Here is a 65,683-nt window from a genome sequence, read left to right on the forward strand (position 1 = left end):
AATGTGAGTTCCAAGACAGATTTAGGTATGTCAGCCATCACTGAACTTAGTGCTCAGTGAGCTGTAGAGTGAAAAGAAGAATGCTCCTCTGGCATCCTTTAAAGAAAAGGGTCTGGTTTTGAAAGGCATGGAGCACCCATGTTCATGAAGAGAGTTGTGTCTATGAAGGAATTAGTCATGAACTTTAGAAGAGAATTAAAATTTTTTTTTTAGATTTTCCTCTTGCCTGGTCCAGGCAGGAGCCCTTGCTGTATACTGCATAAGGACTTTAATGGTTCTGTGTGTCTGGCTGTGTGTTTAATTCAGCAATTTAGAAAAAAAGGGACGAGAGTTCTGTGGAGACACATACATTAAAACTCTGAGATAGTCTGATACTCCGGGTAACAGTTCTGCTGAACATTAATTACCTGAAATTTGAAATTATCATCAGATTTTTTTCCCCCAATGTTTTTTATCCAGCCTTCCCAAAATTTTAGTGTAGGTAGACCTAATGCATGTAATACGTGACTGAATGGCATGGACTGTCCATCTCACAATTGGCATTTTACAGTGCAGATGATTGGCTTCTGAGAACTGACATTTTAAAAAGCAGCAACTGAAAAGGAGAAGCATGGGGGAATGCTCAGAAGTGTTTTTTATTTTTGCTTTTTTCCTTGCCTTTCAAAAAGCACCTTAATGAGCGAGCATATTCAAATTTGGAAAATGCATGAAAAATAAACACAAATACTGCAAAATATAATGGAATTGTGTGAAAGAAGGTATTTCTCAGGTTGTCTAATTTTTCCTTCCCTCTCTTTTGCTGTGGGAGGTAGCAGCTCTCAAAGTGTTCTTCAGTGTGCACTGTTATATTCACGATGTTGCTGTGATACAATGCTCTGTACTGACAATATTGTCTTTTCGATGATTCAAACATTTGTTATAAAGTAACGTTTGTGGGAAATGTGCATGGCAGCTGGAAGACTTGGACACGAGTCAGATTTATTCTTGCATGTGACGTAGTTTTTCCCTCTCCCACAACGCAGAAGGCATTATTAACTACGTCACTGCTGACTTACTTAACAGAAAAAAGTTAATGTTTACCATAAAAATGGCAAGTTTGCTATACTTTTGCAAGTCTAGCAAATTGTACCAGTAGGATGGTAATATTTGGTGGTAAGAAGGGGAAGACTAAAGATCCTTAGCAATTCTTACTTTCATGCAAATGAACTCATGTTTCCATAAGTGTCCTGTGGAACCATCGCCATAGTTATAGCATGGCTCAGAATATTGTTTATCTCAGCTAATTGATATAAGTCTTAAAATTATGAAATCCTGTCAGTTCAGTAGAGCTGTGTGACTACATGCCTTAAACTAAGCCATTCCATTAAGAGATGACAAAATTACAATAAGTTTAATCTATCAGTCTAGTGACTAAACTGACCATGTTGAAAAATAAGGGAATATACTGTATTGAGCAGCCATTCAATATAACTTTTGGACTGTTTTTCAAAAATTCTTGTTTTGAAAGCTAAAAAATAACTCATAGAAAATGTTGACTTGGAGGCAATATCAATATACTGCTGCCAAAGGGGAAGGAAGAGTAAAAGGTTTGCTTTCTAATTTGTTTGTGACAGTGAGTCTGATCTCCCATATGAAAATATTAAGTAAATGCAAATTTACTTCAATTCCACATTCAGTGTCAATAGGAATTTTGAGACAAGGAGATGGTAGAAAATATTAGTAGAGGAAATTTACAATTAAAACAAGTACGCTCACTTTGTTTCTTATACAAACTCTAAAATCTCCTTGATATGTGAACTTCATTGAGAGAGCACAGGTTTAAGTACTCAAACTTTGTCTAGAATATTTCCTAGCATCTTAGTGAGCTGTATTTTCAGAAAAAAATCTTCTTCAGAGGGCAGAGGAAAAAAATGCACATTTTGCCAGTACTTTTCTTTCTAGTATTTCCTACAGAAAAAATAAAAGATTTGGAAAATCCTACTTTCCTTGGGTAAAATTACCAGAGTGAAAGGTATATGGAGTGTGAGTCCCTTGATGCTTTTTTTATGTCATCTCTTCTTGGCTGAGTCCACTTCCCTGTAGTAAATCCCACAGATGCTTGAGAAAGGGGAACTGTTCTACTTTTATTTTAAATCATCAAATATTTTTCCTTTTGTATTGATGTAGAAGTGCTGAGGCTTTTTGCACACATAACTTTTATAGAATCTGTGTTAGTTGGAAAACTTACTAATTGAACTTATTACTTACTACATCCCTTCCTAATCTTCAGTAATTGTATGTCACATGTTTATCCCCACTTGTACTTAACTGGAAGAGAAGGAAATGTTTTCCAACTTTAGTCCCAGAGTATGAGCTACCAAATTCCAAAGGAGGAAGTACTAAGAGTGGAAAATGGATGCTAATCTTAAAATTTCTATACCAAACCACTTAAAGAAGGGCGTGTGAGAATGTTATACTCCAGATAGCATCAGCAGATACCTTACACTATTGTATTTGTTTGAATGAAAAATAATGCCAATAACCCAAAGACTGCTCAAGGTCACAGTGATGAAATCAGTGGTAGAGCTGAGATTAGTCCAATTAAAACATCAACACCTTAAGGTAAAATGAGAGGATAATTCTATTAACCTGATTTCAGAAGGGACACAGAAGCAATCAAAAGTTATGTGGGGTTTTGTAACATTACCTTAAATAAAAGCTTAACTGTTGAATACAGTTAAATGGACATTCTGTGTAATAAAGTTCTTTCCATAAAACTAGTTAGTAGTGACGCCCCATTAGAAGGTTTGGGAGAGCAATGCAATGAATTCTTTATAGGGATGCTTTTTACCACTTGTTTCTAATTCTTTATTAACATAAAGATAAATTTACTATTTCAGTAATTTTATACCAGGAAGTGCTGTGATTGTGTATCATCATACATCTCTTAACTCATAATCTGGCTAGATTTTGCCAGATCTCTTTTAGAATGGCTGCCAAGGGAGTGCAGACAACCCATCCCTGTGCTTGAGGCAAAGGGAATGATGTGTATATCATGCAGCTGTGTGGTCATGTGTAAGACTTTGTGTGCTCTGGTGAAATGCTGGTGGGTGGAAGAGTAGCAGAACAAAATCCCATGGCTCTTTCTGCAGAGCAACATCACCGATAGAACATCACTTATTGGCTTGACAGCCTGTGATCAGCAAGTCAGGACTACAGAAGGATAAGGAAAAGAACTCAGTCACCAGGTGTGATTGCACTTTCTGAGGTATTTGTAGGGTGGTCATCTTGGGATTGCTGTGACAAGACTGCAATGAGCTTTCCTCTTGATATTAATAGATAGAAATAGACCCCCTATTCTTGAAAAATTATTTATTCCTCCTAAATAAGCCCGGCCAGGTCTCTGCTAAATTTTATCATAAAGTTATATAATTTTTTCATATAGGCCATTTTCTTCTGCAGTGTGATTCAGAGTGAAGATAATCTTCCACGCAGATTGTCTTTTTAACAAAAAGGATACTGCAAAGTAAATTTACACTGTAACTACATGGACGGTAAAAGTTAGCTATGCTGATGGAATGATTAGAAATAGTCTCATAAAAGTTTGAGTGTAGGGAGACAACACATTGACATAGCTATGACTCAAAACACATTTTTCTTTCTCCTTCTGCATCTGCTGCCATAACAAACACTCCTGCCTTGCAACCAACTTTTATTTTTTAAGCTTTGAATTTTAGTAATGACTGTTGTAGCACTGGTTTTGGGGTTCCTAGGTCAGGCATATAGTGAAAGATCATGGGAAGTTGTATTTCTATTCATGGACTTGGAGAACTTCAAAATAACCACATCTCTGTTAATACCCAACTGTGGAACCTAAATATGAAAACACTCCTTCTCGTCAATTGTTCTGGTGATTCTGCTTGCACAGTGATAGCATGGAGAATTATAAGTGGTATCATTGGCAATAAAGGCACATGAGCAACTGATACTGGAAAGAGGGATGACTAGAAGCAAGGAGTGGCATGAAGTTCCACAGACAGGTCGACTCAGAAATAGATAACTGATGTAAGCTTAAGGCAAAGATGCTAATGCTAAAGCAGAATTGGCTTTGTTGCAAAATGGTTGGTTATTTCAGACTGTCAAACAATTTATAGTAAATAAATTAATGCATACATGTGGATGTTATCTGTGCATTAAAAGCAGGATTCTTCTGGATTAAAATGCATAACCCAAAAAGCTGTAAAGTAGCTGAGCAAGAAATAAAACAGGCTATGATGTCTTCCTCAAAGACTGATTATTTCTGACAGGCATATAAAGCAGCTGGTAGACAGGATCATTATCCTTCTGGCAATAAGGAAACGGAGACAGAGCACTTCAGGACACTTTCTAGCAAAAGCACGTGTACCTAAGAATTTTGAAGATAAGGATTTGTATTTGCTTCTGTTCATAACATCACAGCCATGTAAGCTTGAGTGAGGATTCTGTAAGAGTGGTCTCAGTGCTTAAAGGCATGTTGATTTCCCCATTCTCCAGTTTGGGATGTCACAGCAAGCCACATACATGTCAGAGGAAGGGACAATAAGAAGTTGTTGGTCACTCTGAGAAACAAAGACTGGAGAAGGAAAATAGTCCTGTTTTAATTTCATAGCTCAAGAAGCAATCATGCTCCCTGTGGAGCCGGGACAAAGGTGGGGCGGAGAAAATCAGTCACTAAATTTTTGAGGTGCTTGGTCAAGAGTAGCTCTTCACCTGCATAAAAATGCCAACATATTGAACTGAGGGATGGTGCAACATTAGGTGAAGGATGATTAAATTTTCCAATCCCAACAAATGAATGAGACTGGTTCCAGATCTAGAAGTTTTGTGGCAAAGAAAGCTGAATAGAAAATATGCAAGTTTCCAACTTCTTCCTGTGAACATACACATTCAATTTAATCTAAAAAGGGGGTAGGTTTGCTGTGTACATGGAGTTGCTGTTACAGTTTGCAAAGACTGTATATGAATTAAATCATGGAGACTTCTTTTTTTTCTGAGGCAATGGTAGTTCCAGCCAGGAGACTAGCTAGAAAAACACAGGGAGGAAAAGAAAATCTTAAAACTATTGGGAATCTTCCAAGTGTTTTTAGAAAATATTCCTGAACTAAGAGTTTTGGTGGCAGAAAAGACAGAAAATTCCACTGGGAGATGTCTCTAAGGTGTTGTAAGAAGTTAGATCTACTAAAGTAATCATCAGGAAAATGTGTCTGAAGACAGTATTTCTTTTTTTTTTTTTTCCCCTAAATGATTTTTTCTAACTGGTTATTACTGGGTTTGTTTTTATTTTTGAAGAAGGAAAAGAAAATTATATTCTTGTAGTGGTAGGCTTATAAAGGAGAAAAGGGTTAGTACTTAACTTCTGTCAAGATTGTTGAGTGAATGATACCCTACGTAAGGGTGAGAGAAGTGCAAATCTGTATTCTCAAGGAGGACAAGCAGAAAGTCTAAAACCTTTTGACATGTATTGAAGGAAAACAGGAAGATGTTCCTATAGAGGCTAGGCTATAGTTGAGATAAAATTATTAAATAAAAGAAAACAGCAGCTACAGAACATACTTTTAAGATAAAAAGGTGTTTCTTATTGACTAGAGTAGTCAAAAGGGCTAAGTAAAATGTTTTCTTTGTGTTTTTGAAAAATATAAAAGCTCTACTTGTAATATGAGCAGTGAAATTAAGGAACACTCGATGATTAAGAGGACTAGAGATTTCTAGACACTGTATTGAAAATCTTTTGATAAGGAAATATAGAGCCTGGCCTGGGAGCTTTAAGAAGTAAAGCTTGTTAGTGCTATGAAGCAGATGTGTTGAAAGGTCTATGGAAGTGAGTTTGCTTCACCTCGAGGAGCCTGTATTTTGTCTGCTGAAGAGAGTTGCAGGAACACCTCCTAAAAGGAACTTTTCAGCGCAAAGTAAGGTGCAGGTGAAAATCTTGTATTTCTGAAACAGCATTCTGAACTGGTTCCTGGTTCTGTTTTCTGCTTTCTTCTTCTCCCAAGGACCCTCTTCATCTTTTTCTGCACAAAGCAAAGCTGACCCTATAGCTTTTGTCGGATCTGATGTGGGACAGCAGACTGTACATTTATTTATTTATTTATTTATTTTCATGGAGAAAGTAAGCAAGAATGAGCAAGCATATTTAAGGGGATTATGGACAGTAATGTTTTCCCATTTTTACATCTTTTTTTTCTTTTTTTCCCCAAGCTTAATATGACGTGAGAATGCCTACAATCTTTTTGATGAACTTTCTGTTGCACCTTGACAATGTTCCAAAGAGGGCCTCTTTGCTGTGAATTCCTTGAACTTACATTGTTACCCCATCTCAGTTATGTCTTGGGCACAATATGCAGTGTGGGCTGTATTTTGGTTTAGATGTTCCCCAGAGCTTTACAAATTAAAGAAATCAAACAATTGCCAGAAAAATAATTTTACAATGCACGATGTACCATTTTTATTTGTAAGAGTTACTGTTAACTACAAGGAGCTGCACAAGTATGATGTAATTTTTACAGAAATCATTCTATGTGATGGTGAAAAATGAAAAATTCTTTGATTTTGAAGCCACTGTTTGAGGGTCTCACCCTAAAATTTCATCAAGGGATTTCTTTGTTCAGCCACTCCAAAATTCATTATTTGCTATAGGAGTTACTGAAGGTTAAACTTGGCGTGAGCATTTGAAGGATTTAAAAGCACAGCATCCTGTAGATGAAATAGAGCAATAAAACCCTGCATGATTACTGAATCAATATTATACCGTTTCCTGTATGCTGAATTCCTTCATTTATGGTGAAAAATGCATCTGTTTGCTTCTTATCTTCAGTAAATATCACACCTGTTTTTTTACCCCTCCTCTTTCGTCCTCCCTCTGCATCTCCTCCCCTGTGACAAAATCAATTGCATCAGTGGATAATATAAAAAGAAGAGTTTTCAGTGGAGTCGTCCATTCCCACCTTAGCCACCATGGGGCTAAGAGCGGCCAGCCTTCTCGTACTCTGGCTGGCTCTTTCCCATGCCTATGAAATAAAAAAAGGTAAGCTCTAGAAATGAAATGGTAGCAGACTGCCTCCTGGAAAAGAGGGAGAGAATTAAAATAGCACTGCAGAGGTAGAAGGAGGCAGAGCATTTAAATAATGCACTTATATAATGCGGTTTTAGGATGCTTTAAATTTCTTAAGCTTTCAAATACTGAGGCAGCATGGCTCAGACAACAGAGGTAGATATTGCTTTCTTTGGAGAGATTAGTGCCTCCATCTACTGCATTGATGCCTAGTTTGATGTGCTTGGAAAATATTTTCCCTGTTACTTTTCTTTCAGTCTGTTGAGTCTTTCCGAGGTTTGGCAACTACTTTGCAGAAAGCAATTGTAGGAGTTTGAGAGGATCATTGTTACAGCAATGAGGGAGGTGGATGACTGTGCCTTCTGTTACTTGGAACAAAATAAATTCTTTCTTCAAAAGGGAATGGAGTAAAATTGGACAAAGCTAATTTTGCCATTTAGGACATCAATAATCCTCCTGTAAAAGCTCTAACTTACTCTACTTGTTATCAACTTTGAAGTGTTAAAGTGGAACACTTATACTGAAAACCAAAAATTGTTTTTTAGGGGAATAGGTGATGAATTTTGTCCAGTGGTCAGGTTTGGGGTATTGAGCTTGGTCTGCTGTGTCTCGAAATCAGCAATGAGAGGAAAGCATTACCTTGCATTGGTATCCCAGCTGTGAGCTCTGTGAGAATCTCTGTGCAGCCTTCCATCTGGGGAGAGAAGGATACCAGCTTGTCTGGATGTATCTGGAATGATTGATACTATCAAAGTACAGTAACCTAGAGGTTGCCTTAGCAGTTTTGCTTTCTCATATTAAACAGTGGAAGAAAATCTCGTGAAGATGAGAGACATATCAAGTTTCCCATGGATGCTCAGCTTTTATGATTCACAGTACCTGGAGGATTTATTAGATTTTGTGCTAATTTGTATTATTAGTCAGTATAGATGGTGGGGAAGGGAATAAATAGTCTGCAGTTTTGGCTATTGCAAAAACTTGATTCTTCTTCCTATCATGGTTATCTTCTGACATATCTTCTGAAGAATTTCTATTCTGTAGTGATAGAAATCACTACTGCTTTTAGGAAAAGAAATAATTCCCTAAATCTCCTATTGTGCACAAGTCTTTTCATAATATTTAAACTATTTGCCTTCCAGAGTAGGTGACGCTTTCTTGACTGTTTTTTTTCTAGTACATGTTGATCAGATACTTGATCAGGCTTGAAATCTGTGGAATCACAGCTGAAAGTGATTTCTACTGTAAATGGAACCCTTACATTTTTTACATTAGCTCGTTTATTGCACCTTTTTCATGTCTATTTCTTGTCATCACTAAACAGGACGGACAAGAAACCATGGCCACTATGTCTGCAGCACTTGGGGAAACAACCATTTCAAAACCTTTGATGGTGACATCTACCAATTCCCTGGCGTTTGCGAGTATAATTTTGTTTCTGACTGCCGAGATTCTTACAAGGAATTCTCTGTCCACATCCAGCGTGCCCTGAACAGCAATAACCACCCTGAAATCCAGTATATTCTGATAAAAATCAAGGATATCACGGTGTACCTCAAACCAAAACTGGTCGTGGTGGATGGGCGAATGTAAGTTCCTTTAATATGAGTATTTCAGAAAAAATGTGCTGGGAAGATAAAAGCAAGTTTGATTCTTTACACAGCTGTCTGTATACCATTATGGTAACTTCTACAAAGCACTTCTACAATCAAAAAAAAAAAAAGCCTTTTGAAATCCAGCATAAAAATTATTTTGTGGAGGGCTTTAGTATTGTTACTCCTACACTTATACAAGGGATTATTTAAATGAAAGTCAGGAAGAGGTGTTTGAGTGAATTGTTTTTCCAGTTGTGCAGGAAACAATGCAGGTCATGAGCCAGATCTTTCACTGGCATAAAATGACATAGCTTCATTTGTTTTATGGCATCACCCTGAGTTTACCTTAGCAGATGCTCTAGCAAATCCCAAAAAAGGAAATGCATTTCTCTCGGGTCTTTTCCCCTTCTTTTGTGACAGTAGAGTGGTGGGTTTTTTTCTGATCTTCATAAATAGTTCTTTAAGATCCAATGGCCATTCCTCAAGGGATTTTAACAGATATAACACAGGTCAAAATTTACAGTAATTTATATGTGGCAATATGTACTTTTTCACAGTAAGCAGTAGTATTGTTCTCCTTCTGTAACATGGCCACACAAGAAACCAGTCCAACATCATTACTGATGCCAAGTACTGTCTTAACCCAGCCTTTCCTATCATTAGCCCAACCTTTCAGTGTGTGTACATATACTCACTGAAACAACTGAAGCAACTCATAAATTAGGAAATAGGGCTGAAGATTCTGAACAAACTGGCTATTACTAAGTTTTAGTAAAAACTGGCTATTACTAAGTTTAAAAAAAAAAAAACACCTAAATCTTTATAATTGTCATTGTGGGACTTGGTTTAGCCCAGATTTCAGCTTTTGCTCAGTTTGGAAGCCACTACAATGAAAATATGGTTGAAAATAACATCCAGTATTCCAAAGATCATACCAGAATGCATAAAAAATGGACAGAAATATTTAAAAAATGCATTGTTTCCCCCATTTGGAAAAGCTTTTTATTGGGTTCTCAGGTCTTGAACTCAATAAAAAGCAAGTTTAGAAATCCTTTAAAAATTGTTTCTTTTAAACCTCTTTTTGTTCTTAGATAGTGTTTATAAACCAGTAGATCACTTCTGAATAGGTTTTTGCTGCATGGGGAATTTAGTTTTTTGTAAAACTAAAGTTTCCATATTGATCTTTAAATGATATATGATCCATTTTCAAGTAAAATAGCATTTCACAGTACTAAAATGAAAAGTGTAAAGTAGAAAATATATGAATTTGCCTTATGGTACCTAATTGACTGATGGAGTGAATGTTCTAATATTAGGAAAAAAAAGATAAAATATTCCATGTGGTGGTAGCTGAAAGTTGAAAAGATGCCCACTGTTTTATAATCCATCTTGAATAACATAATTTCTCAAGAATTCATTGCCCAGAGGATGAACAATGCATTCAAAAGTAGAAATAATTGTTTCTGTGTTTGCACCTGGTATTTAGATGTGTAAGTCATTTGGCCATGTTAAAAATGCTTGAGGTAAATAGTTGGAAAAATACCAGTGAAGGGAATTCAGGAGACAAAGTCAAGAGACTAGTTAAGAGGAGATGTGCATACACATGCATGAATACTGATGGATAGCAATTATATTGACAAATCTGTAGAAAATGAACCAGTTATTTTGACTGGATTTCACTTTACAGTACTTTTGTTTGAACATTTTATAGGATGAGGCTGCTTACCGTAATCCCTTTATTGCTGAATGAAATTCAGCAGTTCCGTTTGATTTGTAACACGGACACACAAAAACAGGAGAGAGATGGGGTGAATTGATTCTTTATCACACAAAAATATCTATGCTCAACCCTCTGCAAAGTATATTCTGTCACCATTAACAAGCTCGGTCCTGTCAATGAAAAACTAAGTAACTAACTACTGAAATAACTACTGAATTCCTCTTAAAATGCTCCTTTGTTTTTAAAATTTGTTGGCAATCCCTGTATCTGCCTGTGCTTTTTGAACTCTCTTGAGGAGGAAGTTCCTTCCAAAGGAACGATCATTCTGTCTGAAATGGTTATCAGATCTTTTGGTAAGGAAAAGCTTTCATTTATCTTGTAGCTTTTTTTCATTGAAGTAAATTTTTAGTGAATGTTTGAATATCCTCTGTTAATACCACAACGATGATGGATTTTCCTCTGATTAAGTTGAAGACATCTGACATTTTGCTTTTTTTTTTAATCAAAGAACCTGTACCCTTGGGTAAGCTTTGCCTATGAAATAGCTTTGCCTTTTAAAGGCAATGAGTTATTGTCCCAAGTGTCAGAGAGAGATATTTTGTGCCTCATTAAAACAAGGCATCCTGTGCAGCCAGGATGAGGTAGTCAGAGACTAGTTTCTCTGTTCCTTAGGGTATTTGGCTTATTACAGACATTCATGTCAGGCCTTATGTTTCTGAACTAATGTAAAACCTCTAATTTTCCTCCTAGTGTGAAGACACCTTACTACAGCTCTGGTGTGCTCATTGAGAGCAACGATGTTTACACCAAGATTTATGCCAAATTAGGCATGGTTCTGATGTGGAATCAGGAGGATGCACTGATGGTATGTTTAATCAAAGTATTTTTTATTGGTATTTCCAGGGGTATTTCTCTATCCCAGTAGAGAAACAAAAAAGGAGGAAAAAAAAAGATAATTCTTTTATGTTTTTCCTCTTTCTTTACATTACTTAGGTGGAGCTGGACGACACATTCAATAACCTTACCTGTGGCCTCTGTGGGGATTACAATGGAATTCCAATCTACAATGAGTTTATCAACGAAGGTGAGTCATTCTACCATACTGACAGTTGTCACAGAAGATAGGCTGACAAGCCTTGTACATAGAAGCATCACAGGAGAGCAGATTTCACTTGAGAGATTTCTGTGATTGCCTCAGACTAAGCATCATGTTCCAGTGCTGCATTGCTGGTCTAAGGTTATTTTATTCCAGGTGAATCTTATTGCTCTTTTCTCAATTAGCCTTCTTTTCTTTCTTCCCTTTTAAATTTTTAAGCACTGTTAAACATAATTCAGAGGAGATACCTGTGTCTGACAGGTGTATTTGACACCATAGTAACTGTTTTCCTTGATCAGAAGAATCCTATGAATTAGATGCTCCTTGTGGTCAATTTTTGGGGCTCAGCAAGTTCTCCAAATTTTTTTCTCACAGATGCAAGCTACAATTCAATTACCTATGGAAATTTGCAGAAGATCAACAAACCCAATGCCAAATGTGAAGATCCAGATGAAACTCAGGCTCTTCCAAGCTGTAACAAGCATGTGAGTATTCCCTACTGGTGAACTTCACTTGCATGGACACATCCTTGTGCTATGGGAAGTTAGTGGCAAGGAGCTTGGAAGGCAGTTGAACCCAGGGCCAATGGTTACTTTTCCTTTCTTGAATAACCGTTCAGAAGACATCAGTTTTTATGCAAGATAGGAAGTGACCAGGAGCTCAGATATTTGCAAATCTCTCAAACGTGATTACTCTTTCTCCTTAGCGTGATGAGTGTGAGAGGCTCCTGACTTCCTCTGCATTTGCTGATTGCCGGTTCCGCCTTAATTTGGAAACGTACATCCAAGCCTGCATGCAGGACAAGTGTGCCTGTAACGGAAACGAGGACTCCTTCTGCGTCTGCAGCACCGTCTCTGAGTATTCTCGCCAGTGTTCGCACGCAGGGGGCCGGCCGGGTGAATGGAGGACGCAGCAGTTTTGCCGTAAGCAACGACACAAATTTTACAGAGACCCAAATATTTCATGGATGTAGCACCACGAACATTTAAATTCATCACTGCTTTACAAAGCATACATTATAAATTTCATTCCAGTAGTACAATAAATTACATAATGTGTTCTCCCTGTTTTTTTTCTTCTATTATCCTTGTCATTAAGAAATCTTTTTCAGGAAGCAGAAATTCAGTTCCCGTTATAAGACTGAGAGGGCTGATGCTGCAGATGAGTGAGACAATTTGATCTGTTTGAAACCAAAAGAAATAAATTTATGAAACAGAGAAAGCAGTTCAGAAATAGATGAACATGCTTTGCCAGGTGGAGTCTGGCTTGAGACATCACTGACTTGAGGGGAGTAGAGTACGTGATCTGAGGAATTATGGATTTTCCACTCAAATAACCCCTGGTGTCTTTCTTATTCTTTCAGCCAAGACCTGTCCTGACACCATGGTCTACAGAGAAAGCAGCTCACCCTGCATGGATACTTGTTCACACTTGGACATCAGCAGCCTTTGTGAGGAACACTACATGGATGGTTGTTTCTGCCCTGAAGGCAAGTGTTATTCTACCTATTGCATGTGGAACAAAACCAAGAGCTCTGGCAAAGAAGATCATAGCTAAAATATTAAATATAGTCAAATTATATCTTAAAAATGAGTACTGCTTTCCTTATTTTCCCTCTAGGGGAACATAACTGTAAGATTTTTTTTTTTAGACAGTCATAATTGATTAATTAGTCAATTATTTTATAATTTGAACATATTAACACAATACCTTGTAATAAATCTGCTTTTTAAGTCTCAACAAGTCAACTTCTGATAATATATAGAAAATCAGCCTTTTTAGGTTGAATAGTTCTGAGGCAATGGACATCATTTACCAGAGTGTCAATAAGGCACTGAGATTGAAATTCTCAGATTTACTGTCAACCTTGGGAAAGATTACAGTGATACTCTTCAGAATATGACAGAAGGACTGAAAATCTAAACATATAACATTCTGAGATTGTTCTTATATACTTACAGTAAGCTTTTTTGTCTGTGTATAGTTCTATAAATGAATAGATTTGGATTTTCAAAGTTGGATAAAAGTGTTTTCCATGTGTCTTATGCTACAAAAAGTAGAAGCAGTATTCTTCACAGTTTTGATAAACTCAATGGCAAGTTGAGAGTTTCTCCTCTGTGGAAATTGCTTGTTTCAAAAGGAGCTGAAATAGTTAATGTTGTGCTTTATAGGAACTGTGTATGATGACATTACTGGAAAAGGCTGCATAGCTGTTAGCCAATGCCATTGCAAACTCAGTGGAAAGCAGTATGCACCTGGAGAAAGCATTTCCAATGAATGTGAAGAATGGTAAGGATCCTGGTTGTTTATCAGCTTTTCTTTGAATGATTGTAAGTGGGTCTGGGTTCTTCAAATTTCCACATGATCATAAGAGACATCCTGAAAACATTCTGAATTAATGTTTGTGTTGCATGTCTATAGAACCAGATTTCTGTAAAGTTTTCTTGAATCTATGGCATATGCCAGGGCAAATCTTAAGGAAATGGTCAAAGATACAGTTTTAAATCACCTGGGGATATCTTACTGTTTGCTAGGTATGCTGATGCTTTCAGTGCTCTCAGCTCCTGTAATACCTAAAAGCATTTTTTTTAATTATTATTTGTCTGTTTATAGCACCTGTAATTCAGGCAGATGGACGTGCAAGGATTTACCCTGCCCAGGCACATGTTCAGTGGAAGGAGGTTCCCATATTACCACCTTTGATGGGAAGAAATACACCTTCCATGGAGACTGTTACTATGTATTGGCCAAGGTACTGTGTCCTGTAGGGCTGTTCTCTTGTAGAGTATATACAAGTGTCTGTGGGCTGATATGTAACAGCTGTGGGTTATTGTTTTATTTCATGGGGGTAAGGGAAGCAGAAATGCTCGAAGTTGTACTAGAAAGTTCAGGGTCGGCTGTAATAGCCCTAGGGGGAAGCTGGGGACTTATTGTGATGGGTGATTAACTCAGTCAGATAGAAGATGGTGTCATTATCCAGTAGAGTCCTCTGTGTATAAGACATCAAAAAGTCACTCTGGCTGCAGGCACAGGTAAACTGCAAAAATTGGCAGATCTCAGGATCAGAAATTCTCAGTCAGTTCTGTAAGAGCTGTTCCTCTATCCAAGCGTCAAAGTCAACTAGGGAAATGAGGTAGGCAGCTATTTCATTCATCTGTCCCTAAAATATCTAGTGACTGTTCTTCTAGAGAATGGCAAAAATCTTGTTGAGCTAGAAACCATACCTCTGAAATTATTTGAAAGAATAGCTGCAAGAACTTATGCTGACATGGTGGTCTAAATAGCTAAGGTTACTGTAGCAAGGTTACTGTGACAGATAAATTTTGTTTCTTTTTGTAAGTCATCTCTTGAGATTTTTGACTGGACTAATGGACGTTTATTTCCCTGTGATTGTAGGGTACTGCAAATGACAGCTATGCTCTCCTGGCAGAGCTGGGTCCCTGTGGCTCCACAGAGAGGCAGACCTGCTTGAAGACTGTTGTGCTGTTAGTGGATCACAAAAAGAATGTAAGTTTTGTTTTGTGGGTTCTGCTAGATATGTTGAAAATCGGCATATTTCCCTTATTGCGGAGGAATAGTTAATTCTTCTGGAGTTGTTATTGTGGATAGATAAGGCACCTCAGATAGGTTAAACAACAACTCAGGTTTCTGCCTCAAGAATCCAAAATAGACCTAAACTTAACAAAAGATGGGATTCAAAACAGCTGATGTTTCCCCCTCTTCACTCCTCTGCTCTATGCTATATGATTATTCTCACAGTATTCCGGGTGTCTGGAAGCAAGAATCCCATTCTTCTTCCACTCATGGTATTTTACTTTATTCAGATATAATTTTATAGATATTTTTCAGAAGAAATCCTATCTTTGAATGTTGATACCAATCCAACCTTTTCAAATATTCAATTTAGTATTCTGTTTGGTTGTGGGAATATACAGGTTGTATTTATACATAGTCTTACACACATGTACACATAATTTTCCTCATGTATTTCTGGACTTCCATGTCTTTGCCAGCATAACTAGAACAAAAGAAAACTGAATCAGAAACCAATAATTTTATGTTTCTGTGTGTATAGTCTAGCATTTTATGAGGAAGTTTAATAAACTGCTTTCTGACCATGCCAGAATCATTCTAAACCATTTTACTGAGCTGTGGCACATGCTTTTATAAGGAATAGGAACTTGCTACAGATCCTGAAGACCTAATCTTTTCTTTTACTTGTTGAAACCAGAGTGCCCAATATAAATGAGTTTTGTATTTCATTACTGCTGTAGGCAGATGTAAGTGAAACAAAACCATACTTGTATCCTACAGGTCTGCTGCCATTTAAATTTTCAGATGGTTTCTTCCTTTCAAAAATTTAAGGTTCTAGTCACAACCTAAATGTGCAAAAGGCCTTTCTTGTTAATTTCCTTTTCATTAGTTTGTTTTCCTCCCAGTACTTGGAACCTCATTGAATCTATTTGCCATTGTACAGGTGGTGGTTTTCAGATCCGATGGCAGTGTGCTACTGAATGAGATGCCAGTGAATGTGCCTCATGTGTCAGGTAAGTGACACAGCCTTGTACGTCCAGTGTCACACACCTGACTTCTCATGTAGGGATGTATTTTTCCCCAGGCAAAAGTGGAAGAGAGGCATAGGAAATTTATTCAGATTTAGGAACAAGTTGGAGATGAATGTGATTCAATAGCCATCTGAGGATTTCATGGAATCGCTGACTCTGTATAGAGTGGATGATTGAAAAAAATGTCCTTTCACTTTTTTCATACCTCTTGAATATACCTTGGCATGTAGCTTGGGAAAGAGGAATTGCCATGACCGAAATTTAAAGCAGATAATGTACCTTGCCTGTAAAGAGGGGTATTTAGCACTTTCCAACTCTGGTTACATGCTGTGGGCATGCCCGTTTGGTTCTGATCCCAGAGATGAGTCACTACAGGTAATCAGCTTTTTAAATTAGTAAGGACCAGCATCATACCTAGTTGGCCAGTGATTTTTAAAGGAAAAAAAATTAATTTCATCCTAGTCTCAGAGTTTTCATGACAGGTGATATCTTAGAATCTAAGAAAAAGTTTCTTCTGGCAACTTGTGTGTGTGTTTACTGCACAGTTCATGTTTTGTTTTTCAGCCAGCTTCTCAGTATTCCAGCCATCTTCCAACTACCTTGTTGTACAAACGTCTTTTGGGCTTCAGGTGCAGATCCAGGTGCTTCGAGTCATGCAACTGTTTGTGACTGTGGATCAATCGGCTCAAGGACAAATTCAAGGCAAGTGTCTATTCAAATAGGAAGCAAAGTCATGCTGTTCCACAGCTGAAGACTCATGTACTCTTTACATGACAGATAACTCATGCTACTTGTTGATTCAAGAAGAGCAAACTAAAAACAGAAACCAAATCATTGAAAGAAAATTGACTCAAGCAAACTAGAAATGTGGTTTTATTTTTTCACATTGAAATGATCTATCACTCTGGTGCAAGTATATAGGTATTTCTTAGAATATTCCTTACTTCTGTATTCAGTTTAATTTTTTAACTATCCACAAAAACAGGCTTTTTGTGTATTTTGTGTTTTCAATACCATCAGAAAGCATAAAATTACAGGTTGGGGTGGTAGTCTCCTGAGGCAGAGATAGCTTCATGAAGACTATTCTTCTCAAGAGATTGAAGATTTAAAATAGGGCTCCTTAAACTTCAGTATTAATTGTTTGCATCAATATTGAGGTGGAATAATCAGCTGTATGAACTTCTGTTTCTAGTGTTACCAGTTGTCCCTTTCCTTTGACCTTTTAATATGAGAATGAGTAATGATTATGTAAAATTTTTACCATCTTTTCCAATAGGTCTTTGTGGTAACTTTAATGGAATGGAAGGTGATGATTTTAGAACAACCAGTGGGCTGGTAGAAGCCACAGGATCTGCCTTTGCTAACACATGGAAAGCTCAGTCCACCTGTACAGACAGGGTAGAAAAGCTGGAAGACCCCTGCAGTCTCAGCATTGAAAGTGGTAAGTATAAGTCAGATGGTTGGCTTCTGCCAGAATGAGCAGTGTTTACTGGATATTACTGCAACAGGTGTGTTAAGAGTCGTAGTGTGGCCTTGAAGATTTCTTAGATTAATATCTGCAAGTATGTTCACATACATGCACTTCATTTCCCATCAAACTAAAGTGAAGGTTTAAGGGGTGATTGTAGAAGGGTCCTGAGCTGGAAGATTGGGAAGCAAGATCATTAATTTATATTATCTGTAAAGGCATTTTGTATTTCCTAGTATTGTTTATGCTTATGTTTAACTTGGCTTTATGGTACTCCAATGGAAAGGGTTGTCACAATCCTATGTAAACAAGTTGCAGCAGTAGGATACAGTATTTGGATTTTATTATTACGTGTTTCTGAATCAAAGGACAGAAATATATGTGCAAAGATTGCATGTCATTTCTCCACTCCCCAAAATGCACACAGTTTTCTAATTTGTATTGTTGCACTGTATTTATGTGCCAGCATAACTAGACATGGCACAAGGAAGATAAGGAAATGTGATGAATTTCTCCTTTTTTTTTGCAGCAAATTATGCTGAGCATTGGTGTTCTTTGCTGAAAAACCCAGAAGGTCCTTTTGCAAGATGTCACTCCGTCATTGATCCTTCAGAATACTATAAGGTATTGTAATCTTGCATTATTTTTAGTACTGCATTATTTCAGATGGTTAACTGTAGACATTTATCATTGTTCAAGTGTTTGAGACATTACCCAGTAGCTTGTCTGTAAGTGCTGGTGAACTCTTTGCATTGATTGACTCAAGCAGCGTAGCATGCAACCAATCTCCTCTGGTGAGATTTTTATGGGGTGCTGCTGAAGTTTGTTTTCTTATGTTTTGTATTTAATGAACATTTTAATTGGATTGGATATTTGGACTGAAAAGAATATTTAAGAGATACAAGTGTGCCCTGACTATCCTTAAACAGTAGATGCTACAAAGTCATGGAAAAAAAAGTTTCGTATATTGGTTGGAATGTAACACCAAATCATTTTCATGCCAGAATCTCCATGATTTTTTTCCCCCTGTGCTCATCAGTGTTGAGCATAAGTGAGGCTTACCTGAGGAGAAAGAAGAAATACCTAAGTTATTTCTTATATTTGGAACTCAGTCTGAGCTCAAATGTGAAAATCTTCAAAGATCTCGTTAATATTTTGCCATTATGATTTCTAGTTTTTGTGGATCTCTGCATTTCTAATTTGTAACTGAGAAAGAACGATATCAATATCTTTTGAAAAAGGTGTTGTCAGGAGGCTGGATATTTTTTAAAATTTCAAGATGTTTGGCTTAGGTTAGAGTCAGCATCCAAATATTTTCATTGTGTATGAAATGAAACAGCACTTTCAGTCTCTAGTCTTTGTCCATTCTTTGTCCGTTGTTCTCTGGTCATGAGAATTAATAAACAACATCAGGAGAAGCACACAAGATATTTTGTAGCAACCCAGTTGCAATTGCCCATTGGTTTCCTGTGAGCTTACTGACCCTTTCATGCCTTTTCTCAGAAATGTAAATATGACACATGCCTCTGTGAAGATAATGAAGAATGCTTGTGCGCTGCCCTGTCCTCTTATTCAAGAGCCTGTGCTTTCAAAGGGATCCTACTGGGAGGCTGGAGAGACAGTGTCTGCAGTAAGTAGTGAAACTGTAATCCCTGTGGAATTAATTAGCCATGAGAAATGAGCACTCTCTCTCTGAATTTGTTTAGTGATCTCAATGCTAAGGGATTTGGAGTATCTTAGAGATGTCTAATAGACCTACAAGAGACAATGCTTATAATGTTTACTATATTCTTTAGCTGTAATTTGTTCCTGACATATTTAAAAGTAGAAAGCATTATTTTTCACTTTCACCTTCTTTCCCCAGTTTAAATAATAATGTCATTTCTTTGATTAATGGAATCCCGGCCATCAGGGCTTTTCCACTGCCTTTCTTTATCAGTGTCTTTGTTTACCATCGTGCTAGCTTTTCATCAGCAGTGTGGTACTGTTGAGACTAGGAGTTCATTATATTGTGCTCTCTCTCTCTGATTATCAGTATGTGAAATAAATAGAGGTATGAAAGTAGAAACTATTAGTAACAGTTAAAAATAAGTCTTCAGTTGGTAAAGTTTGGTTAGTGTTGTCATTTCTGATGTTTTTGTACTTTAATAAAATCTAAGGGAATGTTTTTATCATTACATACTGCACAACCAAGGAAACCAACATGGAAATGTCGAAGTTAAATTGTCCATTCCGCATTTCTTATTTATCAGTTTGTTTATTTTCCCTCCAGGCAGTGAAGTGTCTGCCTGTCCAGGAAATCAAGTCTTCCTTTACAACATTACAAAGTGCCAGCAAACCTGTCGTTCTCTTGCTGATGGTGAAAAGTACTGCTTGCAAGACTTTGCTCCTCTGGATGGCTGTGGCTGCCCAGCTAATACATACTTGGATAAACAGGATAACTGCGTGCCCATCTCCGAGTGCCCATGTTATTACAAGGGATCATACCTGGAACCTGGGGAATATTTTACAAAAGATGGAGAACGCTGGTATGTTTTATTGTGGCTTCTTGTTTGTGGGGATAAAAGATTTTAAAAAAATTGCTTACTAGCTGTAAGGTGCTTAGCTTTTTTGGTACTTTAATGAACATTTATAATACATTTCACAACATCTTTATGCTGAGCAAAGTATTACCCTTTTGCAATATAATTTATCAATAACTGAGAAGTGCAGCTTGCTTTGGAGCTGTGGGTACTGGCCTTCACACATAAATGTTATTTTGAAGCTGCACTATTAATAGGGCTTTGTTAAGCAGAGGTATAAAAAGAAGATAGAAGGCCAACTATATGTTATGTTACTGTTTCCTTTTCTGGCAGAAACAGATTACTTGTATTTGCCATAGGAGGAAGGTCCCCTTCATATGTATTTAATCTAGCATTGGCTTTTGAAAACAACTTTCACGATTCTGTTGTGTTTTGCCATGAACCTTGGCAATTTTTTGCTGCCTGCGTCATTGGTGCAAACTGTTATTACATTCTCTTGCCCAGCAGAAGCAGCACACAGGCCAACAAATTTGCAGCATGAGTTGAATAGGCATGAAAATACATTGTGTACCCAAATGAAGTCTTTGATTTAAATTCTCATTTTTATCTGTTTCATTATTATCCGTTTCCTGAGTCATCAAACCTGGAATATTAAGGATTAACAAAAGGGCTGTCACTCCTTAAAACATAACCTTTCTGTGCATTAGACCTAAAATCTTGCTACACTTTTTCTCCAAGTGAAAATTCTTGACTGTGTTTGAAAAGAATTGACCTTGAAATATCAGTAGAAATTATGCAGAATATCTTTGATAAATACTCTCAAATTTATATAAACCAATTCGTAGACTTGAAGAAATTGAGCTTGGTTGCTTTTTTTTAAATGTTTGCTTACTTCACTTTTCTAGCATTTGCCGAAATGCAAAGATCCAGTGTGCCTCAGTGAAAATAAGAATGAAAAGTAAGTGACATTCTATAAAGTAACATAAAATAAAAACCATAACCAACCTTCAAACCCAAACTACTTTCCTTTTGAATTCTCCACTTACTTGTTTTGCATGGGTTTTTCCATGTAAAACGTTACACATTTTCCCTTTGTTCTCTCTTCACTGAGCTTCTTTTTTTCAAAAGGATAGAGCATGTGCTGAGATTTCTGTCTCAGTAACTACCACCTTTCACGCACATTTCTTTTACTTTTTTTTTTTTTTGACTGATCTAAGCCAAAAATATACCTTTCAGGTGTAGAAGAATGTTCTTCTAACAAGACGTTCTTTGACTGCAATGCATCCTCAAAGTGGACTTCACAAACACCTTTACAACTTAGCTGTCATACCCCTCAAACTGATCACGTATGTATTCAACTTTTCTTCACATCATGTTTTCTTTATTCTGTATTCTTTAAATGACAGAGTGCTACACAGAAAATACAGCTGTAACTAACAGTTTATTTCTCTTTGGTTTAATCTTCCATTTTTTTTCTCCCCATTGATGTTAATCTGTTGCCATTTCATGATGAGTCCCCTTATAGTTTCCCTCTCTTTGTTTTTGCTGTGTCTTCAGTAGAGTTGCAACTCCCAAGTGAAATAGGATTTGTGTTCTTAGACAACCAAAATAAAAAAGAAAAACATTACTAACCTAGAAAGAAGAACCTTCTAAACCTAATAAATATCAGGCTATTTGGTTATAAATGCAGTTTTTAAAGTGTGCTTGTGAAGAAGTGGACTTAAAATGCAGTACATCATCATAAGGTAACCATTTCTCCTTATATTCTTTAGTTCCAGACAGAGTGTGTCTCAGGCTGTGTGTGTCCTGAAGGTCTATTTGATGATGGCAAAGGAGGCTGTGTTGAGGAGAAGGACTGCCCATGCATTCATAACAACCAGTGGTATTCTTCTGGACAGAAGATAACAGTGGACTGCAACACCTGGTGAATTATAATTTTTAACTCTCCTCTAGAATATATTCTATGCAGTATATTAATAGTCATGTCTAGGCTTATGTATTACAGTGGCTGTGAAAACTGCAACTATCATCCTTTATTTTCAGGAATACTTATTGCTATCTGAGGAAATACAGATTCTGCTGAAAGTACTGGGGCAGTAGCTACGTTTGTTTTCAGTAGGCATCTCTTGTTGGGAAAATGCACTCATTTTTTAAATATAAATGCTATCTAAAGATTGTATCTGACCAGAATTAAAAATCATGTTACAGGCTTAAACGCAGGCAAAACTATTGAAATTGAGACTTGGATATTGTGCACGTTTTCATATTGTGTTAGGCAACTGCTTGGTTTGTCCTGCAGTTTTCCAAATGGCACACTCTTGGTGATATCTAACAATTCAACTTCTCTGCTCTTTTCTAGCACCTGCCAAAAAGGGGTTTGGAGCTGCACAGAAAATGTGTGCTATGGGACCTGTATGATATATGGAAGTGGCCATTATATCACTTTTGATGGGAAATTCTATGACTTTGACGGAAATTGTGAATATGTGGCTATTCAGGTAATGCTCACCAGGAGGGCTGAAATGGCATTTGATTGCCTTGAAGATCTACTTTCCTCTTTAGTTTTGTCATTCTTTATTGCCTGCCATCTCTGTTCCTGAGGTGTTCACACATTCTGCCAGGATAAATTGTGTATTTCCAGTGCAGGCAAGCTGTGTGAATGCCACTTTTTCTTCTGATGGAGTGGTCATAAATTATATGTAACAGAACTATTTTATAGTGAGAGCTAACATCTCATTATCAATTGTGAAATAAATTCAAATTCTAAGTTTAGAAACCAAAGGTACTTATAATTAAATACATATTTGTCAGTTTGTTTTATTGTCCTACTCTTTTTCCCAGGCCAACACACTGTTTATATGTATGCAGGGAAATCTGTGTATATGATTGTGAGTCTGTAAAAATATATGTATGTAGGATCTCACATTTGAAGGAGCAGTAATGATTGCAAGACTTAAATGATTGTAATTATTATACCATTAAACTAAAACGAAATATTCTACCTAATGTTCTCATGCTTATTTTTTTCTTTTTCAATAGGATTTTTGTGGTGACAAAAATTCCAGCGGCTCATTCAGCATCATCACAGAGAATGTCCCTTGTGGAACGACAGGAGTCACCTGCTCAAAAGCTATCAAAATGTTTCTAGGGGTGAGTGATAATACTCAGTGAGTATATATCAGTATTCAAGTATTACCAAAAAGGTAATACTCCAAAGCCTCATCCCTAAAAGCAGCTGTAAGCAGTGTTAGAGGCCATATCAAATTAATCTCTGAAGATGTAGATTCTTTACAAACCTCTCATAAACACAAGTGCTGCACCACTCGTCATCTTGGAAAGTCATCCCAGACATTAAGCTATTAGTGTCAGAAAGAATTGTATTGTTATGAGTGCCTAATGTTTCCTCTCATCATAAAAGTTACTGTTACAATATTTCTCTTGTTATCTTTCAGAAAACTGAACTGAAATTGGAGAACAAAGAGTACAAAGAAATTCAGCGAGATGTTGGTGATGATGTGGTTTACTGGAACAGGACAGTAGGCCTCTACCTCGTTATTGAGGCTAGCAATGGTGTGATGCTTATCTGGGATAAGAAGACTACTGTTTTCATCAAGCTGAGCCCCGACTACAAAGTTAGGACCTGTCTGTCTTTTTCTGAAGTAGAATTATGAATAGATAAGGAAACATTAATGTTCTTTTATTCTGATTCCGTGTTTAGTTCCTATATCCTCTTCCCATTGATTAGCTTGCATTATTACTACCACAACTTGCAGAGGTGCCACTGGGGTTTCTTACAGTCTATCACAGTGGATTGCAGAGAATGCATAGCATAGTACTGCAGTAGAGCTAAACATCTAATGAACTCTGAGTTTGTGAACACTGACAGCCAACTATCTAAAGTAATTTAGGGATGCAAACTGACAGGAAAAGCACTTGGAAATCTAAATGCAATCTCAGCCTTTTGTTTAAACCAAACTCCCTATGCATTGTATGGAGATGGTTGTGGTTTCTGAAAATCACCATGCTGAACTGGAGAGTATTGAGGCATCGTATACACAAGGATGTACTATATCTTGAGGAGCTGATGGACCTTAAATAGCACTACCAAGAATTCACTACTGAGGGTAGATTGCAAAGTGCTTTCTTTCAATTAAAATGTGTCCCTGTAATTTCTTTTCCATGGATGAGGAAATAGTGCTCGTTATGTTAGAGGCTTTTTAAAAAAACATTTTTGAGGTGAATTGAATTACCTCAGGCTTATATTAATAGCTGAGCTATGATAAATGGAGAAGAATGGAAAATAAATTAATTCTTCTCAGCTGAAAAAGGCTTGGACACTCTTTAGTGTTTGAAGTGGATATGGAGACAGAGATAAGGAATATATACACTAGATATAATTGGTTTCAAGGAAGGAAGACATGGCAACTGAATAATTTACTGAGTCCACAGAAAAATAAAAATTTATTTTCTGTGCAAGTGATTTGGGAATAAAGAAGAAAGTGATAATTTACACAGACAGTCAGCTGTCATTTTTAATGTCAGTGTTTTGCTCTTACTTTACCAGACCCTGTTTCTCACTTCCATGGTATATCTAAAAACTGTGGATATGTCAATTTTCTTTTCAAGGGCAAAGTGTGTGGTCTGTGTGGCAACTTCGATGACAAGTCAAACAATGACTTTACAACAAGGAGTGGACTGCAGGAGCCCAATGCTCTGAAGTTCGGGAATTCGTGGAAACAGTCTCCCATGTGCCCAGATGTCACACAAGAGATTAGGCCTTGTGATATGAAACCACATCGGAAGTCCTGGGCAGAGAAAGAATGCAGCATCATCCAGAGCGAAGTCTTCAAAATTTGTCACTCCAAGGTTTGTAGAAGGAAGTAGATGATGGGACAGCACAGTGCATTTCTGTTACTGCAGCAGCAGGAGACCATGAGAAATTAATGAAGAGATGGTTAAAGAGAGTGATCTTGAATTAAGTCTTCAGTACAGCTACAGGTGTTAGCACATTTCAGCAAGCCTTAGTCAAAGTAGGCTGAGCCTCTGTGGCAATGGGACTGTGTCAGTAGTGGTGGCAGCCCCAGCTGTACAAACCCATACTCATCACCACAGCTTCACTGCTACTGCTTTGCAAGTCAGCTTCATAAATCTAACGTCTACGTCTGTGTTTGGCTGCAGTTGCACCACCTCTTGTTGAGAGACAGACAGTATTATAAGTTCTGAAAGACCTTGCAGTCATCAGACCCATCTCCTGACAGAAATGCATACTATACTTGAAAGGGTGCTGGTGAAGAGACTACTGCTTTTTGTAGTATTCAATCCACAGAAGGGAACTCCTTGGAGACCACTGACATCACGCAGTTTAGACAGGCAGCTGCTGGTACTGTGCCTCCAAATGGCCATAGCATACAGAGTTTGTTCTTAACTCACAGTAGAAAAGTCACAAATAATTGTCAATTTGTTTAACTTATTATATGTTTCCATGTGGATCACTTCAGCACCTAAAATCCAGTCTAAGTTTCTCCTCTTGCAATCCCAGGCAAAAAAATGCTTTGCTAATTTGTCATTGGATACACTTCAAATACTGACAAGCACAAAATTATCTACTTCATATTTGCTGTGTAGAGCAGCCTTTTTTACACTGCTCACCACTTGGTTGGCAAAGCTTGACAGAAGAAAAGAATTCACTGGCATCATTTCAACTTGGATTTGATGGCACTAAAATGGAACTCTGTTAGAAAATGTGGGCACTGCCAAGGACTTTTAATTTTTTCAGTCATAGCAAATTATGAAGGTGCTGTATTTTTAAGTCTATTATTACCCAAAATATATCGAGCAGCTTCAAGCCTGTAAATGTTTGTTTGTGATTTGGTAATTCTTAGAAACAGTCTCATTTCTGCTCAACTGAATTCCCATGTCTCAAGAGCTCTCAAACTTATTTGTAAACTAATCTGGAGATGAACTGGGACATCATTTCTTTCCCCCATAGGTGGACCCAGCTCCTTTCTATGAAGCTTGTGTTCATGATGCCTGCTCTTGTGACAGCGGTGGAGATTGTGAGTGCTTCTGTTCTGCAGTTGCTGCTTATGCCCAAGAATGTGCCAAGGCTGAGGCCTGTGTTTTCTGGAGAACTCCTGATATATGCCGTGAGTAACAGTTAAACACAACTGTATCTTTTTAGCTGCTGTCAGAAAGTCAGTCAAATAAATCATTAATATTATCACTGCAAGGTCATGCTGCCAGTGAAATTTATGTTCACAGCCTATCAGGGAACAAACAAGACTAGTAAATTTGTATATTTCAATTGTCTTTTATGCAGCCTGGCTTCTTTCCTTTTCTCCTTTTCCCTTTTTCACTTTTCCCTCTTTCCCCTTTGTCTCTCTTCTCCTTTTCTTTTTTGTTTTCCTTTCTGTTTCAAGTCATCCTTCCAATTGATAATTGGTGAACTGCAACTCCTGCTATCTTTTTCTTCTCACATTTCTTCAAATTATTCAGAATTTGATTTTAGCAAAAAGTATGTAGCACTCCTGTGTAAATGAACCTAATCAATGTTGTGTATGTTAATCAGTGTCCATTAGTGGTGCTAATACTCACAACAGTACATCATAAAATAGTGTAAAATAGTGTTTCAATATTACCCAAAAAGTACTCAAATCAAAATTTTGAGAATGGCAGAAATATAAAATTTCTTAATTTTAAAAATCCATTTTCTTTCAGAATTAGGACTATTTGTTGGTTTTAAGTGTAAGGAGTCAGTGAAAAAAAATTATAAGTTTCAGTCAGCTCTGATATATAAGTTAGTAAAAGCTCCTCTGTCCATAGTCATCTCAGGTGAATTTAAGCTGTATCCATAATGGCTCATATGCTTGCTCTTGACCCGCTGCAGGTGACTCACAGGCTATGTGATACAGCAAGATGGAACTATTTTGTATATACTGCAAAAAGTTTTAGGAGTTTGCTAGTAGAAATCTTAGTCACCAGAGGTTTGATGTATCCTAAGTTTAAGCACAGTAGCAGAAAGTCCAGGTCCTATACCTCAAGAGAAATTTTGGTGGCTCAACACGTAAATTTATTTAGCTTGCGCCTTTAAAGACCTGATCAGAACTGCATTCAGACAACCCTGTTTTTAATCAGCTTCTCTTTTTTCCCATCAGCAATATTCTGTGACTACTACAACCCTCGCAATGAGTGTGAGTGGCACTATGAGCCTTGTGGCGGTAATATCATGACCTGCAGGATGATTAATAATGTCAGCACCAACTTTTCAGTACCATACCTGGAAGGTAATAAATTCCTTGCCATTTTTGTATCCTGTTTTGTATAACTTTGTGTAACTTTTAATGAGTATGGAATAACCAGTCAGCTTGATGAGATGTTCCTAAATCTGCTATGTTTAATTTGTCTCCAGTCTTACATAAATATTTCCTATGATTGAATTTATTTATTGACATCAGTGGGTGATAGTTAAAATGCTGTCAGCCATAAAACAAGGTCTCTGCTTGGGTAATATCCTCCTACATGCAAGATTATTACACCACAGTTATTTTGCATCTCTTCCTAAGGTTTTTCAAGGAAGGAAAAATCTTTTATATGGCAAAGAAGCAAGTTTCTGATAACTGGGTTTTTTTAACCTTATATATGCATCAACTTATAACCTATTTATGCATCATATCATCTTGATTTTACGGGATTAATGTGCAGCATTCTGCTACCTGTACCCTGAAAAATATCTTTGATATAAGACACACGGATGCTGCTATGTATTGGATTCTTAATGGAGCTTCTATTTCATTTGTAGATGCCATATTAGTAGGTGAAAGTCCTTGTGCTTGACAACTGAAAAGGAATTTCATGTTATAGTGATTGCATTGATCCAAGAATGTGAATGACTTTACTAATGTCTTCTGTTTTACCACATGGTAAAGCTGGAGAAAACAGTCACATTTTTGGCTATGCAGTCTTTTTGATCTGGACTGGAAGCACTTATCTCCGGTTTAGGGATTGAAAAGAAATGTCACAAACTTGATCTTGCTTTGAACTGCTGTTAAAAAAATGAAAAGAAAAGAAACCACAAGACAAAACTCAAGGGGGAAAAAAAAAAACCAAAACAAAAACCAACACCAAACCCCCACCAAAAATTCCTAACCAAAATATTTTTTAAAAATCAGCAAATGTTTTAAAATAGATTGCCTTAGACTATTAGAAAGATTTGAAAAGTGTCAGAAGGCAGATTATTATATAGCCAATTCTCTTTCTAAATTATTTTTGTTGTTTATCTTCAGTAGAAACGTAGAGCCCACCTACTTTTGTTAGGACATCTTTATTACAGTTTGGCAGTGTGATGTGACTTTAAGTATCAGTTAACTATGCAGTACTTCAGTTTAAAGGTTATTTAGAACTCCAGGGCAGTATAAAGAGGATTTCATAAGAGTTTATTTGGAGTCAGGACACATTAAATAATATTTTTTAAAGTGTATTTATATGAAAAATGCAGTGAGAATTGACAGTTGATTAATCCCTTGCAGTGGAATTTGGATGACTGGCCAAGGGTATGGAAAAGTGCAGATAAACTATCACTTTGAGGTGGAGATACCTGGTCTGCTAAAGGCACATAAACAAGTTCTAGTGTTACAATAAATGTATTAAAACCCCTGTCTGTTAGAGAATTTGCTTCCATATTCCTCACAAAAGTGTTGTTGATGTAGTGATCTATAGAAAAATTAGGATGTTTCTTTGTCTTAAACTTACTAGCTGCCCACAGAAATGAATGTAAATTAGGGGGTTCTCCAAGATTTTGAAATAGGTAGGAAAAAATAACTTCCCTGGTTTTCATTACAAAACTCTGACTCAGTCCTCCTCACCCCAGTATTTTCAGTGAAAACCATTTAAGTCTTTTGGAAAGTTCAAGCATTGATTTGAATTGTTTTTGATTTCTTTCACTATGCTTGATTCAGTGAGAATCATTTTCCTTCAGAAGGTAGCCTATCACCGAGTTAACTTTTTATACTTTTTCTTCTTCCTCTATACCGTTCTACTTGTCATCAACAGGTTGCTACCCCAGATGCCCTAAGGACAAGCCTATTTATAATGAAGAGACAAAGGAATGTGTGCCTGAAGATCAGTGTTGGTGTTACATCGATGGAATTCAAGTTCCCCCTGGGCATGAAATACCCACAGAAGAAAACTGTACAATATGGTATATAAAAATTACAAAAACTCTTGCAGTAATTCAGGAAATAATTTATGTATGCTAAGTCCCTCATTTACTTTACTGGGCTTCAAGCAAATAGAGATTCAACTTCAGTTGAAGAGCTGATATATTCTTGCATTTCATAATTTTCCATAATCATCCAGTTTTCTGGTTGGTAGCCTTGTTATAAGTGTGTTAACAAATTCATTATTATTATTATTATTCTTTTAAGCAACATAAATGCCATAATGACATGAAACCTGGCTGAGTCTCTAGAGCAACCTTTTGATTCACGGCTCTTTGGGAAGAGAGGGACAACTCTGCTTTGCATTCTCACTTAAAACTGGGCTTCCAACATCACTGTAACCTGAAATACTCTATACTAGCCCTGAAAGAGATACTTGAGTCCTAACAGCTCAGTCATAGAGCCTTGTTGATGATAGCACTTATCCTGCTGGCTCCACATGGTGACCCTTTCTAGCTGTAAGTTCACTGCTCTGAAAAGCAGTTGTTATTGTACTGTCACAACTTGCAACACGATGTGCTTCATGACAGTTTTAAAATGTTGTACTTAAAGAATGAAAGTGAGGATGTAGTTTGAATGAAACGATGATAGGCAGTACTAGAGAATATTATATCCAGAAAAATATCCAGCAGTGTGAATCAAGATCAAGCGACAAACTTCTGTGTTTCTGTGCTCTTGGCTCTGCTAAGAGCTGTCATAAAACATCAGCAACGTTTTAATTTTTTAAAATTTTTCTTTTAGTGTCTGTGGCCCCTCAGGATCCATACAATGTAAACCAGTTACAGGTAAATAATGTTTGGGTTTTTCTACAAACAGTAATTAAAAAATGCATAGTTCCTACAAACAATAATTTTAAAAATGCATAATTTAAACAATGCATAAATAATTTAGAAAACTGCTAGGTCTGACTCTACAAAATACTTAGTATTGATTTAGAATAATTCTCTCCAGTGCCAGTGAAAGTTCTGAACAAAGAAAATCGGGCAGTGTTTTTGTTGAATCTTGTTGTTAGTACTTCTTGTTCAACCTTTATGTCATGTTCCTTCAGTTTTTCTCCCCATCTCCTATGTTTGAACTAATGGATTTCACTACGAGGGTTTGCACTTCCAGAATATGTAGTTTATGATTATGGGAAAGTGTCAGATAGTAAATTACAATTATTATTTCTCTCAGAAAGCTTTAAAACTTAATTACTAAGTCTGTTCCTCCAAACGTTTTATGCAGGACTTGATTAAATATGTTCTCATGTTGCTTTAAATGTGAAGATAAATTAACACATTATATTAGATCTAAAATCCAGGTACAACTTTGAAAAAGCATGCCTAACTCATGTAAATGGCCTCTTTTCCATAACTATTTTGCCTTTGCCTCTTACCCAGTAGTAGAAAAATTGCACAGTAAAGCTCTTTCTTGCAGGGTGTCCTTGTGTCATCAATGGAACGAGTTATGAAGTGGGTCAGACTGTGGCACAAGTACAGGATGGTGACATATGTATAACGTACATTTGTGCAGAAAATGGTTCAGTAGTTCCAAATGAAATCTACCCTTGTCCAACACCTTCTTCACCTACAATCCTTTCAACCTCATTTCCCACCAGTACTCTTACCACCACAGGTAAATCTTCAACAAAGATGTTGTTTAAAAATTATTTTCTTTAAGAAAAATATTTTGAAATATTGAAACTATAAGTACATGGGTTTATAGATGACACAGATAGAGCAATACTTAGGACACAGGTAGAGCAATACAGTTTTATCACACTACAGTAAGAAAGATTGTTAACATTTTGAGTTGATTTATTTCTTATAGAAGAAATTGTAACTATAAATGTACAGGGTGCCTTCCTAACTCTGAGAAACATATTAGCATCTCAAATATCCTAATGGGGTAGTAGAAATTTTCTCAGTAGTGTCAGCAAAGAATTATAATTAGAATATTTAAACATACTATTATATTTTTTGAAAGCTTGCAAATGTTGGAGTAATCTCTTTTTGTTCTATTTCAGTTACCACTACAAGCCATCCAGTGACTACAAGTAAGTTTTAAAATGTCAGCGTTAAAATATGTCAAAGAAATATTTAAAGGAGGAATAAAATAAAGACAATCACTACAGAAAAATATATTTAAACCAAAAATAAATATTTCTTTATAATTCCAAAAGCGTGATTGGTATAGACAGAAGAAGAACCTTTAAATGTTTCAGCTTGGTGATTTTATTTTGATGGCAAAACTTCCAGCTTAAAATCCTGGTAATATAGAACCAATTTTAGAACTCTTTTCTTTGGAAAGATGACAAATTACAATGCATTCCTCCAGTCCTTAATGGAAGAAAATAAAAAATCGATCTTCTCAGAATGTTCTCTGTAAACTCAAATGTGAAATCTCTGTCTTCTCTTGCAGCTCCATGCTTAGGATTAATCTGTGATTGGACTGAGTGGTTTGATGTTAGTAATCCTGAAAAAGATGGTGGTGACTATGAAACATACGATGAAATAAGAAAACATGGATACAAGATATGTGAAGCTCCTGAAAAAATTGAATGCAGGGCAGAGGATAAACCCGATGTGAGCTTAGAGGAACTTGGTCAGAAAGTGCAGTGTGATGTTACGTATGGACTAATCTGTAAAAATGAGGAGCAAGATGTAACTATGTGGCAACTTTGCTATAATTATGAAATCAGGGTAAACTGTTGTGAATGGCAAGAAATTCCCTGTGAGACTACACCTACACCTAGTACACCACAAACTGCAACTTCAACCACCACCAAGACAACAGTACCTCTCACCACTACATCCAGGATTCCAACAGAAATTACCACCTCACCCATACACATCACTTCAACCACAAGTGAACCTACACCATCAGTCTCCACTCCAGTAACTTCAACACCTCCAGGTATTTAACAGAAAGATACTCTCTGATTTTACCTTGCCATTGAAGAAATAAAAGCCTGTTGACTACTAAAGGCATGTACCCTTTATAGCATATGTTGAGCTGCACGGAAGTCTTAGTGCGGGTTTGGGGGTTCTATATTTCTGAGGGAGACAACATTCCTGGAATGACCAGTTGTGTGAGATAAAAGTAGGCCATGCTTCAGGCTACCATCACGAGAGGCATTATCTGTGTGGAGATGTGCAGAATTGCTTCATCAGGCTGACATCGCACCACAGGGAAATGTCATGAAAACCAGGCAGGAACATATTCCTGGATATACTTCCTAACAACAGCTTCACATCTCAGCTCTTACTCTATGAGTTAGTAAGCTCTTTATGTAATGAGGCAGATACAGAAAGCCCAATCAAGATCAAAAGCACTACTCCGCCCAATCTCTTGAATATTTGCAGGTCTTTCTGATTTTTTGAGAAGCACCTTCCAACAATGTCCCTAGTCCCTTTTCTAGGAGAGGAAGGCCATGACCCTGTTGGTGCTATAGCAGCTCCCTAATGTCTAATATTCTGTTCAGTGCACATTGAGTCCCACTCACGCATCTTGTGCCTTTGTCTCTTTTCTCTGTGCCTGCTGCTTCTAACAGGCCCAGGTTCATCGACACCGAGCACGGCATCCCCTTCAACAGAATCAACAACCACTACAACAACAGGCGAGACTTCCACCAGCACTGCCAGCACCCCGCTGCCCCCCAGCAGCACCACCAGCAGTAGCACCCTGGGGACAACCTCAACAGTTCCTGGAATACCAACACCCACCCCAACTACTGGAAGTACGTCCCTAAAACCAGTAATTCCCACCAAACCCCCTCTGCTTCCAACTACAGATTGAACCAACAAATGATTTTCTGGCTCTTTTGTCACTTTTAGCCTTGCTATGGGAATAATGAAGGTCTGTGAGCACCTGCATTTGTGCCTATGTATGGGATCAGGGATGGGTGTAACTGCTGGACATCTGCTGAAACAGCCTGTGCCCAAAGTTGGCTCTTGGGCTGGCAATTCCAGCAGGAACAAGAATTCAGGGGTCTTTGGGAAAGAAGGTCTTGGCTTCCCGAATTGTACAGGGCTCCGAGGATGTATTTCCTCCTGGTGGCCAGTTAGACAGATGCTGAAGTGATGGGAAATCTTGCTTTGGCTGCTGTTGGACCCTGTCCTTCCACTGTCGAGAATATAGTCATTGTACCCATAGTGTGCAATTGGAATGGGGCTTGGTTGTGTGACACTGTCATTTCAGGCCCTCTTTGGGCACAGGCTGTGCAGACTTTCTTCCCATTTTTTGCCTGGGTTGTCTCTGTGGCCATTGCTTCCACTTACCTGCAGTTCTGGGTGTAGGAAGCTTTGAAGGTTTTCCCCCTCAGGGTCTGGGGAAACGATTTCAGTATGCAGGTAGCCCCTTTCTATGTACACAAGCTCTGTGCAGTGGGTTCTCCCAGCGGTGCCATTAGTGCTTGTCTCTAGCTGTCTGTGCGCTGCTGGGGTTTGTGTCCTGTGTCTCCTTTCCCTGTGGTCATGCCCGCTCCGGTGTCTGTTTGATCCGTGAGACAGGGAGGTGGTGCATACGGTAAAACAAGCTGAGAGAGTGGTGTTAGTCCCTGCTTAGTCCTGCTCTGCCTCATGAGCGGCTCTTACGTGAGTGGTTCTTGCAAAAGAGAGGCCAAACAAAGCAGTGTTGACCCAGCTGTGAGGGGCAGACTCGGCAGTGCCTGTGTCCTGATTTGGGCCCAGAGTGGTCTGGAGGGCAAATAAGGGTAGGCCTTCCCACACAAGTGAGCTTTGTTGTGGCCAGGATTGGCTGACTGCTGTGGCAGTGTCTGAGGGGTGCTGCTGTGTGCAGTGGATGCCCAGAGCCCCACCCATGGGTGAGCAGGTGCCCCAGCTTGTTGCCTCTGTTCCGTCTGTTTCTAATTGTTCGTCTTGTTGTTGCCTCCCAGACTGTGAGTGCATCTGGTCGGACTGGATTGATGTGAGTTACCCAAATAGTTCTGACGTAAACGGTGGTGACTACGAAACGCTGGAGAATATTCAGACGACCATCTCCTCCTGGGTCTGTGCGAAAGTTGAGAATATTTCATGCAGAGCAGAGAAATTCCCTGACATTCCCATTGCAGATTTAGGGCAGACCGTGCAGTGCGATGTTAACACAGGGCTCATCTGTAACAATAAAGATCAGCACATAGGAGGTATAATACCGATGCCAGTCTGCCTGAATTACGAGATCAGTGTGTGCTGCACCCCCAACAGACCAGAGTGTCTTCCGCCTGTACATACCCCAACCACCACACCATCCACAACGACCAGCAAAATCAGTTCAACACTATCAACAACTTCTTCAACATCAGTGCCAACAGAGACTACCAGCGGAATCACCAGCACCACGATGCCCCCCAGCACCACCACCCCATGGACAACCACAACAGTTACTGGAACACCAACACCCACCCCAACTACTTCAAGCACATCCAGGCCCACACCAACATACACCAGCACCCTACAACCTCCAGGTACTTCTCTGATCTGGGCTCTCATGTTGTTCCATGCTGTGGGAGAAATGAAGGTCCCTGGGCACCTTCTGCCTCTGTGTGGGATCAGAGATGGCATTAGTTGCTGGGCATCCCCTAAAATGGCCTGTGCCCGAAGCTGGCCCTTGGGCTGGCTGCTTCAGAACTGTTGAGGATTCAGGGGTCCTGGGGAGAAGGTCTTGGCTTCCCTCATTCGACTTTGGCCTGTATGCTGGTACTCATGTTTGGCTTAGACAGATGTGGAACTCGTGGGAAATATTTCTGTTGCTGCTGTTCGACCTCGTCCTTCAGCTGTCAAGAATGTAGTCAGCGGACCCATGGTGTGCAACTGGAGCAGGGATTGGTCTGGGGCAGTGTCCTTTCAGGCTGTCTTTGGGCATAGCTGTGCAGAATTTCTTCCCTTCCTCCTCCTGCTCTGCAGTGTCAGTGCTAGCGATTGGCCGTGGTTATAGATGCAGGAAGGAAGCCCTTTCCAACAGGCTTTTGAGAAGCCACGTGCTGTGAACTGTGGTCTTTGGTTGATACTTTGGCTGAAGAGATCCACTGGAATTCTGGGAAGGCCTGCATCAGGCTGACATTGCACCACACAGAAACCCCATCACAATCAGGCAGGAACATATTCACAGAATCAGTTAGGTTGGAAAAGATCTCTGAGATCATTGAGTCCAAACTATGACAAAATACCACCTTGTCAGTTCGGCCTTGGCACTAATGCCACATCCAGTCTTTCCATAACCCTTCCAGGGATAGTGATGCCACCACCTCCTGAGAGAGGCCATTGTAATGTCTAAGCACCCTTTCTGGAAGTGAAGAAATTCCTCCTAATGTTCGAACTAAGCCTTCCCTGGCCCAGCTTGAGACTATGTCCTCTCATCCTGTTGTTTCTCCTCTCCTTTCATAATACAGAACTCCTTCCCTGGCCACAGCTTCCACTCTCAGCACTTACTCCTGGATACAGCAAGGTGTTTAGGTAATGAGGCAGAGCTAGAATTCCTCAGCCAGGTGGAAAGCTATTACTCCTTCTCATCATCTTGCCTATTGGTGGGTCTTTCTCATTTTGTGAGAAGCCCCTACCAGCACTATCCCTAATCTCTTTGTTAGGAGGGCAGGGCCATGACCCTATCTGTACACAGATTTCATGGAGTCTGCTTCCAGGGGCTAGGAAAGAAAGGCTTAGTGATAGGGGGGTTTCCTGTGCCAGGGGTAGGCTGATCGCTACAGGTCTGTGGCAGCTGCCCAACATGCAATTTCCATTCAGAGCATGTGGAGTCCCACTCATGCATCTTTGCCTTTGTCTCTTTTCTCTGTGCCTCCTGTTTGTAACAGGCCCAGGTTCATCGACACCGAGCACGGCATCCCCTTCAACAGAATCAACAACCACTCCCACTACAACAATAGGCGAGATTTCCACCAGCACTGCCAGCACCCCGCTGCCCCCCAGCAGCACCACCAGCAGCAGCATCCCATGGGTTCCTAGCTCATCAACAACCATCTCAACTACTTCAAGCACATCCACCCCAACACCACCATACACCCCCACCCCATCACCTCCAGGTACTTCTGCATTCCGTGCTCTTGTATATTCCCTTGATTCTGGAAAAATGGAAGTCCATAAGCACCTCCATTTTTGCCTCTGGATGGGATTGTGGATGGGTATAGATGCTGGGCATGTGCTGAAACAGCCAATGCCCAAAGGAAATCTTGCTTTTCCTGCTGTTAAACCTCATCCCTCAGGGGTGAGCATGTAGTCCCTGGAGCTGTGGTGTGCCATTGGATCGGGATTTTGTTTTGTGGCACTGTCATTTCAGGCGCTTTTGAGGAACAACTATGCAGACATTCTTCCCTAAGTCCTCTTTGTCCTGTCACTGCTAATGGTTGGCGTGGCTCTAGGTGTAGGAAGCAAACATTCTTCTGGCAGGCCTTTGGGAACAGTTTCACTCTGCGCACTGCCACTTGCTGTGAACTGTGGCCTTTGTCTGATGACAGCCTTTAGAACTCTGGGAGACCTTATATCAGGGGGGCAATGATCCAGAAGAAGATCACATGATAATCAGGCAGGAACTAAGTCCTATACATATTTCCTTCCCTGGCCACACCTTCCCCTCTCAGCTTTTCCATCAAGAGTTAGTGAGATGTTGTAGGTAATGTAGCAGTAGATAGAATGAGCAAGCTGGAATCCTTCTCCTCATCTCTTACCTATTGGTAGGTCTTTCTGATTTTGTGAGAAGCACCTTAGAGCAATAACCCCCATCTCTTGATAGGAGAGGAGGGCCACGACCCTGTCTGCGCACAGATTTCAAGGTGTCTGCTTCCTGGGGCCAGACAGGAAGGGGTCCTTGTAGAGGCCTTTCCTGGCCCAAGAGCTGGCTCACCTCTTCCCATCTGTGGCAGCTGCCCAAGTGTAATGCAGTTTCTGTTCAGTGTACTTTGAGTCCCACTCATGCACCTTGTGCCTTTGTCTCTTTTCTCTGTTCCTGCTGCTTCTAACAGGTCCGGGTTCATCGACACCGAGCACGGCATCCCCTTCAACAAAATCAACAACCACTACAATAGGCGAGATTTCCACCAGCACTGCCAGCACCCCGCTGCCCCCCAGCAGCACCACCAGCAGCAGCACCCCATGGGTTCCTGGCTCACCAACAACCATCTCAACTACTTCAAGCACATCCACGCCAACACCACCATACACCCCCACCCCATCACCTCCAGGTACTTCTGCATTCCGTGCTCTTGTATATTCCCTTGATTCTGGAAAAATGGAAGTCCATAAGCACCTCCATTTTTGCCTCTGGATGGGATTGTGGATGGGTATAGATGCTGGGCATGTGCTGAAACAGCCAATGCCCAAAGGAAATCTTGCTTTTCCTGCTGTTAAACCTCATCCCTCAGGGGTGAGCATGTAGTCCCTGGAGCTGTGGTGTGCCATTGGATCGGGATTGTGTTTTGTGGCACTGTCATTTCAGGCGCTTTTGAGGAACAACTATGCAGACATTCTTCCCTAAGTCCTCTTTGTCCTGTCACTGCTAATGGTTGGCGTGGCTCTAGGTGTAGGAAGCAAACATTCTTCTGGCAGCCCTTTAGGAACAGTTTCTCTCTGCATCCCTAGTCTCTTTGCTAGGAGAGGAGGGTCATGACCCTGTCTGTGTACAGATTTGCAAGGAGTCTGCTTCCTGGGGTCAGAAAGGAAAGGCAAGTGATAGAGACCTTTAAGAGTGGGTTCAACTCTTTCCATCTCTGGCTGCTGCCCAACTGCAATGCAGTTTCTGTTCAGTGCCCATTGAGTCCCACTCATGCATCTTGTGCCTTTGTCTCTTTTCTCTGTGCCTGCTGCTTCTAACAGGCCCAGGTTCATCGACACCGAGCACAGCATCCCCTTCAACAAAATCAACAACCACTCCAGCACCAGGGGAGACTTCCACAAGCACTGCCAGCACCACGATGCCCCCCAGCAGCACCACCAGCAGCACCACCCTGGAGACAACCACAACTGGATCACCTACATCCTCTTCAACTTCTGAAGGTCTGTTTCCAATACCAATAATTCCCTTCTGCTTTAGGACCTCATCCTTTAGCTGGCCAGAATATAGTCAATGGACCTATAGCATACAGCTGTTGTGGGGGGGGATTTGTTTTTTGGTACTGGTATTTTAGGCACTGTTTGAGCACAGCTGTGCCGACTTTCCTCCATTTCTCCTCCTTCTTTTCCCTGTCAGTGCTAAGGGTTGGCAGTGGTTATAGAAGCAGGAAGGAAGGATTCCCCTAGCAGGCTTTTAGGAACAGTTTCAGTCTGCAGACTGCCACTTGATGTGAACTGTGGTCTTTGGCTGATGACATCCAGTACTCTGTGAAGCCCTTCATAGAGGTGACATTACATTGCAGGGAAATCCTACAACAGTCAACTAGGAACATATTCCCTTCCCTGATAAACATGTTCCACACTCAGTTCTTACTCCATGAGTTATTGAGGTGTTTAGGTAATGAGGCAGAGATAGAAAATCCCAGCCAAATCAAAAGCATTAGTCCACTCCATCTCTTACCTCTTGGCAGATCTTTCTGATTTTCTGAGAAGTACATTCCAGTACCATCCCTAATCTCTTGCTAGGAGAGAAGGGCCATGACCCTGTCTGTGCACAGATTTCAAGGAGTCTGCTTTCCTGGGATTAGAAAGGAAGTGCTACTAATACAGGCCTTTCTTGTGCCAAGAGTGGGTTCACCTCTTTCCATCTCTGGCTGCTGCCCAACTGCAATGCAGTTTCTGTTCAGTGTACTTTGAGTCCCACTCATGCATCTTGTGCCTTTGTCTCTTTTCTCTGTGCCTGCTGCTTCTAACAGGTCCGGGTTCATCGACACCGAGCACGACATCCCCTTCAACAAAATCAACAACCACTCCACCACCAGGGGAGACTTCCACCAGCACTGCCAGCACCACGATGCCCCCCAGCAGCACCACCAGCAGCACCACCCTGGAGACAACCTCAACAGTTCCTGGAACACCAACACCCACCCCAACTACTTCAAGCACATCCATGCCCACACCAACATACACCACCACCCTACGACCTCCAGGTACTTCTCTGACCTGGGCTCTAATATGTTCCTTTTCTGTGGGAGCAATAGAACTCAATGAGCACCTCCATTTTTACCTCTGTATGGGATTGGGAATGGGTGTAAATTGCTGGGCATGTCCTGAAACATCCTGTGCCCAAAGCCAGCCATTAGGCTGACTATTTCAGAAGTGTTGAGGATTTAGGGGTCCATGGGAGAAGGTCTTGGTTTCTCTTTCTCAACCGGTTTCTGGGAGGTATTTCATAATGTTGCCCCCTATTATACAGATATTGAAGTGATGGGAAATCTTGGTTTTTCTGCTGTTGCATCTCATCCTTCAGCTCTTGAGAATGTAGTTCCTGGGCCCATGTTGTGCAATTGGAGTGGTGCTTGGATTTTTTGGCACTTTGGCATTTCAGGCCTCTTTGGGCACAGCTGTGCAAACTTTCCTTACTTTCTCCTCCTGCTTTGCCCTGTCAGTGATAACAGTTGGTAGTGGTTATAGATGTAGGAAGGAAGGATTCCCCTAACTGGCTTTTGGGAAGAGTTTCACTCTGCAGACTGCCACTTCCTGTGAACTGTTGTCTTTGGCTGATGACATCCAGCAGTACTCTGCAAAGCCATTCATGAGGGTGACACTAGTACAAGTACATGACAATCTGGCAGGAACATATTCCTGTGCATGTTTCCTTCCCTGATCACACCTTCTCCTCCCAGCTCTTACTCCATGAGTTATGAAGACGTTCTAGATAATGAGGCAGATACAGAAAGCCTCAGCCAGATCAAAAGCATTGCTCCTCATCTTCTCTTCCCTATTGGTAGCTCTTTCTCATTTTGTGAGAGACACCATCCAGCACCATCCCTAGTCTCTTTGCCAGGAAAGGATGGACATATGACCCAATGGATTTGCAAGGAGTCTGCTTTCTGGGGGCAGAAATGAAGGGCTAATGATAGAGGCCTTTCCTGTGCCAAGAGTGGGCTGACCGCTATAGGTCTGTGGCAGCTGCTTAACATGCAATTTCCATTCAGGGCATATGGAGTCCCACTCATGCATCTTTGCCTTTGTCTCTTTTCTCTGCCTCTGCTCTTTCTAACAGGTCCAGGTTCATCGACACCGAGCACACCACCCCCTTCAACAAAATCAACAACCACTCCCACTACACCACCAGGGGAGAGTTCCACCAGCACTGCCAGCACCCCACTGCCCCCCAGCAGCACCACCAGCAGCACCCCGGGGACAACCACAACTGTTCCTGGAACACCAACACCCACCCCAACTACTTCAAGCACATCCATGCCCACACCAACATACACCACCACCCTACAACCTCCAGGTACTTCTACATTTTGTGCTCTCATATATTCCCTTGCTTTGGGGGGCAATGGAGGTTCATGAGCACCTCCATTTCACAGAAGGATTTGAAAGAATATTCTGAGATGGAATGGCTCTTACATGGATCAAACCCACAACTTTGCTGTTATTTGCACCATGTTCTAGGCAACTGAGTTAGTCTCAGAGGCTATTCTTGCCTCTATAAGGGATCAGAGATAGGTGTAACTGCTGGCCATTCCCTGAAGTGGCCTGTGCCCAAAGCTGGCCATTGGGCTGCTTATTTCAGAAGGAATAACAATTTAGGGGTTCTGGGAAGAAGGTCCTGGCTTCCCTGACTCAACCGGGCTGCAGGGACAGATTTCATCCTGATGTCCAGCTTAAACAGATGCTGAACTCATGGGAAACCTTGCTTTTGCTGCTGTAGGACCTCATCCTTCAGCTGGCCAGAATGTAGTCGATGGACCTATAGCATACAGTTGAAGTGGGGGGGTTTGTTATTTGGTACTGGTATTTTAGGCACTGTTTGAGCACAGCTGTGCCGACTTTCCTCCATTTCTTCTCCTCCTTTTCCCTGTCACTGCTAAGGGTTGGCAGTGGTTCTAGAAGCAGGAAGGAAGGATTCCCCTAGCAGGCTTTTTGGAACAGTTTCAGTCTGCAGACTGCCACTTGATGTGAACTGTGGTCTTTGGCTGATGACATCCAGTAGCGCTGTGGGAAGCCCTTCATTGGACTGACATTACATTGCAGGGAAATCCTATGACATATTCCTGGGCGTAGTCCCATCCCTGATAAATGTGTTCCACACTCAGTTGTTACTCCATGAGTTAGTGAGGTGTTTAGGTAATAAGGCAGAGATAGAATTCCCAAGGCTGCTTGAAATCATTACTTCTCCTGCTGGTAGGTCTTTCTGATTTTGTGAGGCAACTTGCAGCACCATCTGTAATCTCTTTGCTAGGAAAGGAGAGCCATGATTTGCAAGGAGTCTACTTTCTTGGGGCTGGTTATAGAGGCCTTTCCTGTGCTAAGACTGTCCTGAGTGCTGTAGGTCTGTGGCAGCTGCCCAACACGCAATTTCCGTTAAGCGCACATTGAGTCCCACTCATGCATCTTGTGCCTTTGTCTCTTTTCTCTGCCCCTGCTCTTTCTAAAGGCCCAGGTTCATCGACACCGAGCACGCCACCCCCTTCAACAGAATCAACAACCACTCCCACTACACCACCAGGGGAGATTTCCACCAGCACTGCCAGCACCCCGCTGCCCCCCATCAGCACCACCAGCAGCAGCACCCCGGAGACAACCTCAATTGTTACTCTTGGATCACCAACACCAACCTCCATTCCTATAAATATTAACACCAGGACCCCTCAGGCTCCAACTACATTACCAATAAGTAATGTGGCTTTCTTTTCCTTTGTTGGTTTGAGAAATTTGTATTTGTTGGCAGCTTACCATGGGTCTTAGTTTTTATACTCTGCAGGAATGTGGTTCTTGTATATTTCCCAAAAAATCATACAAAGCTAACGTTTTGACAGCAATGTCAATATCCTCTACCATCCCAGGTAATCTTCCTCTGTAAGAATACATGAAGTACATGAAGGGGTTTGCCTGTTCTTACCCTGATGCAAATTAATTTTTGTTGAAGGAATCTCTCTGTGGACTTTGTGGGCAGAAACAGTGTGTCTTACTTCCTCCAGCATTGTTACTGCACTCTTATTATGTACACAGTACTACTCTATCTGCCATGTGTCACATTATGCTATAAAAGCACAAACAGATGGCTCTGAGGCTGGCCTCTGAGTTTCCTGAACACTGTTTTAAATGCTGATCAAAGACTATTTTAAACGAGTCTGCATTAGTGCCCATAATGAAAACTGGCCATGTGAAAATGAAAAACCAGAAAAGTGAATTTGGGGTTCCTAACATCCCAAAATATCTTATGGGTGAGTAGTCTTAAAGCTCTGGGGGTTAGATATAGAACACATACTGTCTCCAACAACTGCTCAGTTTCATTAGAATCAGATGACTGAGCATAATCAGTGATGGTATGAATGTGCCACATGAAGTAGCACAGGGAAAAATGGTCTATCCATAGAACACAGTAAGATACCAATACAGAATTAACCAAAGAGTTCACTGAGCATTGACCACTCAATGGATTCCCCTGGATTTAGGACTGCTGAACGCTTCTCTGCAGTATAAAGTTTTAACATTACAGAAGCTCTTCCACCTGACACTGATCAATTGTTTATATCAATGTCTCCTATGGAAGATATAGGAGATTTTATTAATAATCCCTCTGTGATGCAAAAACCATTAATAAAACAGTTTCTGTTTTATTCTTATCTAAAGACCCTGTGCTTATATTTGTTGAATTACATTTGCATATTAGAAAATGAGATGAAGTTGTGAAGAAAATGCAATTTCTGTACTTAAAATACTGTGTTTTCTCCCTATCATAAAGAGGGTACAACACCAGAGACACCGACAAAGACAAGTACTCCAGTTACTCCTTCAGCTACTCCACTGCCAACAACTAGAACAACAGAAACAGGAAGCACAATATTTACCAGAAGCACCACTATTGAACAGTCAACATCCTCCATGTCAACAAGCCCAGTGACAGTCACCACCACTGAAGTCACTGAAACAGGATCGACCCCCAGAACTACCACTTCAGGCCCCACACCTTCAAGATCCACCAGCACCACACCAGTAACAGAAACACCTATCCATGAGACCACTACCACTGGGACCACAAGACCTCCAACGGGATCACATACCACCCCTGTCCGTACCACAACTTCAGGACCATCCTCCCTGGGGTCTACTCTTAGCAGTACTGTATCTCTGTCATCAGCATCAACCAGCCCTGTGCCAGTCACCACCTCTGGTACTACTCCAACAAAAACCTTTACCACCACTTCAGGAACTACCTCTAGCAGTTTTACCATAAGCACTGCAACCACCACATCCACTACCTTCAAAACTCTTCCCCCTGGCTCTACTAGTACATCTGGACCAAATGCAACATCAACTGCAGTCACCACTACAGGAAGTTCTACAGTTACTCCAGCTACTGGCTCAAGTTCCACTACAAGTCTAACACCAACTACTCCTAAAAAAATATGTTCTATTTTACCTAATGAATCTTATGAGGTGAGTAGATTTCATAGGTTTTTTAGAATTCTGATTTGGATGGAGACTACATACATAACTTCAATGTTAGTAACATATGGGGTAGGCATTAAACTGGATAGAAAAGGAAGATTCAGTCTGTTCTATTTCTTTCTGTTTTCTTGGGCATCCGCGAGACCTCTAATGATATTCAGATTGATATATGCTGCTATTAGTTCTTCAAGGATAGTTTTTAAAAAGCTTTCTTCAAGGAGCTAGGTCCCCTTTCAGTGTTTCTCTTTATTGCAGGATAACTCTGGTGAAGAGGTAGCCAAGAGCTAAGGGGTGCTAAACTATCTTTTCTATTTCTGCTTTTGACTGAGTCCAGAGTGGGTAAAAGTCATGTGTTTACAGTGCAGCCCAACAAGAAACCAGAGGGTTGAATATATCTGAGTTTTGAAAGAGTCATACTTGCTCATATTCTGGTTTCAGGAAAGGACTGTGAAACAGATCACCCGATTCAAAAGTTCGTCAAATTTGACTCAGAGTTCTGATTTTTTTTTTGAACCCTCCACCTCTAACTCAGACAAATTAATGTCTTGTATAATTCTAAAGCCTCCTCACAGCTTAGATGCCTGTCAACTTGCTCAGTAGATCTGCAGGAATGAAAATTATACATGGTTTTAAAAACAGTGGAAGATAGAAAAATGCATACAATCACAATGCGTGCACATAATCACCTTGGACATTTCTCCCTGAATATCTGGTATTCACTGTAGCTTTAGCTGTTAATCTGTTCTAAACATTAATGGAGGGGAATTGATCATATATTGAACATTGATATTGATCAGTGTCTTTCACTGTTGCTTAGAGAAGCTGTCTAGGTGATGAGATTAGATCCAACATCTAACTTTCAGATAGCTGAGACTAGAAAAGGTGATTCCCATTTCGGTTTAGCGCCTTGACTTTTGTAAGTAATGCTTTTCACTTAGCAGCTTTTCAGATTTCTGGTGGGCAAAAAAATGTTGTTAAACATACGGTGTCTTAAAAACCTGCAAAAGATAATCAGACTCACTGCTTCATAAGGTTTCTCTCTGTCTTCCCCCTTCCCCTCTCTTTTCAAACACAGCAAGGTGACTCATGGTGGCTCTGTAACTGCACTAAGGCAATCTGTGTAGAAGACAATATCGTCCAGGTGATTCCTATAATCTGTAATCCACCTCCTAAACCCACCTGTGCCAATAACCTTTCTCCTGTGCCAGTCATTGATGAGGATGGATGCTGTTGGCACTGGGAGTGTGATTGTAAGTATATATTTTGCTGAGTATTTAATCTCCTGTGGGAACAATGCTACTGTCACGACTAACAATATTTATCAGGGGACAAGATTGCACAAGGCTGTGACCCTCAGTCTTCTAATATGGGTCTGTTTGGAGTGCTTCATCGATTCATGGAAGTATTTGCTTAAGTTGCCATCACTTCTATGTAACTGTTGGGTTAGTAGAATAAAATGGTCTCCCAAAGCAGGATTTAAATATTCAGATGAAGACTATAGTGTAGAAACCTATATATTACTTGATCAGACTATTGGTAAAGCTATATCTATGGTACAGTTAATCCTATTCTCAGTTGTCTGTCAGTAACATCAATGAACTGTGCCTTGAAAGAGCCTGTTTTTTTATTGGTGACTCCTACATAATGAACTCATGCATTGACAAACACACTTACAAAACTTAAATGCCTAAAGTTCGATGATTCCCACATCTACAGATTTTGTTTGTAGTCTGATCTGATTCTGTATGTTGCCATACGAGTCTAACTTCGCTGTATGTTCTTTTAGGCTACTGCACTGGCTGGGGAGACCCACATTACATGACTTTTGATGGACTGTACTACAGCTACCAAGGGAATTGTACATATGTCCTTGTGGAAGAGATTAATAAGAAAGTTGACAACTTTGGTGTCTACATTGATAACTACCATTGTGACACACGGGATGTGGTCTCCTGTCCTCGAACGCTCATTGTGCGACATGAAACCCAGGAAGTGAGGATGACAACAGCGAAACCAAATACTCTACAAGTAACGGTATGAGAGAATGTTACCATTGATTTTTTGATTCAGATAGTAATATCACATCAAAATGATAAGTATATTCACAATGTTTGGAAAAAAAAATTAAAAGTAATCTGTGTTTTAGATTCAATGACAGTGTAGATTATAAAACAGGACTGATTTGAAGGACTGCTTTTTTGACTCTGAACATGGGAGAAAAAAATTCTGCAACTTCTTGTCTTTTTAATCTTAAATATTTTCAGTGCCATATCTCTCCTAAATACATAAGTGTGGACAAATTACTAAGAGTTAAGGATATAAAATAAGTCGATTTAGGATTAACATTAATGTAACAAAGGAAACAACAAATGTTGAATGAGAGGAGGTAATGTAAAACAGACATAACAATAAAGTACTGGCCTTAAGCCTTTTTTAAAAGTACCATTACTAGCTTTGATTTGTGTCATCTTTTTAATTTTTTGGAATAGGAGCACCTACATGTTTATTTCATTGATAAATATGATGTCCCAGCTTTGGGGCTTCAAAATTGGATGAGAAGTGTTTGGGGGGTTTTTTGTAGCTTTCTGCTGTTTATTTGGTTTATTTTTGTACATTACTGTGTGAGAATATTATAAGTTAGATTGCAGCATATTGTTGAAAATTCGCAACATTTAGACTTCCTTTTTTTTCTCCAAAGCAAAGAAATCTGCCATTGCTGAGTAAAAGTAGTAGTGTTAATTCACAGAATCACAGAATCATATCCTGGCTACTGTATTTAAATAGATAATACAGATTTAGTTCTATTTCTTTCATTCCACTTTCCTACATATTCCCTTTATTCCAAGAAAATTAAAACTTTATACAGTGTGAATTTAGGAGAATTTTATATTCTGTATTCGCAAGGTGTCCTCAATACCAGAGTCACTCTAATGAGTCTGTTAAGTGTTTAGGATTTAGCTAGTTTAAACCCTGAATTTTATCTTAATTTACCAGATGTTGATAGGCTTTTTTTGGCTCAGAGAAGAAAAGTTTGGCTTTCCAGTAACATGAAAGAAAACACAGGGACATTTGATACCAATGAAAAGGTTACTATTTACCTTTACATTCTCTCTGCAATGCAAATGAACAGTCAATAGTTTTCTAAAGTTAAAATTAATTATATGCCCCTTTTCTGTTTTCCTTTGTTTATTAGGTGACAGTAAACAACCAGATAGTGGCTTTACCTTATAAAAAGTTTGGTGTGAGCATCTATGAGTCAGGCATAAATCGTGTTGTGGAAATTCCTGAGCTAAAAATGAATGTGACCTACAATGGCTTGTCCTTTTCTATCAGAATGCCCTACAGCCTGTTTGGCAACAACACTCAGGGACAGTGCGGTAAGGCTTGCTCTTGTAATATTTGTACTCTCAGAAAAACGTAATGACAGCCCTGCTACAAAGATGAATGGAATTTGATTACAAATTTTTGAGTGAATTCTTTCTCCTCTTACCAATCTTAGGTACTTGCAATAACAACACAGCGGATGACTGCATGTTGCCGAATGGAAACATTGCAGAAAACTGTGAAACCATGGCAGATCACTGGCAGGTTGTTGATCCCTCCAAACCACAGTGCTCTCCAGGCCTAAGTCCTACAAGTTTACCTAGCACAACCCCAACACAGCCTTGCAAAGAGTCTTCCATCTGTGAGATCCTTTTGGGAAGGTAGACATTCCTCTTGGTTTTACAAGCCTTTGATCTTCAACTGAATTGGCAATTTTAGGATTAATGTTTCAATTACAAGTCTTTCTACCTTTTATTTCTTGTAGCTTTATGGGTTGCTTCCACTCCTTTTACTTTTTCTAGTTGTTATTCTTTGCTGACAGTTTCTTTCAACACTCTGACTGCTGCGTTAACCTTCATTGATGTTCTCATCTTCTTCTACAGTCTCTGCCCTCCTCTGTCCTAGGCCTTTTTCCACATTCACTTAGCAGAAAACAGAGTCCAACTGAAAACAAAGATCTTAAATTTTAGAACTCCGTGTCAGAAAAAAACCAAAACAACCCAAACCCAAACAAAATGCCTTTAAAGAGGGAGCACGTGGTTGCAGTCAATAATATTCATGTAGCTCCTGGACTGAAAATACTTGTGTCTGAGTGTTTTTTGTAGGTGAGTGGAGAATACTTTAAGATACATTGAAAAGTTACAATCTGGATAAGTGCTCTCAGTAAAAATCTCTCATCCATAGTCCATGTCCACATCTCCTGCTGCCACGTCATACCAGGTTAAGCACATTGAAAAATTTATGGATCATTCAGTAACTAATAATGATAAATATTTCTGTTTCTAGTGTGTTCAAGCCATGCCATGAGTTTGTGCAGCCTGAGAAGTACTACGCAGCCTGCATTTTTGATAGTTGCATACTTCCCAACCTAGACTTGGAATGCTCAAGTCTGCAGATCTATGCTGCCACCTGTGCTGATCAAGGTGTATGCATTGACTGGAGAGGTCACACCAGTGGTGTATGCTGTAAGTATTTGGCCATTTATCTTGAATTATTAGGGAAGCTTGTATGGAAATGTTTCAACAGTAATGTCATACTGCTTTCCAAGCAATGAAGACACCAATAACTCACACCAGCTGCTTTCCTAAAGTAATTTTGCAGTTAACATTTTTAACAATGGAAATATAAATGAGCCTGCAAAAACAAACATCTGTTGACTGTGCCAGAAACATCTGTATGAGTATGTACGTTTTTTGTACACAGACAGTTTTGTGTTTTGCAGCATCAGCAGATCACTCTATTAAGTGATATATGCATTATTTTTCAGCTGTAGTAAAAAGAGGACAAAGAGTAGGAATATACTCCCTTTTGAGAACTTGTGCAAAAGGCACTGAAATTATGAAAAAGAGTTGTAATCAAGATGTAGACTCTTGGCTTTATCACCTTAATGTAAAGATGGTGCCCTATCTCTATGGCTAAATTGCAAAAAGATAATTTCATTCAAAGACATGAGTCTGATATCTGAGATTTTTACTCCTTTCTTCTCAAGGTTGTCCAGATACATAGGAAAATGAGTTAACGCTGTTTAAGTTCTTGGCATAAGGTCTTGGGGCTTTTATATGACAGTTACTGAGCTCTTCCTTTTTATTCTTCCATTCCAGCTTATGAATGCACCTCAGGAAAAGAGTACAGAGCATGTGGTCCTGTGAAAGAGCCAACCTGCAAAACAAGGTAAATAATTAGTTAGTTATACCTTCTACAACTGTTCATTCATATCTAATGCACAGGTGAATGAGGAAAATAAACCTCTTTTCATGTTTTAAACTGTCAAATTTATTACCCCTATTCTGTTGATCCTATGTCTGGGTGCCTATACTGTTCATGTTGTTCAGCTAGACCAAACACAGACAATCCCTAATCACAAATCTGCAGATCATTTGCCACTGTATCTTCAGTGAAAGGTTATTTGGCATAGTCCTCCTCTATGTGCCTATGACAGTAATGGTGTTCCTCTGAACATTTTGTCTCATAGTCACCAAAATGAAACTTCAACTAAACAAGTGGAAGGCTGCTTCTGTCCTAATGGAACAATGCTGTATGACTCTGGCGTGGATGTCTGCGTGAAAACCTGTGGTGAGTTTTACCACTTTACTTGGATGCATGTTTGCTTCCTCTTTGTTGTTTTCTTCTTATGTATGCAACACAGATCTGACTGTATGCAGTCAACATATAGTAGAGATTCTTACTGGTATGTTACTGGTAATGGAGATTTATTTTGATATTTTCACAGGCTGTGTTGGCGTGGATATGATCCCAAGAGAGGTACGATGCCATATGCTTTGAGATTTAAAGTAGAAGTTGGGGGTTGGGAGAAGAGAGCGGTCTCCACTGGTGCAGGCTTGTTTTATGGTTTCCCAAGTTTTTATTCCTGATTTTACTTCTGTTCTTTTCAATTGGTAACTGTGCAATCACTAATTTTATTTTCTTTAATGACAGTTTGGGGAGAAGTTTACAGTAGACTGTCAGGACTGTATTTGCCTGGAAGGGGAACATGGCATTGTATGCCAGCCTCATGAATGTCCTGAAAAACAAAAGGTCAGTTGTGATGGAGAAGGCTTCTATGAGGTCACCGAAGTCAATCCTGAAGACTCCTGCTGCCCTATTGTCACCTGCAGTGAGTTTAAACTATGTTTCCAGTTTTTCTATGTGACTTAGAAACAGAAAGAGACTGAACTACTTTAGCACCAGAGAGCTACAGCAGTTAGTCTCAAAATAGTATTTTTCCTCATGCCTTTTAAAATCGGCTTGCCCAGTGTTAGGGAGAATGCATTTTAATATTGAAATGATTCAGGATAACTGAATCTACAGTTATGGGACTTAATGCAACTCAATTTCTAGTTCTTGAGTTAGGGACCACATTTTATTCAAGCAAAAATTCTCTGTGGATTTTCATTTTGCAGCATTTGCCTATAACACGGGAGAGAGTAATAGCTGTTCATTACTTCTCTGCATAGAATTGGGATACTTTATTAACACAGGATAATTACGTAGTAGAAAAAGTTTCATAAACTAATGAGGTACCCCCAAACCAGTGCCCTGATGTATTAGGAAAAATGTGTTCCCTTTCTGCAATTTGTTTATTTGAAGAGAATCTGGACTGTTTCCTAGCAATGGAAAGTTCATCCTAAGTGCTTTGATAGATGTTTATTTCTAGTAGCTGTGATTTAGTGTACTTTTTGGCTTATTCTTTTCTTTTCCCCTCAGAATGCAATACAAGCTTCTGCACAGCTAAAGCCCCCAAGTGCTCACTGGGATTTGAAGTTCACTCTCATATTCCCAGTGGTCAGTGCTGTCCTGTGTACCAATGTGGTAAGTTCCTTGGAAATATATTACAATGACTAGCATTATATATTACAGAATTTAGCATTACACTTAATGAGACTGTATGCAATAGCCTATTGAAGAAGATATTAAACACAGTCAGATTCTAGAAATTAGTTACTATTTAACATTAGTTACTACTGCTATAGTTATAACAACTAGGAAGTCAGATACACCTCAGGTGACTCAAGTTCAATTCTCCTGATTATAAATACATGTAAGAATTAACTGTGACTGTGGTCTCACCTTAATCTACAAAAAGTCCCTAAAAGACTACTTTTGAAACAAAGAAGTACTTGGAACCTATTAACTGGACATTCTTGGCTATGAACTGGACTGCATATATTGGGACTATTCTTCCCTTTTTGCACATGCAGCATTGGTTCTTATACTTTATGCATGTCATGTCTGCTACCAGAATGGAGGGATAACCAATGGATTTGAAATCGTTGTGGAAGAAATGAGTTTGACTAGAGTGATGTGAAGACATTTTTTATTCTTTATTCCTATGTTAACATCTAACTTCTTGCTTATTAACAGTTCCCAAGGGCGTCTGTGTTCACCAGAGTGCTGAGTTCTTGGTAAGTTCTAAAAATGCTTTAAAGACCAGTGAGTATACTTGATCACAAATGCTATGAAGAGGTTTATCCAGTACAATCAATATTTTAGAAGTTTTCAGATTTCTGTCAGGAGGTCATCAATTTCACCAAGCCTAAATCTCTCCTCAAAAGGTTGATGTGTACGAAAGACATTGAAGAGCTGCTTCTATGTCAGTATCAGAAGGGAGATTTGGGTTAAATGTGCTTGCATTTTAAAAAGTCAGTTCCCATTTATTGTCAGTACATTGTTGCAGTTTTAAGACTCTGCTTTCAAAAATTAAAAGATATGTGAGTAAGTATTATTCTAAACAAACCTAGATTTGTAATAAATTCTCTTGGGTCTAGTAATTGTACCTGTCCTTTTAATATCAGAGTTTATCATTGCTACATCGGACTTCAATGAAGACACACATTAAATTATATACAGTGTTTAAAATGTTGTCTTTATAAATGTCTAGCCATATAGCTATCCAATTGTCTTTATGATTTTTTTTTTCCTTTTCCATTGCTTGATTTACAGATTTTTTGAAATTAATCAATGTCTGTCAAACATGTTATATATCATTAATACATGCTTTTTTTTTTCTTAACATTTTTAGCCTAACTCCTCAGTCTTTGTTGATAAGTGTCAGAATTGTTTATGCACAAATGAAGTTAACATCAGCACTCAACTGAATATCATCTCATGTGAACCTGTTCCATGCAACACATACTGTGCACCGGTAAGTGGCAAACTTAAACAAAAAAACCCCAAATACCCATGTATGTGAAAATCACTTTGATCAATGAGTGGTATTAAGCAAAGGACAGGTAACTGAAATTCAGAGACAATTCAGTTCGCATTGGCCAGATTAGTTGGGAAATTTTTGTAGAGCACTTAATGGAGGGATATTTAATTATTAGACATATTTATTGCAGTACTTTAATTTATTCCATCTATAACCTGATTTTATTACTTGTCTTCTGTTGGGTCGAAACACAGAAAGTCACAAATCTAGAGTGCACTTCAAAGCATAATCAATTAATGGATTAGTATGCTTTCATTTATTTCTCAAAAATTCATCTATTATAGTGCCATTGTTTTTAATTACTTTTAATATCTAGGGATATGAAATTAAACCAGTGAAAGGTGAATGTTGTGGAAGATGTGTGCAGACCAAGTGTATTATACATGCAGCAAACAATGCTGAACTCATCTTGAGTGTAAGTATGCTCTACATTCTGTGTTTCTACCAAATTTGTAAAGTTCCCTGTTTCAGAAGGGGAACACTTCCTTGCTTAGGCTTAGGGTAAGTTTGTACCTGAAAGATCAAAGACTCATGTGAAGCAAAACCTATCTACAATTTTTTGACCTGAAGGTAGGTCTCATGAAATCAAGTTTTCTGGAAGGCTCTTCTTGGTATGACAAATCCAATACCATTGGAAGGGATTTTCTTTCAACATCTGCAAGCTTGGGCTTGTCTTTGTTATTTGATTTCTGTATAAACACTAGTAAAGCCTGCATATGGAACAGTTGTATTGCCCCTGTAGGGTGGGAGTTTAGGGTGGTTCTTAATTAGCATATAACAGTCTAGCTCTGTGTGGATGATTTTGTTAAGGTACTTTACATACTTCAGAGACATTTTTCTTTCTCAAGGAAAATCCCATGTAAAACTGAAGATTCTCTCCATGTATGGCATATTGCAATACATGTAACAATCTGTATCTGAAACAGCTGTTAAAAATAATTTATTGGGAAACAAGAGGAAAGTCATTGTCAGAGAACAAGAAAATTTTTGTCTGAGCTTCCTTCAGCTTTTCTTATTACATTTTGCATTTTGCTTGCAGCCTGGAGAGTTTAAAAATGATCCTACCAACAACTGCACCATTTATAGCTGTGTAGATATCCGCGACCAGCTTATCGCTTCCACGTCTGAGATTACCTGTCCAGCATTTAATGAGGAGAGCTGCAAACCTGTAAGTAAAAACGGAAAATTTATCCTCTACTCCATATATAGATTACTTCAGTTTAGTTCAGCCATCTAACTAAGAACAGAAGTAAAATTAAGCTCTGATGACCCTTCACCATAATTTCTCAGTCCCAAGGGTAAAAGTTTCTAATGTATCCATGCACAGCCCTATCCAGTGTATAAAATATCTGGGTGAGAACTCGAGGCTTATAACTGGTACCTGTCTCTCAGTAGCCAAACTACTGGTCAGCACTGAGATACTGTCTTTGCTGAATGCTTTGTTTGGGGTCCTGTCTCAATACGAAACATGTTTTCTTGAATGTTCAGAAACACAAGTTGTTCAGTCAACAGGCTGCCAGTAACTATTGTCGGAATAGTTTCTGAGGAAAAATTACGTGATGTTAACTGTAGACTTCCTTCAAAGAGTTATTTTTATTTTCACAATCCTTTGTAAATTGATAGATTTCAAGTTTGGAAGAGACATTATCTTTGCTTATTCAGACCAATGCCGTGGTGTTCGCTGGTTATTTCCAGCCATTGGTGAATTGCTCTCTTTAGTTATTGGCCTAAAAGCCTCTTTAAATACTGGGAAATAAAAGAATATAATTTTTTTTTCTGTTTCTTTTTTCTTTTAGGGAACTATTTCATTCTTACCTAATGGTTGTTGCAAAACCTGTAAGTATCCCAGTCTATCTGAATCAACAATACAGAGAATGAATTGTCTTCTTTAACCAAACCATTTTCCAGCAATAGATGCTGATATATTTCTATTTAAATAGATACTTTTACATTGATGTTTGTTATTCCAAGCATTCACTGTCCAATGTCTCTGGAAAAGTTTCAGCTGAGGCAGCAATATCACTTAAGACAGTTCTTTGAGTACACTAATGAAGCCGAGGGAATGCTGAACTGCAAGGAACTTCTGCAGCTATTCCACTGCAAGTATTTTCTGCTCTTTCCCTGTAGGTGCACCTGTGGATAGCCGTACACCGTGCTCTGTCCGTCAGAGAGAAGACTTCATTGTCTATAATGGCTGCCGTTCCGTGGACAGAGTTGTCATGACTGAGTGTGAAGGAACATGTGGAACCTTCTCGCTGTAAGTAAACTTACTGGACAATGAGATTTAAATTCTGCTGGCACTGAGCTTGTTTATATAAAAGGAACAATAAATAGGCAGACTGCAGAATGGTAGAAGACTTGGGACTATCTGCTCCCCAAATCATAGACACAAAATCGTGAAATCTGCGACTGAACAGCTGATTTGTCTTAATACAAAGCAGAAAAACGTAATAAATTTCCTTGGGCATTCAGAGAGACATGATAAGGTCTATTCATCCAGTAAGAGCTGCCTTGTCTGTCATTTGTGTCAGACCACCTTTGCTGGAAATCATCACAAAAGAACATGGATTATTTCCTGTAATGGGAATGAGCCCAGAAAGTAGCCAAACTTGATACTCATAAGCTCCAAAGCTGCTTCTCAATAGTTAACATCTAAAATGAAATACATATACATCTTTTAAAGGAAGATTCAAACCTACAATTTTTATACAGTAAATAAATTAGAAAACTAATGCTTTAGGGGTGGTGTTAGTAGAGTATTTTGACTGTACATTTTTCTCTGAAATGAGGGAATATACAAGAAAGTGGCTATAAGGGAGTGGATAGAAGAACATCTGGTAGTGAGCACTGGAAAAACACAATTCTAACTCCCCAAAGAAACTGTCACTTGCTGCCTATCACTGAGTACATGGGAGTAAACTGATCTTTAGTATCATACGAAACTTTGATTGGCCACAGAGTTTATTAGTATTTTGAAATACCTTATCATCTTAGGGTCTTTCTTTGGTTGCTTCTGCACACAAATACAAAGAAAAGGTGGATCTTGACACAGTTCATAGCCTGATATAGACATATTCTGCAGGTTAGGAATGGTACTTGGGAAGCTGATTAACATAAGACTGCAAAAAATACTTTGAGATGGGAACAAAAAGAGCTGCTGCTTCCCTTTCCTGTTAACACTGCCCTAACTGGGATATGCATTTTATTCCCATGATCCAGTTGGAGCTTTTGCAGCCAAGTGATTGATGTGATGCTATTCTATATGACGTTGTAGCCCTTTGTCTATGCAATTTTCATATTCAGGTCAGGGCTTTGTCTCCCCTTAACTGTTACTCTGGTGTATTTAAAATCCATCAGTGCTAGGATTATGAGAAGGATCTGAAGAAGCTGATGGTCTTCTACTCACTGGGGTTTTTTATAGGACTTTGATTCCAATGGTTTTACCAAAAAAAGAAAAAAAATCTCAGCAAGTGCAATGAACTTTAAAAGCATATTATTATAATCATAACTATAATATAAATATAATTATAATTATAAATTCTGTCAGGTGAGCTTAGAGCTTCCATTAGCCACAACTGCAGCTTCTCACAGGAGTTCTGTACATGATTTCACCCTTTCCTTCTGTATGTTGGCTTCTACCACAGAGTAACGTTGCCATTTTCTCTTTTAATAGATACTCTGCTGAGGCCAATTCTATGGATCACAGCTGTTCCTGCTGCAGAGAAACAAGGACTACTGAGAAGTACGTGGTACTGAAGTGTCCTGGTGGGCACTCAATGTCACATAAGTACGTGTATGTGGAAAGCTGCAGCTGTCAAGACACTGAATGCAAGAACCCACAGTCCGGTGAGTTGCAGAACTGAGAAGAAAATGACAAGGCTGCTCTGAACCGTACCAAGAGGGCTGTCGGCTTGACATCAAAATGAAGACAGAAAAAAACTAGCAGCATTTAACTGAAAGGACTGTGCACCATTCTTAGCTTGCTTGACTACTTTTGAACATTGGTTTTCCCAGTAACTGTATCCTGTTTGTTCTCTGATTAATTTGAACAGTGCTCTATTTATTTGTGACAAAATAGGAACACAAATTTGTATTCTTCCAAGTGCACAGCCTTTTGGGTCCTCTTAAAATCTGTTTATTTTCTCTAAATGATTAAAAGCACATTTCAAAAAGCATGGCTTTTGTAGTTATTTATGTACTTCCTTGATTAGTCTGAGTTGGAAAAGAGAAGAAAAGTTCTTTTTCTAGTTAATGGAGGTTGAGTGAAATACATCCTAAATTTTTGGGAAGTCTATTTCTGGCTCCCTAAAAACTGAAATATCAGTGTTTAAGGTGGGAGAGAAGTTGACTCTGTCTGCCAGAACGAAGCCAAAGATGAATAATCATGAAGTGATTCAGATTACTTGGAGAAACTTCAAGTTTAGAACCAGATCTTAATTTAGCAGGGCTGTGTGCGTTAGAACTGTCTCAGGTCATCACAATTATATATTTTCACTGAAAAAGTAGTCCCTCAGCTCTGTCATGTTCACATATGTTCATTCACAGTGCTTTCAGGATGTACAGTTAGTACTATAGTAAGAGCTCTCCAAATTCCAACCTTTGCAAAACAGATGCCCATCTCTAAGCTTGTAATCCCAGGCTTCCTCTACAGCAAATGGAGAGCAAGAGCCATTTTTGACATTCATTTGTTTCACAACAAAGAACACATCCAAACGAGGTTAGCTGAATTGCATTCAAAAGTGCTTGTTTATCTGATTTTACTGTTAGGGGAGCTGAAGCAGATTAGCAGTACAATGAGGATAAACAACCCCCGTTGTATATGAAAGAAAGGCTTTTGGTGTTATTTTGTCTCTGTTAATGAACACATAATTGTGTTTTACCCTTCTGAGAGTTTGAGCAACGGCCAACCTCAATAGTAGCATCTTTAAAGGATCAGTGGCACTATTTTGTGCTACTACTGGCTTATCAAATGTGCTGCATTTAGGATGCAGACACTGGTAGGAATGCACAGAAAATGAAACTCCAGATATTTTTCCGCTTTCCAATACTATGATTGGAGAGCTAATTTATGTGGAGTTGGAGAGGTAGCTGATCTAAGGAAGTTTCATCAGTTTACAAAGCAACTAATGAAGCTTGGTTTCTGCTTCACTATACGTTTCTAAGGATTTTTATCTCTATGATCATTGTGAGATGTGACTGATATTTACCTCCTGGGACACTTAAAAAGTCACTCTCCTCTGGATTCTTTGTTGTTTAACAATTTCTTTGCTGACACTACAGCCATACTTTTCATCTAGTCTTTTGCAAAAATGCTTTTCTCAAAATCTGTTGAGATTTAGCTGTCTTTGAGATTTTCATTTTTGCAGTTAAATTTGGCTGAAGTCAGAAAATAACTTCCAGAGACAAACAGATACAAGGTGTGATCAAATCTGCTTTGTTTCCTATGAAAGAGATAAAATATTACTAGTCAGTAGTGGCATTTTGCTGCACACTATATTTACACTGTAATCTAAAATCTTCCTTGCTGCATTGATTTTTCATTAGTTCTGTAGTTTGAACGGGCTCTTCTAGTGATGGGTGAACTACTTAATAAGGAAGTTTAAAGATTCTGTACAAGTCAATAAGGCTGCAGATTTTGACTTCACCACTGCAGGGCAGTCTATGGCTAAGAATTTCAATTTCCTCAAGTAGAGTGTTTATCTCTGAGAAGAAGGAATGTTGCTGTTTCCCCACAGACACTTGTATGGTCTTAGTAAGCACTGAAAAAGAGTTATTCTGAAAGGCATTTACACGTGGTGTCACTTACAGTGCTTCATATTGCAGCCCTTCCAGTTTTGGTGCTGGGTCCGTGCTGCTCATGAGCAGGTTCCCAAGCGGATGCTGTCAGAGAATTTTTACAAGTCCTTTGCAGTTCTAGAGCAAACTGTACATGTCAAACCTCCACCCCTTTCTGCACTTTTAATCACCTTAGAATTTCATGGTTTCAGTTTGCACCTGCATTTCCAGTGGAAGTGGATGACAAAACTGAACAGATGAAACTTTCCAGTGGAGAAATCCAGAGTCTTTGGGAGAGAAAAAAAAGAAAGAATCCTTAACTCTAAGAGTAGTAGTGATAGTGAGCAGCACTTTTGCTCCCCTCCACAACCCTCTTGGAAGTAAATGGAGACCTGTACTATCTGATCCCATGAAGCATTTTGTTTTTTAAACAACAGCTGTTGGATCTGCAGGTCACAAGTAGAGATTCTTCTGAAAAACCCAGAGGACAAACTGAAGAAATCTCTCTCACTGCCCTCTGTACCTTTAGGGACTCGGGAGATCATGGGACCTTCTGATCCCATTGTCTTCCAGGCAGGACCTACTGCAAGGGACCCTGGCAGCATCATAAAAAGCATTAGTGCTGGAAGGGAATGGGCTTGACTCTCTCTGTCCTCAAAAAATTACTCCAATCTCCAAGAGTTTTCTTCTCTTCTGGAGTCTAGCAAAAAGGGAGAAGTAGCAAGATCTTCATGTCATGTCTGCATGCCTGAGCCCCCTGAGCCCTGTGTTCGTATCCTCTTAGACTTTCTGTCTAGCCTCCCACTTTCATTGCTGGCAAATGGTTTCTTTTCAGTTTGTTTCTTTTCCATCTCCCAGTACTCAGCAGTTTTAGTTTTGCCTTGAAAAATGAGGACATCTTCTTGAGAGGCAAGTAGGACTTCCAGCCACATAGCCTTTGAAGGCACCAAAAAACAAGGTACCAGCTCTTACTCTCCACGAGCTGCTTGGTTTGGCTTACTTTGTCTTATCCCTAAGCACGATATAAGCAGAGTTCCTCTAAATATGAGGTTTGAACATGTCCCCGAGGCCCTCAAAGAAGTACTTGAAACTGCTTTGATGTTCTGGTAAACAAAACAGAATAAAACAAAACAAATCATGGTCTTATTGCTGGTTTCCTGAAGGGAGGGAAGGGGAGATATGGGCAAGCTGAAATTCCCCGTTACAGGCTGGAGCTGGAATTTACCTATAGCATGCTTATTGCCCTGGTTGTCCTGATTGTGACTTTGAGTTCTTGCCTCAGGGGCAGGCTTTTCCAAGGCAGTTGCAAGCTCAAAATCTTTTCCAGGCAGCTGCAGTCTTACAGGGAGCTCCCCACAGCACAGAGTTAGCTGTGGGAGACCACCTCCAAATGCTGGAGCAAACCCGCGTGGGTTGGCTGCAGCTCAGGGAGGGTGCTGTTGCTACATGAGAAAAGAGCACTGCAGCTGAGGGCTTCCAGTGCAGCTCACAACACACTTGCCCACTCTGACAAAAGAGATCCTTGTCCTATTGCTGTATGGGCCACTGGGAGTTGGGGGTGGGCAATACACACAAATACTCCCTTAGACACACCTTGAACCTCACAGTAGGTTGCATGCTTCCCTGGAAGCAAGGCAATTGTGGAATGCATTTTATCTGTGAAACACATGGGTTTTAGTCTTCTCCTTCAAGATGGTTTGAATTTCAAGCAATTTCTTTGTAGTTACCTGGAGATGCACTAAAAACTAAAGGTTTTTCACATGAATTTACAGAAAGACAGTGAGAATTTTCATCTGGAGTTGAAAAGGAATTCTCAGAAGATTTGCTGATAAAGTGAGCATGATTGTTTTATGAACCATTACTGGACAAGTGTTTTGAGAACACCAGGGACAGAAAGGAAAGTGCTTGTTAGCAATATGGAAAATCACTGCTGTTATCTGAGGTAAGGCAGATGGAATTCAGAAGCAGGGGAAAAAGCCACATGCAAAACAAAAAGAACTCTCCCCAAAATAATACAAGGTAGAGGTTTCTGATCTAAGAACTACCTTGCTTACTGATATAACTATGTAATATAATCTTATTATTTTGTGCTGGAGGAGAGGAAGGGTAAGATAAAATTTTCAGTATGTTTACTATTTGACTGTACTTTGCTAAACCACACTTCACTGAACTAAGCACATACAACTCTGCACATAAGCCCCAATGAAAGGCCTTCAGCAAAGGCAAAGCCCTAAGTAAATAATCATGCAGTTTCTGTGCTTGTTGTACAATGTTTGCATTTGTCTAGAAAAGCAAACTCAGATACTGCGAAAGAAAGACAGAAATAGATTTGCAAACTATGAGATCATAGGAAAGAAAATTCTTATGAGTTTTAGGTCTGACAAAAACTGAAACACATTTAAATAACTGTAACATTGATACACAGTTTCTGAAATTTCATCTCTCAGCAGAAGCTTTGGGGGGATATTTTAAGGTAGAACAAGTTCTTCAAATAAAGCAGCCCTCTACCAGGGCCAAATTTCCTAAATTAATTCAATCTTTTAGGGCTACCACAAACAACTGTGTTCTTAACTGGCAACCTCCTAGACTAAGGTCCAATCAGGTCCAACCAGACTGCATAAGCCATATTCCCATCACTAATCCTGTAAGTTCTTTTTCGGCATCACCCTTTTAAAATGTTATGTCTACAATTAATTTCCTAGAGTGTTCTAGTTTTTCAGAATTCATATGTGAAATGCTTGAATTCCTTTCTCAAACTTGTCTCTAGAATAGTAGAAAACACCACTGTAATGTTTTTATTATCCCAAGACTTTGAGAAAACTACCAAAGAGTAGAACTCAGAACTCACGATATATTTTTGATATTGTTTCAGTGCAACAGCTTCCGTATCATAATATCTTTCTGCTGCAGAGTGGTTTAAAGACAGAAAACACTTTATGTTGCCTTTTGCTACTCTTTTGGCTAGCCTTCTCGCCACATTTGACAGAGAAGTGGTTTCTTCCAATGCTGCTGAGCTTCCCCAGTTCCAGGAAATCACTGATCTTCCAATGATACACAATCACTCTTACAAAGAGTAGTTCGAAAAGATCATTCTGGAAATTTGTTCCTGGTCATATTATATGATATATTTGAATGGTGAAAACCTTGTCGTATGCCTTGAAGGTTAAACAGAAAAGCTAGTCATGAGAGCCTAATTCGGTTAGTCACATAAATGCTAATCTCCACACCCAAGAAGAAGCTTCTTCCTGACTACACCAAAGGCATAAGCCTGACGTAATGATAATAGAAGCATAACAGGTTTTCAAATCTTTAAGGATTAGCATGTACATGGGGAGAAAGTTGGAGAAGAAATCTCAGATATTAAGTGAAACAACATACATACAACTAGACTGTTTAACAAAAATCAAGTAGAGTTATAGTATGGCAGAGCTGGGGTTGAGAAGGAGCACCTGTGCTTCGTGCAGCTCTCTTTTAAGCAGTAACAAAAGGCAACAGGAACAGCGATCAAGGAATGTGGCTTTACACAGTGCCTGTGACCTGACACAGCAGTTAAATTTCAATAGCCTGTCCCTTTGGACTAGTGTAGCTGAGCACTTCTTGCCCTTTGTTTGCAGGATCTATGTGAGAAGCATGGTCATTCTTCTCCTTAAGGGAGTCTCAGTGAAACATAACACACTAAGGGCAGCTAGTCCCTGAGCGGCCTATTTCTGCCTTCCCAACATGCTAAACAGAGGCCTGAGGAAAGACCATGTCTCCATTTCCCTTGGTTTCCCTCTTTCTGGGTAGATGTTGGGATTTAAATTAAAACTGGTATTCAGCCACCTACAAAAGTGCTCTGTTTTGGTGGCTACAGCGTTCAAGGCAGGGCAAGCTCTGAAACTTGGATGACATAGAAAAGTTAGCTGCCTACTGCGAAATATTACAGTTTATGCTGGAAGGATCACAGTCTTGTGAGTCCAGAGTTTTAGATTGGGTCCTTAATAGGGACATAGTGTAAGTCCACTTTAGGAAAAAAAAGCAGGCTAAAGTTTCTTAGCTTCCCACCTCATTTTCTGCCCTATCTCTCAGCCTTTCTTTTGGCTTGCAGTAACTTTCAGTCGTTGTGAACACAATTACTGGCTGTGTAATTTCATGTAATTTCAGGGTTATAGAGACCTCCGCATTAAGTAGGCAGTGGTCTCTTCTGAATTATCTTGGCACTTGTGAAATAAGAAATTGCTTTTTTAAAAAGAGGTGGAATCTGCTCTAGCCTAAACCCCATAAAACTCTAATTACTATAGCAGAAAGTTCACGTCCTTCCCCACAAGGGGCCCTGGGTTCCCTTTGTTCTGCTTTTCACCAGGAAGGTGAAAAGCATGTGTTCCATGCTTTTGACCAGGAAGGCTGCTTGAAGAAAAATCTTTCAAGTAGAAAATCTCAAGGGCCCAACCTCCTGATGAGATGGCTTTCTATGCAGGGAGTCTTTCTTACGTGAGGAAGTGCCAATAGGTCAAAGAGACCTGTGTGCATGAACACCAATCAGCCGTGTCATTACTCCTTGTACGTGGATTTTCAAAGATCTACATCTTCTTAAAAAACAACCAGCCAAGAGCAGCTGAACTCTTTCCTTGCAAACAGGGATAAATAATGTCCCTGATTATTTTATGAAAAGTCAAGGAGCCCTATGGCAAGATAAGAGGTTTAGGACCTTTATGTTTGTTCTAAGGCAAAATGTAGGAAAACACCCAACCATCTCCTATCAAAATTAAAATACTGAAGGCATTCTTCATATATTTTAATGGACAATTAAAGACATAGATCCATTCCCTCCTTTTCCACTGCCTGCTGCAGATCACCTTATACATACTGACAGGTGTTTCAAACTGAGCTGTAGATACAAATCTGATGGATTAAATAAATCTTTAATGTAAATTTCCTAAACTCTATGATATCATAAAAAGGATAAAAATGTAACCCATGTCCTTCTTGAATTATACTGGCAATTTAGAATGCACGAATGATTGTTACAACTATCAGTTATGTAAAATATTTTGACAAATTCACTTCAGACATTTTTTACCATGTGGATTAATGGCACAAGAAAGCTTGACATTAAATCCAAATGAATTGTTTTCCTGGCTAACATTACCTTGTTAATGAAGCATGCATCATTTCTTTAGAGTTATTATTCAGGCAGTGCTTGTAAAACACCATTTTATAGTGGATACTCATTTTAAGAAGCAGTACCAGCTTTGCCTGAGATGAAGTGGAATATTAGAGGATTTCCAAGCTGAATCCCAGCAGTGTTTGGACTGACCCAGGCCTTAATGCTTTACAGTACATATTGAATCACCTTTTGACAGAAGGATATGATAGAAATGCAACTGCCAGACTTCATTACAGTGGCTGGATATTAATCCTCCAGATGCCCCCTATTTGAGTGCCTCTTTACCAAGTTTGTAGCAAAAAATATGAGATATGAGTCACTGGTGTATTACATTAGCTTCATGATGGTTTATCTTCAGTGAGTCAGTGGTGATAAAGAAGCTGAGTTAATATTTGCCTATTGTATTTACTAAAATCACATACCCTTTAGTGGCAAATGATCCATGAAATAGGCGGTAAAGGGACCAAGAGGAATTGTTCTTTTTGGTAATACAGCTGCAGAAGAGGGAATGCCTCTTATGCCACAGATTCCATTAAAGGGAAAAGTTATTAATCCCAGTATGTCACTGCAGGGGGAATAGTTATATCTTGCATGCCAGCAATAGCAATGATTCAGTAGTAAGTGATCAGCATAGTCTATAAGCTCCCTGTCAGTCTGAATTTCCTTCTGAAAGCTTCCATGTGTTTTTTCTGAAAGCCTCAGTGTTGCCACACTTGAATATAAAAACTTCATTTGAATGCAAATATCCTTCCCCTGTCAGTAGCCCTGAAATCATTTCAGGGGAGTGAAGCATCCAGTGATTTCTAAGGAGTGTAGCCTGCAGTATCGGTGGAGAAGCCAGAAGCAGCAGCTCTGGTTAGTCACTGACAGGAACTCTGTTCCCCAAGAAATGGCAAAGGAATGGCAAAAATGACAGAGCAGACAAGCAGAGGTAAGAAAATGTCTAGGTGCAAAGGAAGAGGACTGAATGTCCTGTGTCTTTGAGTAGCAAGAGTTGTGCTCTTACTTTTCTTAGAGGAGGATCCCAGATGGCTAATATTACTTTCTGTGCTGAGTAGAGCGTAAGTGGATGTCAGTTCAATGAATTATTTGTTTTATTCTGTCTGTTCTTTGAACACATGTGCTTTTCATGCTCTTCCCATGCCTCTGAGTGCTAAGTGGGGCTTACAGGGGGGAATCATGTCTTTTGAACCACCCCACACACAGAAGACAAAGGGCTGGGAGTTGCAGTGGTCAACCTCACTATGTATTTTTCATCAAAGGACTACTCCAACCCGAAGGGTATCTTTGGCAAGTAGTTAATATATGGTTCCTGCTGCTTTGTGCTGCTCAGTGAGAATAAAGGGATTTTTTCTAGAGTCAGGAATCATATTCCTAGAATCTGATTCTTCTTTCTTCTCTCATACCAAAATGAATGAAATAGGTGCCTTGATTGCCTGGGTGGGATTGGGGAAAGGAGAGTACCATGATAAAAAAATTATGGACTTTATCTCAGCAGAGTTCTACATTTGGATTTTGACACTAGCTTTGATTTTTCAGCTTTCCATCTTTATCCTCAATTAAGCTCTCTTAGTCTGTGATACCCTGACCTATGTGCTTTTCCTCCTGGGATTCACTGCCCTTCCCCACACCTGCCATTCACCCTTTCCTGTGGCAGGAACAAGAACTCAATTTGAAAGTTACCATGAGAATCTGCTGAATTGGGTGTTACTGTTGCACTGTATCCTATTTCAGACCATCCTCATACCTACAATGTCATATTCTCATGGTTAGGTTTATCTACTAGATATTCTCCTGGTTTACTTTGTACCATTTGGATGGAGATAAGCAGGGAAGATGTTTTGTTGTGATTAAAAGGAAAAGCAGCAGGAGTCCATTATTTCCATCACCAGTGCAGTAAATTCTTTCGGTTCTGTATTCCAGCCAAAATGGCAGGGCTTCAAGAACAGACTTTGCCTTCCAGTAGCGCCCTGCCTCAAATGCGACTGACAATGGAATTAATGGGACACGGACAGTGGCGAAGGGGTAACATGAACTCATGTTTCATGTACTGCACAATGGTCTTGCCTGCTACTGCTGATTTTCTTTAGAGCAACAGCAGCAGCAAATCTTCATCTGGCAGACATTTGCACCTGCAGTTCTTTAAGCCACTTCACAACTGTGCAGGGGCAGCAGCTGAAAGAAGCAGTAGGCCAGCTTTGGTTCACTCAGCTGTGTCAATACCAGAAAGCTTGGTAAGGCAGTGAGCAAGACACTGCTCTCAAGGATCAGCTTACTGTCTGCCAGCCAGATAAATGGGCATGCATATTTCCCAGTGGGTGCACACACAAGCTCAACCTGAGGCCTTGCAACCAGGGTGCGACCTATATCCACCTTCAGCTGTGGCATGCCTACTTACTACTGTCCATCACTCTGGCAATACTACATTGCCAAAGGGGCATGGAAGCAGCTGCAAGTGTGTTATCTGTGTTTGATTTGCTGGGACTAGGTGAGAGGCTTCCTCTCTGTCAGGATCAGTCTCCCCACGGCATGGATGAGGTGAAGAAATGCTAGGTCAGCTTCTGTCAACCAAGCAAGCAAATCCCTAGAAGAGACTAAAATTACTGATATCAAATATTTGTAACAGAATGTCCTACAGTGTACTGTAGAGCTCATGACTGAGTCTGCTGGCCTCTTTACAGGTATGTGATAGGGTATTAAAGTACTTTGACAGAACCAAGGGACACTTTTGCAACAGCATAATTTAGGAGGTGA

At 39.4% G+C, this 65,683-nt stretch overlaps 1 protein-coding gene across 1 annotated transcript; it reads left to right on the forward strand.

The window, feature by feature from the left end:
- The first annotated feature begins 6,972 nt into the window (after positions 1–6,972).
- On the forward strand, positions 6,973–56,105 carry MUC2 (mucin 2, oligomeric mucus/gel-forming). The gene is made up of 54 exons (XM_050335820.1): positions 6,973–7,042; positions 8,391–8,655; positions 11,132–11,246; positions 11,375–11,465; positions 11,853–11,962; positions 12,184–12,400; positions 12,841–12,966; positions 13,649–13,766; positions 14,091–14,229; positions 14,874–14,984; positions 15,955–16,024; positions 16,607–16,744; positions 17,319–17,483; positions 18,040–18,134; positions 19,014–19,144; positions 19,787–20,038; positions 20,938–20,990; positions 21,269–21,378; positions 21,805–21,956; positions 22,392–22,530; positions 23,072–23,182; positions 23,485–23,664; positions 24,659–24,898; positions 26,022–26,178; positions 27,187–27,315; positions 29,081–29,228; positions 29,989–30,032; positions 30,664–30,861; positions 31,253–31,282; positions 31,648–32,142; positions 32,780–32,965; positions 34,124–34,693; positions 37,202–37,420; positions 39,044–39,277; positions 41,740–41,979; positions 43,051–43,745; positions 44,833–45,007; positions 45,544–45,791; positions 46,951–47,134; positions 47,257–47,461; positions 48,087–48,265; positions 48,790–48,792; positions 48,902–48,971; positions 49,273–49,373; positions 49,531–49,562; positions 49,737–49,914; positions 50,505–50,609; positions 51,162–51,202; positions 51,820–51,942; positions 52,325–52,423; positions 53,048–53,176; positions 53,805–53,844; positions 54,136–54,265; positions 55,682–56,105. The coding sequence occupies exons 1-54, from the start codon at positions 6,973–6,975 to the stop codon at positions 55,869–55,871; spliced, it is 8,775 nt and encodes a 2,924-aa protein (XP_050191777.1). The 3' UTR covers positions 55,872–56,105.
- The last annotated feature ends 9,578 nt before the right edge of the window (positions 56,106–65,683 follow it).

This window comes from Myiozetetes cayanensis, unplaced genomic scaffold (genome assembly GCF_022539395.1).
Source record: "Myiozetetes cayanensis isolate MyiCay16 unplaced genomic scaffold, myiCay2020 scf6-25, whole genome shotgun sequence".
NCBI classification, from domain to species: domain Eukaryota; kingdom Metazoa; phylum Chordata; class Aves; order Passeriformes; family Tyrannidae; genus Myiozetetes; species Myiozetetes cayanensis.

What these genes read in the sequence shown, in the direction of transcription:
- MUC2 (XM_050335820.1), top strand. Translation starts at nt 6,973, where the DNA reads ATGGGGCTAAGAGCGGCCAGCCTTCTCGTACTCTGGCTGGCTCTTTCC. An exon ending in TGCCTATGAAATAAAAAAAG is followed by an intron (nt 7,043 to 8,390) that starts GTAAGCTCTAGA and finishes ATCACTAAACAG; the next exon opens with GACGGACAAGAAACCATGGC. An exon ending in AGAGACAGTGTCTGCAGTAA is followed by an intron (nt 19,145 to 19,786) that starts GTAGTGAAACTG and finishes CCCTCCAGGCAG; the next exon opens with TGAAGTGTCTGCCTGTCCAG.